The sequence below is a fragment of the Ananas comosus genome, linkage group 3 (genome assembly GCF_001540865.1).
Source record: "Ananas comosus cultivar F153 linkage group 3, ASM154086v1, whole genome shotgun sequence".
Taxonomy (NCBI): Eukaryota; Viridiplantae; Streptophyta; class Magnoliopsida; order Poales; family Bromeliaceae; genus Ananas; species Ananas comosus.
The window spans coordinates 9291822-9363910 of NC_033623.1; the positions used below are offsets into that span (position 1 = coordinate 9291822).

The 72089-nt window shown below is 37.9% G+C and overlaps 3 protein-coding genes and 1 pseudogene across 3 annotated transcripts; 2 read left to right on the forward strand and 2 right to left on the reverse strand.

The window, feature by feature from the left end:
- On the forward strand, positions 27321-34236 carry LOC109707984 (26S proteasome non-ATPase regulatory subunit 4 homolog). Its single transcript, XM_020229541.1, has 10 exons — positions 27321-27462; positions 27579-27692; positions 27794-27899; positions 29756-29870; positions 29955-30164; positions 30880-31168; positions 32037-32163; positions 32722-32822; positions 32926-32994; positions 33833-34236. Exons 1-10 carry the CDS (start codon positions 27451-27453, stop codon positions 33875-33877), a joined length of 1188 nt encoding a protein of 395 aa, XP_020085130.1. The 5' UTR covers positions 27321-27450; the 3' UTR covers positions 33878-34236.
- On the reverse strand, positions 35855-40280 carry LOC109707060 (annotated as a pseudogene).
- On the forward strand, positions 43413-56112 carry LOC109707683 (DEAD-box ATP-dependent RNA helicase 28). The gene is made up of 19 exons (XM_020229149.1): positions 43413-43846; positions 44776-44949; positions 45638-45706; positions 45792-45898; positions 46115-46193; positions 46510-46683; positions 47325-47473; positions 48079-48174; positions 48533-48635; positions 50017-50079; positions 50326-50387; positions 50920-51016; positions 51571-51689; positions 51763-51805; positions 51890-51982; positions 53057-53155; positions 53257-53343; positions 53575-53879; positions 55780-56112. Exons 1-19 carry the CDS (start codon positions 43496-43498, stop codon positions 55796-55798), a joined length of 2289 nt encoding a protein of 762 aa, XP_020084738.1. The 5' UTR covers positions 43413-43495; the 3' UTR covers positions 55799-56112.
- On the reverse strand, positions 57123-59770 carry LOC109708151 (growth-regulating factor 7-like). The gene is made up of 4 exons (XM_020229775.1): positions 59714-59770; positions 59269-59611; positions 58758-58970; positions 57123-57865 (listed from the first exon to the last, which is right to left on the reverse strand). Exons 2-4 carry the CDS (start codon positions 59384-59386, stop codon positions 57279-57281), a joined length of 918 nt encoding a protein of 305 aa, XP_020085364.1. The 5' UTR covers positions 59387-59611; positions 59714-59770; the 3' UTR covers positions 57123-57278.

Sequence of the window (72089 nt, forward strand, 5' to 3'; positions counted from 1 at the left end):
TAAAATAAAATATATATCAAATTTAATTAATTTATATTATATAATAAAATTTAAGTATAAATATATTATCATAAAAATTTAAGTATAAATTTCAATACAAGTTAAAATATATATATAATATATGAAAAAATAATTTTATGTATATAATAATTAATATAAAATAAAATAATTAAATATTAATATATAAATGATAAAACTTAATAAAATAAAATATATATCAAATTTAATTAATTTATATTATATAATAAAATTTAAGTATAAATATATTATCATAAAAATAATATTTATATTAATATATTTATTTATTAAATTTGTGCATTCATTTAATTTATTTGAAATTAATTAAAATAAAGTATAAAAAATTTAAAAGGCCAGAAAAAAAAAAAAAAAAGAAAAAAAAAAAGCCCAAACTCTTGTTCCGGCTTGTTCTCCCTTTTAGGGAGAACAAGTTTACCGGGTTGTTCCCGGCTTAACGGGTTGTTCCGGGAACAACCCGGTTGTTCCAAAATGCTTTATGTTTGGAGGGATATCCCGCCTTGTTCTGGGATATCCCTCCAACCAAACGCAGCCTTAGGTTTCTATTTGTCTGCTTATATTGTTTTCAAAAGCCTTTGGGTGACGCTCTGGGTTGTTTTGAAAATCTTTTCTTAGAATAGCCAGCGAAAAAACGTATAGTTTTTAGGCTAAATTACAGAAAATTTTTCTGTCAAAATTCGATTTTTTACTTTTCCTCCCTGTCATTTAAAAATCTACACTTTGGCCTCTTATAAAATAAAAAATATTCACAGGAAATGGTGTGAACTGTGATGATAAAATGACTATTTTGCCCTTCACTATTTTGCCCCTCATCATATTCATAGGAGAGAAGGCCGAGGGCATTTTTGGCATGAAAAATATATAATAATATTTTATAAACGGAACCCTAACGGATTACTAATGGCAGGGGGCGAAGTGAACATTTTTTATTTTACAAAGGGGCAAAGTGTAGGTTTTTAAATGACAGGGGGGAAAGTAAAAAATCGGGTTTTGACAGGAGGGTTTTCTGTAATTTAGCCTAGTTTTTAAACACATTTAAAGAACACTCTACAACGAGCACAAATCCGGCACATGGACAGAGATTTTTTTATGCAAAGGAACTGAGTTATCTTCTATACATGCACGGTGTAGCACCTGAATACAAAATCCAACCACACGTGCAACCATACAGAAAAATAATAATAGTGGGTAGGTACAAAAGCAGAAAATTAAACAACTGACATGGAGTTAAACACAGAATACTAAAAATTCATAATTAGGAATTAACTAAACCAAGATACATAAATCCACAATTTTTTCATTATTATTAATCAGCAGATATGATTTAAACTAACCAAGAGATATGAATTAAAGAATTAATCCAGCAGAAACTGAAAACTAAACTAAGTACAGGAATATGAAAGTCAAAGAGGGACCAATCCGCAACATAGCTATCCAGTACTGTCCTCACACAACGTCCTGACTCTCACCGCCCATACTATCTGAAAAAAAAAGGGTGTGAAACCAACATGAGATTTCTCAGTGGATACCACAAGCCGACGAAGGCAGATTGTACTCACTGGCAAACAAGAGTTATAATCAACTATAATGAACAGGAAAAATAGATACAGTAGCAATGGAATAACAACTAGCAATAAATGCATGAATAACCTCTATTGTAATGTGAGATAGAAACTGATATACAACTACAATATACGAGAATACATATATAGTAGCAGTAATAATTGGAAGGGAACTACAAATACCAATCAATGCATAAATGGCCGCTACTATAATGAACAACAGAACACAAAGTGTGTCAAATGGATGAATGGTACAAATAACCCAATCAACTGTCGTATTGGTCTAAAAACCTCAAGCAAAGCCACGTCCTGCTCGCCTCCTAGGCATATAACCCTGTCAAGTACCATATAGGGCTCACAGGTCGGAAGTACAACTATTTTTTTAAAAAGAAACACTTTCTTACAGTGGACTAGACTCCTCGTTTACATAAAAATGCTCATGATTTGTGGCAATCGATACAATATGCTCAATGACCAACAACGAAAAATAGTCGAAAAAGTAATTCACAACAATGTTTGACTAAATCAGATCTACTATTTCCGAATGAATGTCACTATATCTGTCATGCCCCGAGCGGCAGCGAAAGCCCGCCGGGTGCGTGCACAAACCCGCCGTGCACACCAAACAACCCCGATGTGCACCAGGCGTTTACAACAATCATATAGAGAAGAGCATGATCCACCGTAGCATGGTAATCAGAGCAAGAACATACAACAACTATATACAAAATTCTTACAACTAATACATCTCAAGATCAAAAATAATCTAATCAAGGGGTACAACATGAATACAAGGAATCTCGCATAAAGTATAATATACACCACTGAACTAAGCCAAATACATAATTTCATGGGTTCATCTATCACAACATCATGAGGCTCTAGCTAGTCACTACCCTCTTGCCATGGTCCCTAGCCTTTCCTGCTGCGGAAGGCTCTAAGGGCTTGTTTGGATGCTTTTTTTTTTTGGAGTAAAGTATAGCTATTCTATGGGTGTAGGAAAAATATTCTAAGAGATGTTTGGATGCTTCAAAAAGACCCCAACAAAATAGGGTATAGTTAAACCATACCCTAAAAAATAGGGTAAAAGTAACATCAAATATTTTCTCTGAAAAAAAGTTACGCCATTTTTCGAACCGCCTCCCCACTCGTCCGACCTCCTCTCGCGCGTCTCTCTCCCTCCGGTTGCCCTCTCCACAGCTTCCTCCCATCGCTGCTGCCACTCTCACCTCAGCCACCGCTGCTGCCACACTCATCTCACGGGCTGTCGCCGCTGCCGCACACATCTCGCGCGCTGCCACCGTCGCAGTCACGATCACCTCGGCCGCCGCCGCCGCACTAACCTCGGCCGCCATTTTCTTGCCTCGATCTTCTCTCGCCCCTCTCGCCCCTCGCCTTGTGATGGTCGGAGAAGGGCAGCCCCATTTCCCTCCTCCAACAGGTAACAAAAGAAATGATCTGATTTTTTTTTTTCAATAGGTTAGATTTTGAAGGATTCCTTCTTCTTCTTTTTCTAATTTTGTTATTTTTTACAATATTTTCATATAATCTGATTTTATTTGTTTTGATTTTGTTGATGACATTCTCTAATTAGCATCAGTAAATCCTTCTTCAAAAAAATGTACAGGGACCTTCTTAACTATAAGATCTTACGAAATAGACACCTCCACTCTTTTTTGTCCTTTTAGTTGGCTGTATTTCATTAATTGAATAGGATATTTTGTTAAATTTAATGGTGATTCTATTAAATTCAACTATGTCAAACACTTCAATTCGTGAACCTGCAGTTTGTTAAGTATTAGTGTAACGGATCCTCAGTTCAAAATCTAAACAATTAAAAGTTAAGAGGTGTCAATCAAATGAAAAACTGTTGAGTTGTCTGTTTCAAAATGGCCTAAAGTTGAGGGGGGTCTATAAAGGATTTTACCTCTCGTTTATATGCGAGTTGTGTGGTATAATTAAATTGATCTGTTAAATGATCACTGGTGGGTTTTGGATTTTGATGTTCGTCGGTTTGCGAAATGGAAATATTAAAAGTATTTCACCATTAGATATGGTTGAACGTGTTATGCGGGGTTAATATATCACCTAGTGAGTTTAGCAATGATATGTTTAGCCCTGTAGAAGCTTCAATTTATTATTCCTTGTTTAGTTGCTTTTGGTGGATGTAAGCTAGATGGTTATAGTGCTCCTAGGTGTGCTTAATTCACTTATTTAGTTTGTTAGCTAGTTGCTTATTCCTAAGCTTGTCTTTATACCTTTCGGACTAATCCGCTGGTTGACGATAATTTGTCGTTGTTTTTTTAGTGGTAAGATAAAATGTTATATTCTTGATGGACTCTTGAATAATTATGGACGTCCAACATTGTATCATCATCGAAAACTTATCAATTGTCTAATGTTTTGTATAAATTAACATAAATATATCTAGGGGTTTCATAATCCTAACACTTGCTCATACTGCTATTGTGATTATTTTGTTCATATTTGTATCCAAATGTTGTCACACACTGTTTGTCATAAGATGCTAGGTTAAACAATCTTCTACAATCTCCATCAATCAAAGAATCATCCATGTACATTGAATTAAGAACCTTTGTCCAATGCAAAAACGGATTTAATGACTAATAGTTTTAGCCATCTCAAACTTCATACGGGGGGATATGTCAGTTTGTTGATCTTTTAGCTATCATTTTATTTTAAGAATATCTTTGTCGTGATTAGAATAGCCTTCTCAAACTATTTTGCATGTTAAGTAAATTTATGATTTATAAATTATACAGACAATGATTTTAGCCTTTTTAAAAAAAAATTTATGAATTATACAAACAATGATCCAAAAAAACAAACATGAGCAAAATGGACGGATATGCATAGAGGCCATTTAGTTGAACTTTTACAAGAACATAATAAAGATAAATGGAGAGGTCAAAATGGATGGACTAAAGAGGCATGGCGTAGTATACATAAGGCAATGAGTATTAAATTTTCCCATTCCAATTATACAGTAAAATAAGTGAAAGATCAAGAGCAACAATTGAAAAAGCAATTTAAAGTTGTGAAAAGCTTAGTAGAGATGAGTGGCTTTGGTTGGGACGGAGATAAAAAAATGGTTTCTGCTCCATCAGAGGTTTGGGAACCGTTGATTAATGTGAGTATCACATATTAATATTGATTATATATGTTTTTTTTTTTTTTCATTTCTAGCAATAATTTTTTTTCTATTTTTTGAAGAGTAACAAAGAACTTAGGAAATTGCACAACTAGCCCTTTCCATGGTATGAAGCACTATATGATATTTATGAAGGTATGGTATATTTAATTGAAATTTTATTTTTTTTCTTTTGTAGCATTAATATTCATATGTATTTTATCTTTATATATTGAAGGCACATATGCAGAAGGTAAACGTGCTCATGGATGTGAATATTATAGTAATTTCTCTAGAGGTTCATCATCGGCCTCCCATATCAATCTGTCATCACAACCGGAGTCTCCATTAGCCACAATTCCGGGTGTCGGAGTGGATTTTTATGAACATGTTGAAGAGACTCAAGAGGTCGATTTGTCAGCTCAAATACCTTCGGCAAGTGACATTACCCACCCAGTTCAAATACCTCCACCCTCACAATCACAAACACAAACTGAAGGAGAAGCCAAGACTACATCAAGTAGTAGAAAAAGAAAACTAAAAAGAGAAAATATCGATAAAATAGGAGATTACCTAATTATGAAGGAAAGGGGTAATGATAAAATTGCTAAAGTCATTATTACCGAAGCAGAACTTCAAACAAAAGGTTATCATGATGATAAATATTCAGTTGATAAATGTATGGAGGTGTTTTATGCGTTACCTAATTTATGGACCGCAAACGATGTGTTTAAAGCTTCAAGAGTGTTCCAAAGAAAGAAAAAAAATCGTGAAACTTGGCTTTCATTGAAGGATGAATATAGGGCTTATTGGATAAGAAAGGCTTCGGAAGAGGGAATTTAGAATTAAATCATAAGGTTGTTGCTAGGTTTCTTTAGTTTACTTTTCTTTGTGTTAGGTTTCTTTTATTTTGTTGCCATGTTAAACCTTTTAGTTGACGTTTGTTGTTTTCTTAAACTTTTTACTCTAAATATTTATTCGTATGTTTATTAAACTTCTGATTGTCTAAATATTTGTTTGTACGTTTATTAAACTTCTGACTTTGTTGGTATATTTCGTACATAGGAAAAAAAAACATTTAATTCAATTTATAAGCAGAAATAATATTCATATATAATATTGGCATACAACTTCATGATACATGTTAATGAAAAATACATATATGTCTAATATTCAGTAACAATCAAGAATTCCTCCTAGATTGTTGTTTATGTCACGCCCCGAGGTCCCTTTTAGTTTGAAACACAGCGGAAAAGCGTCTAATTTTTTTTTTGAAAATCTGATCCCAGAGTATGCCAGATCCGCCACAAATACAGAAAATCCACTATTCACACGGACAGAGTCTCCCCTGTATTTGCACGGCATCGCACAATTACAACAAGTAAACAGGATACAACCACAACTAAATAAATATAGAGATAACTATACATTCATACATTCACCATTCACATCATAGATTTACATTCAATGTCTAAACATAAATCCACAGAAAACCTTTTGAAAACTGTTCCCTACTCGAAAACTTTTATCTTTTAAAAACGTTACCACGAGGGGTAGAAAATTATTTTCCCTTTTCACAAAATCCACGAGTTCTATAGTTCATTCAAAACTACATGAATTCGAATAACATAAACCAACCGAACTATGTAATATCAAAGCTATTAATAACAAAAGTAAGCAAGGTAGGAACTAAACCGACAAACTGGGTCGGAAGCTCTAGCGACCACTACGAACGTGTCTCACGTCTAGTCTCAACTCTCACCACCGGCGATACCTGAAAAATGGTGGGGGAGGTGAGAACATGTAAATATGTCTCCCCTCCCAGTGGGTACCGCAAGTCGATGAAGGCGAGGAGTACTCACCGGATCAGAAAAAGGTAAACAACAAGATGGTAGACAAATACAGATGCTGATACGAAGAAACTACAGTAGCTATAACAGATAACTAAGCAATAAATAAAACTGCTACTGTAAGGAATGCAAAGCTAAGCATGCCTCAAGGTAACCAAATCAAAGCTGTACCCAATCTGGTGCCAGCTATATTGGTTGGCAGACTTCAAGCGCTGCCTGTCACTGATCTGCACCGACCTGATTCACCCGCCCCACAGGACGACCCATCCGGATAAGCACACCTCCGGTCGGTGGCCAAACTGACCCGGTGTCGTGAATACCCCCAAGTGCTGTGACTAAGTCATACTGATATGCTCAATACAAAAACCGGCTGAAGCCGGTGCCTAGGCCGAAGCCAGAAACAAGGGCGTGCCAAACCTCGATCAACCAGATTGAAACACATGACAAGAGAGTCGATGTGTTGTCTGGACCCAATGTCCACAAAGTCCAACCGACCAGCAAGGTCACTGATACGAAGTACGAGAACCGACCAACCAGGTCAACAGATACGGAATGCAACAACCGACCAACCAGGTCAACAGATACGGAATGCAACAACCGACCAACCAGGTTAACAGATACGGAATGCAACAACCGACCAACCAGGTCAACAGATATGCATATAGATAGAACTACTCTACTCCTACTCAGGATACTAAGCATCCAAACAGCGAGCAGAGTATAATGGAATAACATGGGTGTAAGGATCAATATATACTATGCAATAGTAACAACAGAAGAGTAAGGGTAAGAAACCATCACCGAGCGTGCACTATTGTACCGACGTCGGATCGAAGTACCCACCTATGAGGATGTCGCGTATGTCTCCTGACTGCGAAAGAAAGTCAACCGGACCTACGGAGGGTCCACCGGGTTAGTATCTAACCCACAACTAATAACCACAGTATCCACAACCCTACAACAATTCCACGGAGATCGGTTTCCTAATACCGATTACCGTAACTCGCCGGAAGTCCCGAAAATCGCATCGGCACTCCGTCGGGACCCCCGAAATGTCCCAGAACGCACTGACTCGTGCTACGAGTCACCCGCTGCCACAAAACTCATCAAATAAGATGTCTTGACAGTAAACACAAAGATACACAACCAAACAACTATTGGTGGACAATTGTTCAGATCCGGGTTCCTGGAAGTGTCAATTTCGACACCGGAACCCCCCCCCGTCGCTCACCCGTCATTTCCGAATCCTCGAAATGACGCAAGTGATCAGCCAACAAGGCTCAGCGGCTAAACAATCCATCAGGAAGGATCGTCGGAATAATTCCGAACTGAATCCACGTTCCGTCGGCGGATTTCGCTGAGAAACGAGCCGGAAAACACTTTCTGATTTCCGCAAAGGCTTGGGGCCTTGGACGATCAGTCCATAGGTTATCCTCAGCCTATACTTGCTGACAACAGCAGCCAGGGCAAAGCAAAAAGCATAAAAGCCCTCCCGATTGCATGAAATCGCGCTATTTTATGCGATTTTCGGGCTTTTATGATCCGATCGTGCAATCCGATAACCATTCGGTCCAGCCGAGACACCCGTTGACAGATCTCGACGTGTCGGAGGCCGTGCTCACCTTTCGGAGCACAGGCGGCCACTGTGGCGGGCGCAAGAGCGACACAAACCTCTGTGAAACAGTACGCACAGCGCCTTCGATGCGTCTAACTTACTAACCAGGGCCTCTAATACCCTAACGGAGGTGAGCACGATGTTCAACACGAAACCAGGGTCATCGTGCTCACTTCTCCATTTATCGGAGTGCTCTCGGATCGCCGGAAAGGCGACCGGAACCCCAAACTACAGTGCTGGAACTTAAAGCACTAGCATACCGGAGCAGTGGGAGCTAGGGTTGGTCTCCGGTGGCCGGACGGCGAGCGCTCCGGCCGGGAATGGGAGCGGCAGGTCCGAGAGGTCCGGGGAGGGTGCTGGCCGGCGGCGGGCGGCAACTGGTGGCGCGGCGATGGAGATCCGACCCCTAGTTGCTCTCGGGTTGCACCGGTCCGCGACGGTAAGGCGGCAGCCGGAGGAGCTCCGGGCGGCGACGATCTGTCGCCTGAGGCCGAGGGGAAGGTGGTGCTCCCCTCCATGGGCGGCGGCGACGCGCGAAGGCCACAAGGGCTCGGCCTCAGCCCGCACCGAGTCTGGGCGGCTGTAGGAGCTCCGGGCGACAGCCGGCGGTGTGTGGGGACNCGCACCGAGTCTGGGCGGCTGTAGGAGCTCCGGGCGACAGCCGGCGGTGTGCGGGGACGGAGGGGGAAGCGCGCGGGAGGTTGCCGGAGTTGACTGGAGGGCGGTGCGGCCGATGGGGAGGGGTGGCCGCCCCCGAAGCCTAAGGTTGAGCCCGCTCGGTCTGGGCTGACACAAGGTGGCCGCAAGGAGCAGGGATAGCTCCGGCGGTGCTCGGGGGTAGTCGAGGCCGGCGGGGGAAGGCGCCAGAGCTGGATCTCGGCCAGGGAATGATGGAGGTCGGGTTAGGATAGGATTTTGGGATCCGCTACCACAAAGAGATGGAGTGGTTAGCCGAGAGGGAGGGAGAAGGTAGTGCATAAGGGTTTTCTAGCGGCTGGAGGCGCTTGCCGGCGGTCGAGGCACACGCACGGTAAGGGCAAGGCTGAGGGGATGTCATCTAGGGTTAGCTAGAGTTGTCTAGGTCGGCTAGGGTTAGCCTGGAGCATAGCAACCATAGCTACTTATATATACCAAGTGGACATTTTACGGAAAACCCCCCTCCAACCCTATATGTTTATAGTTCAGCCCCTGCCAGTGTGTGCGACTTGCGCGTACGTCCCTCGACATTCAAAATAGCGCACAACAGTGCATAAAATATAGGGTCTCTTCGCGATTTATCCATTTTGCCAATTTGACCCCTCAGCGGACTTTTCGCAATTCCCGAAGATCCGTCCGTCGGATTTCCGATCGGGTCACGCCAGCGCGTTCAGCACGACTGGGACATCAAATCTAGTAGTTCATTTCATCCGATTTGGTCTCCGATTTGCGACAAAACCAACCCTCTTTGTTTCCACCATATAATCACTTATTTTAATATATGTGAAACCGATCAAACCCCTTTTTCTCGACAACCGTGCATCAGAACCCAATTCCGTCAGTGTCATTGGGTCCAGAATAGTCAAGCCATTGAAAACGAGCAATTGGAGTCCTATGTTCGAAGTCCAATATGCACTAGAACCCCTCTCTACTCACTGGCTCATCCAAAAAGCCGGAGTTACTATTCACTTTAAGTCATCGGTCTTGGTAGCGTAACTTCTCCGTTCTAACTCATTTTCTCCTGAAGCTTGATGAGTGCTTATGTAATTAAATTACACACAGAAACATCGTCAACAGAGAGTTTAGCTGCACTGCCAAAATCTCAGTCCTTACAGTCTAGTTATATAATCGGTCCATATTTTTTTTGCAATTTCTTCACACTTAAAATTGCCTACTCTGCGTTGATTATTCATAGAGTCAATATCCTCAGCATATTCCTCATCCCCATCTGGCACATCGATAATTTCATGACTTCTGATTTCTGAAATGCCATCATTCAACCAATCTTCCGTCCCATTATGATTTCGAATAAAATTATGCAATACACAACAAGCCATCACACTGTTAGTTTGATTATCGATAGAATGATATGTAGCTATCTTTAAAATTGGAAAACGCATTTTTACAACTCCAATAATACGTTCGACATGATTTCTGAGTTGTAAATGACGAAGATTGAATAATTCTTTATAATCCTTTGGCTTCTTATTAGCTGCACCTTGCTCTCTTAAATGATATCGTATACCGCGATATGGAGCAATAAAACATGGTGTATTAGCATAACCTGCATCAACTAAATAATATTTTCTACGTAGAACTATAAAACCATTGTTTAAGGCGTCTTATAATATCCTCGCATCTGATGCTGAACCCTCCCAACCAGCTCTTACATAAACAAAACGAAGATTAAAATCACAGGCAACTATGACATTTTGAGATAATGTTTGTTTTCGATTACGATATGGTTCTTGCGAGCTCGTGGCAATTGATATAGGAATGTGAGTTCCATCAATAGCCCCAATACAATCCTACATTTGACAAAAAAGTTAATTTAGTCAATTGGAATATTACAAATTAATTTATTGATGAATTGCAGTGGTAGTTGAATTACATGAAACCAAGTAAGCAATTCACCTTACCTCAAAATAAGGATAAAACTTGTTGTTCTATCGGATATTCGATGGAGTGATTGCCAATGGTGGTTGAATTAAATCATCAGTGAGTTTAGTAACTGCTTCTAACACCGCTCGAAAATGACGGCTTACTGTTTCACCACTATGTTGGAAACACTTTTGTACGGTACAATTACTTGCATTTTTAGACAAGATAAATAAAAACATGGCTACCTGCTCCTGCACGCTGACATATTTCGTATATGAAATAAGTCTTTTATCCTTCAAGCATTTGACCAGCGCTTTGAAAACATGCATCTCCATTCAAAACTCTCTTTTGCATCGTTCATTATTGCCTTCAAGAACTTCTTGAACATACATTGCGCCAGTAAGAATAGATGTGTGAATACGTCTCTTCTCTGATATTTCATCACTGTTTGTTATTGGATGAACGAAATTCATGAAGTCAATTTCCTCTTCTTCCCTTCTCTTCAAAAGAAGAACTGCGAGATTATTATTATCCATAGTTTGTAGGTTTAGAAATATAAATAAGAGAATGTAATAATTTTTAGGTATGTGATTGTAATAACTTGGTTTCTTTAAATAGACTTTGGATGGCATGAAAAGCATAATATTTCTCTCCAACGGCTAATTTTTTTTATTTTTGAGCTCTCCAACGGCTAGTTTTTTTTATTTTCGAGCTCTCTAATGGCTAGTAATTAGGTTTTTTAATTCTCCAACCGCTAGTGTTGGAGATAAAACTTTCCAACGCCTAGTTTTTCAAATTTTAATTTTAAAATTTTAAATTTTAAAATAATTTAATAGTTAATAATTTAAATTTAAATTTTTAAGTTTTATTTTATATTTTTATATTTTAAAGTTATTTAATAGCTAATAATTTAAGTTTAAACTCCCTAAAGGCTAATTTTTAAAGATTATCAGAAATCCTGTAGAATTGTATAATGTATATCCAAACAGTTTTTTAAATAAACCCGTGAAATTTTTTAGGAGTTATAGAATTCTCTATTTAATTTGGACCAAAACTACGGTATTTAAACTCCATGGAATATTTTTACTGCTCATTCAAACATGGCCTAAAACAAAAACATTCAACTAATGGGGGTGAGAACTATTAAACAATAGTTCCCAGTGGGTAAGCCGCCGAGAGTGGCGAAATACACCATTAGGTCAACTGAGGCATGGATATGATACGAGAAGTATATATAATGTACATGCAACAATTAATAGAACAGCTCATCTATAACATGCCTCTACATGAAATGTCTTTAACATGTACATGCTTACCTTTGCCTACAATCACATGCATAAGTAATTGCGTATGCAACATTGAAATGCTAGTCCACATTTAAACTATAAACAATTGTTATGGAACAAGTCTTATATTGTCATTGTCAACAAATAGCTATTGTCATCATGAAGCTATACTACAATATTAATCATCATGAGTAATGGATCCACCATCACTAAGGTTATCGATGCAATAGAGGCCAACACACATGTCCGACTACTATGAATGCATCAAGTAGTAACATAGAGTAACCAACTACTAGTATGTCCATCTATGAGGTATGCATCAATTAGTGTCAAGTTTATTTAACTTTACCCAATCAACGAGGGACTTACACGTGGTAACGTCCCAGCTTGTGCCATGCCTAGTGGCCCCGTGGTAGTCAACATTCCCCCGCTGTGAATGAACCTCCCCCATGGCGTCCCGCTTTGGCGCCCAATCCTGCACGGGCGAGCATGTTGTCGCAAAGGATAACTCCGGAGTGCCGGCTTGTAGGGAGCGACTCTCACAAGCTTGTCTAAAATGGCAAGTAAGCGTGATTATAAACATCAAGTCCGAGGCAATCGGCCTCCATCATCATGTCTAAAACATGGAATCTCAAACAACGACTCAAGGTCGGATACTATAACATAGATATCAAGTTTTATGATCAATTGACTCAATGGCATGTCTCTACCAATATGTCACGTCTCTAGCACATTAAAATCCGTATTTCATTTATCCTATTGAGGATGGTTCAATATCTCATTCATGAACCTAACGGGCTACACCCGTCTACCAACATATGCTATTTCCACTATAATGCAATGGGATAATTTTCTAATGCCATATTCAACGAACCACCAGGGTGTCCACGAAATCACAGTGTATGCCATGCATATGCCATGCTACATGAGCCTCCACTTCATGGAGCATGAAATTGTCATGCAATAATTAGTTCTCATTTAACTACGCAATATATACCTTTGCTATTTACATATTCCAATGCATAAAAACTCCTTTCATATGCCTAAAGCATGGAATTTCCTCTATCGACTCGAGGGTCGAGGAATACCATATTGTTTACAAGTATGCATCTTATTCAAATACCACATAGCTTTATAATATGTTACTAACATGCAAAGGTCACAAATTATAGCATTCAAGATCTAATCCCTCTAGATCCACTAATTATGTAATGTCTCATAAGTCATTACTATTCATCTCTAGCATACATGTTCTTACTTGCATAAGAGGAACTTAATACAACATATACTACCACATGTTTTACTACAAGGAATAAGCCAAGAGGACTCTACTAAATAGAGTATACTAACTTCATAAATGTCAAATTGTCTCTACTACAGAGAGTATGCAAAATGTCATACATAGCATGTGTATTTCAAGCATCTAAATGTCACGCCCCGGGGTCCGATTTTGGTTTAAAAATAAAGTGGAAGTGCCCAATTTTTTTTTTTTTTGAAAATCTGACACCCAGGGTATGCCAGATCCGCCACAAATACATGGAGTCCACTGTTCACGCGGACAGAGTCTCCCTTATATTTGCACGGCGTCACACAAGTACAAGATACAAGATTTGCCAAACAGGATACAATCACACATGCATATACACATAATCACACACCATTCACAATCAAATCTATAACCAGAGTTATTCATAAATCCACAACTATTAATTTAAAATGTTTCCTATCGAGAAACTCGTTTTGAAATACTAAGTCATGAAAACCACCATAAAACTTTTTAAAATTGTTTTCCACACGGAAACCTTTTTCTTTAAAAACTCGCTACCACGAGGGGTAGAAAACCATTTCCAGTCCACAGAAATTCCTACTCCATTATTATATTCATAAAACCAGATGAATTCAAAGTAAAAGCAACTGAACCAAATAAGCTATCTAAGACATTTCTTTAAAGAAGCTAGGTTAGAGAATTAACCAACAACGGGACGGTGGCACTATCGATTTCTAGACTCGCTCATCGCGAACCGTCCCACTAGAACCCGCGACGTCACCTGTAATGGGGGTTGGGGGTGAAAACATGTAAATATATCTCCCCTCCCAGTGGGTACCGCAAGCCGACGAGGGCGAGGGGTACTCACTAGTCAAAGAGACTAAACAAAGGTATGGGTAAGAGTAATACAGTAGCACCAATGATAAATGAACATGATGTATAAATGAACAACTACTGCTACTGTATGTATGCATCAACCGGACGACAAGTCCCAAAAATACCCAATCTGAAACAGCCATATTGGTCCGCAACACCTCAGACCTATGCCAATGCCACTCTACCTATATATAACCCAATTTTAACCGCTGGGCTCACGGGCTGCATATAACCCAGTTCTGACCGTTGGGCTCACGGGCTGGCGCATCCAACCACTTTTCCAAAAAAGAACACCCTCTTGCGGTGGATGAGACCGCTGGTGTTCGTGAAATGCGTACGAGTAGTGGCGATCGATACTGAATGCTCAATAGCCAACCGTCAGCAACTAGCCGACAATCCTGCCCCTCAGGCCACACCGACCGTATAGGTCGTCAAATAGTCCAACCGCCCTCGTAGGTTACGATAACAATACAGTAAGCCGACCAACTAGGTCACAGATACGAGATACGAGAACCGACCAACCAGGTCATAGATATCACAAATAATCACGAAACCGCTCTACTCTAAACATGATACAGGATATGCAAAATAGTTAAGTAGAGCAACAAGAAAACATGGTATAGGTGCTAGGCTCAACATATAATATATACATGTAGAGTAACAACAGGAGAACAAGGGTCAGAAGATATCACCGAGTGTGTACCACTGTACCGACTTCGGATTGAAGTACCTACCTGTACAAATATGGTACTGATCTTCCGACTGCGGAGGAAATAACAATCGGACCTACGAAGAGTCCACCGGGTTAGAATCCAACCCACGAACACAAACCACTAGCTCACAATCCCCACTAATAACCTACAGGAATCGGTTTCCCAAAACATATTGCCGTAACTCACCGAAAATCCCAAAAATCATACCGGGACTCCGCCGCCACGAACTGTCCCGAAACTCACCGACTCGAGATACGAGTCACCCACTACCACTAAACACAAATTTTCGTTTGACATAGCAGCAAAAACATTATCTCACTTCGAAACGATTATCATCGGATAATCGTTCCGATCCGGGTTCTCGAAAGTATCCAATTCGACACCGGAACCCACCATCGCTCACCCGTCGTTTTCGAACCCTCGAAACGACGCGGGTGACCAACCAACCAGGCTCAACGATGACACAAATTATCACGAGGCACCGTCGGAAGAATTTCGAACCGAAACGCGTTCCGTCAGCGAATTTCACCGAAAAACGCACCGAAAATCAACATTGGATTTCCAAAAAGGTTTCGGGCCTTGGACAACCAGTCCAAAGGTCACTGACTGCCCGTACACGCTGCCAACAGCAGCCCCTAATGCACAATTACATAACATAAAATTCTAAATCTTCTGTTTTCATTCCGATTTCACCATGAGTCACTTCCGACTCATATTTTACTTCTTTAAGTCCAATAAAAATAGTATCTCACACTATCTTTATTCATGCTTACTTTTACATTAAATCCGGTACATTACATATAGCCACATTTGCTAGTTTGCCACAAGCCACAATAGGTTTCTTTTACCTTGTCTTACAATCTCACACTTGGCCTCACTTGCCATAATGCCACTAAAGGTTATACCTTGTCTAGCATATCACAATCTCGATGCCAATCTCGTCACTAATGTCAATGTCACCTTTGTTTACTATTATCATAGTCCATATCTCACATTCACACAAGTATAGGGTTCCAACATACATGTCTCATATAGTTCTATATCAATTACTATGTTCATCTACGTTAGAAGCATACAATTGAACCTCAATCAATAACCACATGTCAACTACCCTATTATGCATGAATAGCACTATTCATATATGCTCAATAAAAAGGTGACATAGACATAGAAAGGAATTCAGAGATTCCGGATAGCACCCCCCACCTTGTAGGTATGCTAAGAAGCCACGATCCAGATTTTGTAATTTTTGGAAGCCTACGCCGCGTGCTGCGGCAAAACGAAGCCGAAACAGGCTTTTTCGCCAATATCTCCGCATACGCTCGTCGGATTGCCGAACCGAGCTCACCAACGCGTTCGTTTACCTAGCAATTAGGATAATAAGAGATCAATCCTTAACTTTGACCTCATAATCACAAAATCCTAACATTAACCCCATATACAAAGTCATCTTTTCCAATCAAGTCCCTAGACTTGAAGAAACATGGGGAAAATTCACCATACAACTCCTAGAACTCATGCTAGAAGGAATTAAATCAAAACCTAGCTTAGAACCATGGAAACTCACCTTAGAGTTCAAGCTTTTCCTCCAAAAGCCTTGCTCAAGCTAGCCTCCACCACTAGGAAGCTTTTACTCCAAGCTAAACTCCTCTAAAGCTTCTTCTTTGCCCAAGCTCTAGAGAGAAGGAGAGAGTGGAGAGGGTTTTAGAGAGAGAGAGGGAGCCCTAAATGTGGTTGGGTTGAGAGAAATAAGAGCACTCTCATCCCCTCTCATAACTATACACACCCACCGTGCCATTTTTGCACAATAGCCCCTCAACTCCACCTTTTCACAACAGCCCGAACTAGGCAATTTTTGCTTACGCGGTCCGGACCCTCCATAGAGTCCGGACCCCAAGAACCCAAATTTTGGTACTTAGCCAATTTTTCACAGTTTTGCTCTCTTGGGTCCAAACACCCTATACAATAGCTCCAAAACACTTAGAAACCATTATGGACCATTCTAACTCGTCCGACACTGCACTCCGCTCATCTCGACGGAACTCGGCACGACTCACGAGGATGCGATACGTTACATTCCCCACCCCTTAAAAATAGTTTCGTCTACGAAACTTAACACATACCTTAGCACACTTGCTCGAACAAGTAAGGATAGGTCTCGCGCATCCTCTCCTCGAGTTCCCACGTGGATTCACGCCTCGAGTGATTGCTCTACTGAACCTTGACATACGGAATGGTTAGATTCCGTAGCTTCCGCTCCTTCCGAGCAGGAATGCTCATCGAAAACTCTTCATAAGTGACATCCTCGTGTAGCTCTACCGGCTCATACTCCAACATATGTAAGGAGTTACGAAAGTACTTGCGGAGATTCGATACGTGGAACACATCGTGCACTCCCGCAAGCTTCGGTGGTTACGCCAACTTGTACGCCACCGGTCCGATCCGCTCTAGAATCTCATACGGTCCAATGTATCGGGGACTAAACTTTCCCAAATCCCGAACCGCTTTACCCCACGCATGGGCGATACCTTGAGGAATACACAGTCTCCAACCGCGAACTCTAAATCCTTTCGGCGCTTATTCGCATAGCTTCGTTGCCGAGATTGTGCCGTTAACAACCTTTGGCGAGTAAGGCGAATTTTCTTCTCCGCCTCTCGCACCACATCGGGACCAAGGGTGACCCTTTGACCCACCTCGCTCCAATGAATAGGAGAGCGACACTTATGTCCATAGAGTGCCTCAAATGACGCCATCGCTATGCTTTCTTGATAACTGTTATTGTAAGTGAACTCCGCCATCGGCAAATACTCATGCCACCCTCCTTTATAGTCGAGTACACACGCCCGAAGCATATCCTCGAGTATCTGAATTGTCCTCTCCGACTAACCATCACTCTGAGGATGAAACGCTGTACTAAAGTCGAGCCGTGTGCCCAGAGAATCTTGCAAACTCTTCCAAAAATGAGAAGTGAACCGGGGGTCTCGATCTGACACAATCGATGATGGAACCCCATTCAATCTCACTACCTCATCCAAGTACACTTGCGCTAGCTTATCTCCGGACCACGTGGTGTGGATCGGCAAGAAATGAGCCGACTTTGTCAAACGGTCCACCACCACGCATATTGTAACATACCACATCCCTCGTAAGTCGTGCCGAGTTCCGTCAAAACGAGCGGAACGCGGAATTGAACGAGTTACAGTGGACCCTAAGTGCATTGGAGTTCATAAATGGAGCAAAAAGGGACCCGGAGAGCAAATCTGGAAATCTGGCTAAGTCCCAGATTTTGAGCTCTCGGGGACCGGTCCCTGAAGGAGAGACCGGTCCCCGTGCGCGTAGCCTGCCAGGAAATCCTGAGGCATCCGGTCCCTGGTGGTGAGACCGGTCCTCGGGAGACCGGTCCCTGACGGGCAGACCGGTCCCTCGCTGCGCAACAGCCGAAAAACTCGAAAATTTGGCTAAGTCCTGGAAAACCCCCGTTCGGGAACCGGTCCCTGGTCGGGGAGACCGGTCCCCGAAGGCGAAAAGTGCCCAGTCTGGGCAGTTCAAGTGGAAACAAGTAGAGGGGCTTAAGTGCAATTGTTACAACACTATATATGGCCCAACCCCTCTCTCCCACAGCCATTTCTCTCCTCCTCTCTCATTTTCTCTCTTTCTCTCTCTAGAACTCCTCTAGAACTTGGAGAAGAAGAAGAAGAGCTTGGAGAAGAAGGTGGATTTGGAGGCTTTGGAGGTTCTAGGAGCTCTCCAACAAGGAGAATCTTGGTGGGGCTTGGACTAGAGGTAAGTTTTGTAAGGTTTTCCTCTAGGGTTTGGATTTTGGTTAAGAGATTTGGAGCTTTGTGCTCCTTAGAGGTTTTAGAAGCTCTTTTGAGCCATGAACACCATGGAACCCATGAGAGCTCAAGGTGCTCTCATGGTGAATCCTTGGAGATGATGTTTGGAGCCCTAGGGTTGGTACCAAGGGTCTAGAAATCTTGTTAGGATGCTTCTTAGATGATCCTATGCTATTCTTTGCCTAGGGTTGGGATCGATTCATGGGAAAACCCTAAATGACAAGATTAGGGCTTGAATTTGGGGTTTTTGCCCTAGGATTTTTCGGGGACAAATTGACCCTGTAGAAACCTAATTGGGGGTGCCCTAAACACGTTGGACAACTTCGTTTAATATTTCGAAAGTGTTAGAGTATAGTTCATGTACAAAAAGGCCTAAAATGGCACTATTTGATTATAGGGCGCGGAATCGGCTTTCGTAAGTGCGGGGGCCTTACTAATCTACACCCACGCGACTCATAGAGGTGGGGGGTGCACGCCGGAATCGTTGGATTCCCCTCTATGTCTGTTTTCTCTATTCTTGAGCATATGTACATATATACCCATTCATGCATAGTAGGGTAGCTACATGTGGAACTTGGTTTGACTTCATTTGTATGCTTCTAACGTAGTTGAACATAGAGAATGATAGAACCAAAACGGACATGTGTGATTGGACCCTCGAGATGTGTGAATGTAAGAATGGACTTGGACATTAGAAAACAAGGGTGTCATTGACATAGAAACAAGAATTGCATTGAGAGATGACCGTTGAAAATAGTTTGACCCATAGTGACATGGTCGAAGATAAGGCCTTGAAAGTGGCAAAAATAAATAGGTAGAGACCTATCGTGATATTGGCATTGTGACTAGTGGCTATGAATCCTCAAGTTGAGGATTAGATCGACACTCACCTTTCGTCTTGGCTTGAGGGAGGTCGCTCCCCCTCGAGCGGTGCGCTCCGGAGTTGGTCACCACTGGGCGTGGTAAAGTCCCACCAGTTGACGGTCCCTAGGGAGGTTCGAGTCCCCCGTTATTAAGGGATTTTGGGTTGTGAGTCATTGGGGTTAACAGAGTTAACCGGCAAGATTGGGTAAGAGCCAAAGTTTGATCATGATTGGAGCATGCATGCATTTCCATTTTTGTATTGCAATTGTTTATCTACTGACTCTTTCTTGCAGGCATAGTATTAGTTGCATTAGTAATGGTTACTTTTCTTCCTTTGAAATACTTATGCCTGGATAGACCTAGTGGGTAAGTCGGCGAGGTCGGATGCCGAGCCCACTGGGAACTTCGTTGTAGTTCTCACACCACTAACCCTACAGGTCCTAGCACGAGCGGGGCGGCGGAGGACCGAGGCAAGGGTTTGGCGCCGTAGGTAGCGGCCACCGGGGACTTTATGCATTTTGTAGTCATTCCCTTTTTGTTATACATGTATCAACTTTATTTTGTTGATTTAGGTATGTAAAGTGAAAACAATAATGTAATTTGGTAGATGACTAAATGTAAAAAGATATGATGGTTGAATGGAATATAATAGTATTATTTACTTGAATTTGGTTCAAAAGAGATCAAATATCATGTGTGTTGTATATTTAGCTTAGAGCTTTCGCTTCCGTTGTTGCTTGCCCTCGAGTAAGCCTTGTATTATATAAGCAATTCTCTTGTTAATTGCTTAATTATATGTGTTGTTAGAGCCTTGGGCGGACAGGAGAGGCTCTGTCCGTTCGGCGTCTAATGACGTGACCCGAACCCGACCAAATTGGCGGGGATTGGGGCGTGACACATATAGCGTCGTGTCCGGCTTGCGATCGGGGTAGACCGACCACAAATCCATTGCAATGTCCTCCCACTTCCACACGGGAACTGATAAACTTTGCAACTTCCCCACGGAAAACCAACGTTTTGCCTTAACTTGTTGGCACGTCAAGCACTGCGCCACAAACTCCCAAATATCTTTCTTCATGACCGGCTACCAATAATGCACTTTTAAGTCCTTGTACATCTCAGTGCCGTCCGGGTGTATACTGTACGGGGAATGATGCGCTTCTTGCAATACCGCCTTGCGGATCTCATCATCCGTGGGCACACACAACCGGTTTCTAAATCGAAGTGCACCGTCGGTCGCACGCCGAAGTCATCGGCGCGTCCGCCCTCAATATCACTCCGCACCTTCTTAAGATATGGATCATCAACTTGCCGCTCCTTAATTTTCTCCAATAAGGTCGGTCAAACCACTAGCGCCGCCAAAATGGTCGGGACCTCCGGCGCTACCACTTCCAATCCAAACCGTTGCATCTCCTTTTGTAACAACGGTTGATGCGTGATCGTCGTCGCCAAGTTCTCTACAGATTTTCTGCTCAATCCATCGGCGACTACATTGGCTTTTCCGGGGTGGTATAGAATAGTGATATCATAATCTTTCAACAACTCCAACCACCGTCGCTGCCGCATATTCAACTCCTTCTAGGTGAACAAGTACTTGAGGCTCTTGTGATCGGTATATACCTCACAATGCTCACCATAAAGGTAGTGCCTTCACAACTTTAGCACGAAAATAACCGCTACTAGCTCAAGGTCATGCATTCGGTAGTTCTTCTCATAGCTCTTCAATTGGTGCGAAGCATAGGCAATAACTCGGCCACCTTGCATAAGAACACACCCCAGATCACTGTAGGAAGCATCACTATACACCGCGAAGCTCTCCCCCGGCGTCGGCAAAGCAAGTACCGGGGTCGATGTCAACCTCTCCTTTAGCTCTTGGAAGCTTCGGTCGCAACCGTCGCTCCACACAAACTTTACTCCTTTGTGCGTAAGGCGTGTGAGAGGAGTAGTCAACTTCGCAAACCCCTCAACAAAGCGCCGATAGTAGCCCGCCAATCCAAGAAAACTGCGGACTTCCGCTACACTTGTCGGGCGAGGCCAATCCTTTATCACCTCAACTTTCCTTGGGTCTACCGAGACGCCACTCCCAGATATAACATGGCCTAAGAAGGTAACATCCGAAAGCCAAAAATCGCACTTCTTTAGCTTAGCATAAAGCTTCTCTTTGCGGAGTATTTGCGACACGATTCTCAAATGTTCCTCGTGTTCCTCATCGCTCCGTGAATAAACCAACACACCGTCAATGAACACCACGACGCACCGGTCCAACAACAGTCGAAAGACTCGATTCATCAAGTCCATAAATACTGTCGGGCCGTTAGTAAGCCTAAACAGCATTACCGTAAACTCGTAATGGCCATATCGCGTACGATACGCCGTTTTATGTACATCCTTTGGCCGGATCTTCAACTGATGATACCCTGACTGAAGATCGATCTTTGAGTATACCCGAGACCCTTGCAACTGACCAAACAGGTCATCGATTCTCGACAACAGATATTTGTTCTTGATTGTCATCTTGTTCAACTCGCAATAATCCACGCAGAGTCGAAGTGTGCCGTTTTTTTTCTTCACAAATAGCACCGGGGCTCCCCACGGCGACATGCTCGGCCTCACAAAGCCTTTATCGAGCAAGTCTTGTAATTGAGCCTTCAACTCTTTAAGCTCCACCGGTGCCATTCTATACGGAGCCTTCGAAATCGGCGCCGCCCCGGGAATCAAGTCAATGACAAACTCGATCTCCTGATCCGGTGGCAATCCCAGAAACTCCGCTGGAAACATATCCGGAAATTCACATGCTACTCGGATACTCCCAAGCTCCGGGTGCTCCCTTTGAGTCTCTACTATTGTCGCCAAATAGGCCACACAACCACCCTTGATCAACTTTCTCGCTCGCAACACCGATATAGTCGCCGTGAAGCGCGAGCTTTTGCATGCTCGGTAAACCAACTCCTTTTGACCAGGCTCACGAAAAGTGATCACCTTGCTTTCACAATCGATACTGGCATAGTACTTGAAAAGCCAATCGATCCCCAAGATTACATCGAAGCCCTACATCTGATTTAGCACGAGCAAATCTGCCGGCATAATCCAATCACCTATCTGAACCGGACAAGCCAAGCACTCCTCGTGAACACTAAATGAATGCTTTGGTGCATTGTAGTCCGGGTTATATACTACCTTTATGCCATGAGTCTTAGCAAACGATGCACCAATAAATGAATGAGATGCACCTGTATCAAACAAAGCTCTAGCTCTAGTGCCATTAATCAAAATAATATCTGCCACGACGTCATCTGGCACGGCAGGCTGCTCCTCCACCTGAGTGGCGAAAACCCGCCCACTCGGTGCTCGAGATCCCTCTGGCTGATGCGGTGCTGACGCGCGTCCAGCCGACATAGCAGGTGGCAATCCCGCAAGCTGTCGCGGAGCATACTGAACTGAAGCTGCTAACGGAGCAAGTGATGCGCCGCCCAGTCACTCTCGACTCATGTGCCCCACCTGGCAGCATCTGAAACACCGCCCCTCACGCTGAGGACAGCCCACTACATTGTGATCACCGTCGCAAATCATACATGGGAAGAAAGTCTGGCTCTGAGACTGGCTCCTGCTTCCCCGCCACTGTGATTTTGGGTACCAAGGGGGTTGCTTAGAACTCGACTGTCCCACGGAACCACTAGCCGCCCGTTTCTTGGACTTCTCTCTATCCTTGTCCTTCTCGAATGCATCGCGCTCCTCTCGCGCAATAGCATTGCCGCGCTCCACCCACAATGCGCGATCCAACACATCCTCATAGGTCTTCAAGTGGAACGCATGTATAACTTTGAAAATATCGGGTGGCAACCCGCGCTCGAAAACTTCCGCTCAGTCCCGGTCACCGTGTACCAAGCCTGGAACACAATTCACCATGTGCGAGAACTCCTTTTCATACTCCTGCATCGACCGGTTTCCTTGCCTTAATTTGGGAAAGTCTTCCTTGATCTTTCGTTTGTCACTTTCGGGGAAATACTCCATTAGCAGTAACTCCCGAAAATGCCTCCCAAGTCATGGATGCAAGCTCCAACGACTGGCTTTTCTTCACCCGAGTCCACCACAACCGATCCGACCCCTCAAAACAGTGAGCCGCTAGGTGAACTTTATCCCTTTCAAGGGTGTAAATGTCCTCGAACAACGCCTCCATAGCAGTCAACCACGCCTCCATCATCCACGAATCCTTATCATCACCGTTGAAAGTCGGAGGATTGAACCGCTTAAAGGCCGTCAACACTGCCAACGACCGCTCCTGCTCGGCCTCAAGTGCATCGGGAATAGGAGCCAAAGAGCCTGAAGCCGTTGGAGGAATAGCCGTCACCGGTGCCGCTGCCACCGCAGGTGCAGGCGGGTCCTGAGGTACAGGTGTAGCCGCCGCCGCCTGTCGAGCCACCAACTCGTGGAGCCTCCCGATCTGCTCTCCCTGCTGCTGCATAGCCCTGGCCAAAGCCACTACTTGGGCTCGCAACTCACGCACTTCATCTGACCCAGATTGCTCGGGCACCTCACTAGGCAATGTCGTAGCGGATCTCGTAGAACGTCGAGGTAGTGCCATCACGTTCTGAAACGTAGCACACACATTAGTACTCGACACACGTGACACTACTCGTTCTAATTAACTACACAATCAAGCGAAAGCAATCAAGTGTACTCATTTTCTACCCTTGGCATTATGTAGTCGGCCGGCCCACATAATCCCTCAAGAAGAAAACCAATAAGCACTTGAATCCATCTCTAACTCCTTTTAGAGAAGTACTAACCACAACCCAATCAATTAACTTCTGCATAACCAAGTCCACGTTAAACATTTCCTAAGTCCCTAAGGTCTCCAATCCTAAGGTCCTAAGTCCATCCTAGACCTTTTACTTTCACCACGCTCTGATACCATTATATCTGTCACGCTCCAGGACCGCCTATTTTGTCGGTTCAGGCATGTCAACAGACGCCGAATGGACATCACCTCCCCTGTCCGCCCAAGACTCCAACACATGTACAATCAAAGCAATTCAACATAGAGTGAATACAATCATACACGGCTTGCTCGAGGGCAAGCAACAACAACAAGTAGTGAAAGCTCTAAGCTACTACATACAACATACAACCAGACACATGTCATTTGATTAACTTTTAACCAAATGCAAGTAAGCTAAAGATATTACATTCATTCTCTTTGCATACATCATTTACATTAGTCATCCAAAACATAAAGACTTACAACTTTATACATCATTTCTTTTCAACATACAAAAGTTGAATATACATAGGGAATAACTATAAACTCCGGTGACCACTAGTTATGGCGCTAAACCCTTACCCCGATCCTCCGCCGCCCCACTCGTGCTCGGATCTGTAGGGTTAGTGGTGTGAGAACTACAACGAAGTTCCTAGTTGGTTCGGCCGCCGACCTCGCCGATTTGCCCACTAGGTCTATTCAGGCATATGTATTTCAAGAAAAGAAAAATAGCAAACCAACTAATGCTACTACTAATACAATGCCTGCAAGAAAGCTAATCAACAATAGATAAATCATATGTATGATAAATATGCATGCATGTTTTTCCACATTCACTTTGACTTTTACCCAATCATACCGGTTAACACTTGTTAACCCGAAACTCACAACCAAAAATCCCTATCATTCAGGAGGACTTTACCACGCCCGAGGGACCATCTTCTGGGGGGACTTTACCTCGCCCAGTGGTGACCAACTCCGGAGCGCACCGCTCGAGAGAAGCTACCTCCCTCAAGCCAAGACTCAAGTGAGTATCGATCCAATCCCCAATTTGATGACGTATAGTCACATTTGCTAGTTTGCCACAAGCCACAATAGGTTTCTTTTACTTTGTCTTACAATCTCACACTTGGCCTCACTTGCCATAATGCCACTAAAGGTTATACCTTGTCTAGCATATCACAATCTTGATGCCAATCTCGTCACTAATGTCAATGTCACCTTTATTTACTATTATCATAGTCCATATCTCACATTCACACAAGTATAGGGTTCCAACATACATGTCTCATATGGTTCTATATCAATTACTATGTTCATCTACGTTAGAAGCATACAATTGAATCCCAACCAATAACCACATGTCAACTACCCTATTATGCATGAATGGCACTATTCATATGCTCAATAAAAATGCAACATAGATATAGAAGGGAATTTAGATATTCCGGATAGCACCTCCTACCTTGTAGGTATGCTAAGAAGTCACGATCCAGATTTTGTAATTTTTGGAAGCCTACGCCACGTGCTGCGGCAAAACGAAGCCGAAACAGGCTTTTTCGCCAATATCTCTGTGTACGCTCGTCGGATTGCCGAACCGAGCTTACCAACGCGTTCGTTTACCTAGCAATTAGAGTAATAAGAGATCAATCCTTAACTTTGACCTCATAATCACAAAATCCTAACATTAATCCCATATACAAAGTCATCTTTTCCAATCAAGTCCCTAGACTTGAAGAAACATGGGGAAAATTCACCATACAACTCCTAGAACTCATGCTAGAAGGAATTAAACCAAAACCTAGCTTAGAGCCATGGAAACTCACTTTAGAGTTCAAGCTTTTTCTCCAAAAGCCTTGCTCAAGCTAGCCTCCACTACTAGGAAGCTTTTACTCCAAGCTAAACTCCTCCAAAGCTTCTCTTTTGCCCAAGCTCTAGAGAGAAGGAGAGAGAGGAGAGGGTTTTAGAGAGAGGCTCCCTAAATGTGGTTGGGTTGAGAGAAATGAGAGCTCTCTCATCCCCTCTCATAACTATACACACCCACCATGCCACTTTTGCACAATAGCCCCTCAAACTCCACCTTTTCACAACAGCTCGAACTGGGCAATTTTCGCTTACGGGGTTCGGACTCTGTGGAGGGTCCAAACCCCGAGAGCCCAAATTCTGGTACTTAGCCAATTTTTCACAGTTTTGCTCTCTTGGGTCCAAACACCTTATACAATGGATCAAAAACACTTAGAACCCATTGTGGACCATTCCTACTCGTCCGACACTGCGCTCCGCTCATTTCGACAGAACTCGGCACGACTCATAGGGATGCGATACGTTACAGGTAGGATCGGCGGTGGGGAACTTGGGTTGGGGCAGAGAGAGAGAGTGTGTGAGGAAGTAGGCTCGGGGAGGAGCGAGTATATACAAAACGAACACAGTGAATCATTCACCGCTTTTAGATACTAGAAATGGTTTACTGTGTCTAAACACGGTGAATCGTGTACCGTTCTAGACGCGGTTAATGATTCATCGTATTTTATTATTTTTTTACCTTAAAAGAATACCGTGAAACATCTACCGTGTTAAAATATGATAAATGGTTTACCATATTCAATTTAATTTAGAACACCGGCAATGCTCACATGGTGCTCGCGTGGTGGGGATAGAGTCAATCTTACAAATATAAATTTTGTTAGGCTATTTGTGAAAATTTTTTGAGAGAACTAAATGCAAAAATATCTATTAAAAAATATACATTTTGAGTTTTTAGCTAAGATTAGTTTTTAATTTGTTTAACTCTACATTAAACCGTAATTTTTCAATTAAAGTTTTTTTAAAAAAATTAAATTATTTTAAACCAAAATGAAGCTCCGTCGGTGTCTCCAAGTTGGTTTGCTCCAAGTTGGTTTGCTTCTGAAGCAATCAAAAATAAAGAAAAGAAAATAAAAAAAGAACAAAAAAAAAAAAAGCACAGAAAGCAAGGTATACAACAAACCCCTCGCCCCACTCTCACCGCCCCGCGATCTCCTTCGACTCTTCCCGACTCCCTCTCTCTTCGTCGCTAACCATGGTTCTCGAGGTCGTCCTCCTTCGAAACCCTAATTTCGATCCCCTCTCTTTCCCCTTTTCCCCTCTCCTACCTCCGATTCTTGGGCTTTTCTCACACAAATCTCTCTCTCTCTTAATCTCTTGCAGGCCACCATGATCTGCATCGACAACTCGGAGTGGATGCGGAACGGGGACTACTCCCCCTCCCGGTTCCAGGCCCAAGCTGAGGCCGTTAACCTCATCTGCGGAGCCAAAACGCAGGTAAATTTGTCCTTTGACACGATTCAGTTGGGGAGCGCGTCGATCCTAGGGTTAGGGTTTCTGATTATGAATGGTTGAGTCTGATTATGGTTGTGGTACAGTCGAATCCGGAGAACACGGTTGGGGTGCTGACGATGGCGGGGAAGGGGGTTAGGGTTTTGGTCACGCCTACCAGCGATCTTGGGAAGATCCTCGCTTGCATGCATGGTAGGATTGTTATTGCTCTGTAAAAAAATTAAAAAAATTTATAACTTTGATGTTTCGTCGTTTGTTAGCAGTAATCTTTACATACCATCCAGTGCCTCGATTTATGTGAGTATTGCGGGACCTTGATATCTTATTGATTATAAAAGATCAAGTAGACCTCCTTTAAAGTATTGTAATTTTTTTGTTTTGATATTTGGTTAATCTGGGAGGAGACAGGGAAAGCATAAAGGTGAAGCAGTGTAGACTGCAATTGGTTAGGTGTATAGCCTATAACATACTTCTCAGGGTTGTTATAATGATCAAACTTTACTAGAAGTTGAAGGATTTGGAGAGATGGTGGTTTCCTGCCTCATACTATCTAACAGAAATACCTTGCTCTAAACTCTAGAAACTGCCGAGCGAAGGCGCCACTTTGAACTTTTTAAAGGACATATTTGTTACTTACAACTGTGTAAGCATATGAAATTCAGGTCGGAGAGATTGACTTACTACTAAGGGTTTGTTCGTTTTTCTGGTTCATAGCATTTCAAGAATTTCTCTACATTTTATATTTGGAATGACAAGATTGTCACCATGCTACTTGGGCTAGAAGGGTGCAAGGGACTTTCGGATTCTTGCTAATGAAGTGATTATTCCTATTGGGAATGGGAGTGACAAAGCCCCCTTACCCATGGTAATGTAATATGCCTACTAGTTGGGAAGCTAGGATATTTCCATCACCTCTCCTTAACCTCCTACCCAGCCTAAATTGCACGTTGACAATGTCACCATATTTAATAGGAAATTCAGAGAATTACTGGAGTATTAAATTGGCGAAACAAACAACCTCTAAGTGTGAGAAGTTTGGCTTAACGACATGGCGAATTGAAAATCCTGTTCTATAAGATCTACAGCTCATATTCATAGATCAATAGAGGTCAAAATTGAGAATAAAGTGTTTAATTATCTACTGCAGAAAAAAAAATGAAATGATGTGAAATGAAATTATTACAATCAAAATAGAAGAGAAGTCAATGCCAAAGGCCTATTGGGGCGTACAAATGCACTATCCAAAAGTCTGTAATTTCCCTCCGCAACTTTGAATCCTGAGATACTAATATAAGCCTGAGGCACTAATCCTGAGCTTCTCTGCTGTAAATTGTAGTTTACTTTCAATTGGCGATAATTGAATACACATCTATGTGCTATTCAATGTTTTAAAACCTGGGTCGAACCAACAGGTTTGACCCTGATCCAGTTAATAAAGCAGTTTGGTTGAACCCTTTAAACCGGATATGCCAAAAACCTGCTTTGAGCCATTTGAACCGGCAATTCAACCGGTGAACCAATGAACTGGTCTGGTTCTAAACAAATTGGCTTGGTTTTCTTGAATTTTCGTTTTTCTTCATTACTGTGATTTTTAATTTTATTTATGATTGACTTTTGCTAATTTTATTTTATTTTTTTTGTAATGAAAAGTGAAATTTGAATACTTGTGTCTACTTAATTTGGTCTAAAAAGCAGTATTTTATAGTTATGATACTAATAACATATATATGTTTCTATATGATAAAATTAAAAAAATAAATGTTTATGACGTCATACTGACATCATTCATATTGATTGAATCAGAGATTCTTGTCCAGTAACATTTTCGGGTCGTTGTTCAACCCGATTTTTAAAACATTGGTGTTATTCATAGCGTACACAATTAAGCAATTTATACTTAGTTATGTCCTTTATTAAATCTACAATACCCTGTAAGTAATGTATTATAATCTGAGCTCTTATTTCAAACTTTTTAACCATTATTATTAGTAGACATGTTTTAGGTACCAATTATCTACAGCATACTCTTACCTATATTTTTACTTTAGGACTGGAAGTTGGCGGCGAGGCAAACTTGCCTGCTGGAATTCAGATAGCTCAGTTGGCTCTTAAACACCGCCAAAATAAGAAGCAACAACAAAGAATAATAGTTTTTGTTGGAAGGTATGTAATTTGTCGTTGTTAATTTTTTTACCTGTATTGTTCTTGGAGTTTGTTAAACTTTTTTGCCATCTTTTTGATGTACAGTCCAGTTAAGTACGACAAGAAAACATTGGAGGCAATTGGTAGAAAGTTGAAGAAGAACAGCGTCTCTCTTGACATTGTCGATTTTGGAGAATCGGATGAGGGGAAACCTGAGAAACTGGATGCCCTTGTTTCTGCTGTAAACAGCAGTGATAGCAGCCACATAGTTCATGCTCCTCCTGGTCCTAATGCTCTCTCTGATGTTCTTATAAGGCAAGTATTCATGTTTTTCTCTAATTACCACGTTAGTTTGACTTCTGGAGTAGACTCCAAAGAGCTGAAGCTTTTAGTACAAGATGCTTGACCAACAAAACAATGCTGGAATTCCTAAGTGGCAGGAGGTTGAAATGAGATTCTGGGCTCTAGGGGCCCTGTTTGGCCTGTAGTATGATATAATATTGTTTGATGGTATGTTTTTTACTACTTCTAATAACAGAAGCACTATTATTAATATCGCTGCAAGTCTGCAACATTTCTCTGCAGATAATATTGTTCGATGATTTGCTTTTTTAGTAGCTCTATTAAGAGAAGCACTATATTAACATATACACACAACTTCTCTCTGTAGTAGAGAAGCTTCGAAATAAAAATTCTTCTCTGGGGCTTAGGGTCTCAGTCGAGCTCCCTGCTGCAGTAGGAGCTCCAGAATTTTCAGTTTGCTAAATGCTCTACTCGAGATAACTGCAGTGAAAGGCAGAAGCACAAGCAGGCCAAACAGGCATTAAAAGGAGAAGCTCTAATTTGAAGCTTCCATCTCTTCTGCAAGGGCGATTGTAAAGCAAATGGTGTTGGTGCTTCTTTTAGTAGCTCAGCTGAAATAGCACTCTTATATAAGCTCTTTTTTTCTTTTTTCCTTTGGCCAATGAAGCCCTAAATCTGTTTTATTGCATAGGCCCACAAATGATCTGATATGTTTGTTGTTTCACAGCACACCAATTTTCACAGGAGATGGAGATGGGGGAAGTGGTTTTGCTGCTGCAGCTGCTGCAGCCGCAGCAGGTGGGTTTGAGTTTGGTGTAGACCCCAATGTGGATCCAGAGTTGGCCCTTGCACTTAGGGTTTCGATGGAAGAGGAGAGAGCGAGACAAGAAGCTGCCGCAAAAAAAGCTGCTGAAGAAGCCACTAAACAAGAAGCATCGAGTTCTCGTGATGCTACTATGACTGAAGTAGAAAGAAGTTCTGCTCTTCCTGCTGATGATAAGAGACACCAGCTAACGGTATTTTCAATTCGTAGTCCCTCGTAATTAGATTTTGTATCTTCTGTACTAATATACAAAGTTGTTTTTGATTGAAATGAAGAGGGTTAACTGTAATACTTCATATTTGGTCTAAAAATTATACAAAATATATATTTCTGCAAATGTATTCCTCTTCAACTAATGTCTATGTCAAAGGTTGTCAAGGTTCTGAACTATATTGAAGTCAAATATCATTGTAAATAGTTCTTTCCCAGTGACATTTGTTGTCCATTTCCTATGTTCTCTTTTATATTTCCATATGTTTTTTTTTTTGTAACATATTTAAGCATTTAGCTTCTTTTTTTTTTTTATTTGTTGGATCAGGCATTATTTGTTTTTCTAAGCTGCCTGTTGACCTTACCTGATAAGTGTCTAATCCTCAGGTTTCTTTGTTGTGCAAGTAGACAAATGACTTCTATGAAAGTTTGCATAATCTGTAACTATTTCTTAAGCTATTGGCTTTTACTAATAGATATTTGAATAATTAAGGTAATGTCCGCAATGCTAGATTTGTCTTTTGAAGTCTTCTCTTTAAGATGGTCTTATGTGCTAACAACTGTTGTGCATGATGCATGTGTGGACGATCTTGGTCTTGGTACGACTATATATATATATATATAGTTATATACATATTTTGAACTTGTCTTTGGGAAATGCATATACTTTTCAGAAGGCTTTATTTCTATTATGTTTGCTATTCTAATGGATTGCACAACCGTGATTATTTCATGATGAATCACAATAGACAGTATAGTTCTCACTTTGTACTAGTATTGACATTGGCTTTCATAGCTATCGGACAAAGTAATCATGCTAAAATTTTGTGATGTACTTAATATTCTTACAGGATGATGAGGCTGCATTGCTAGAGCAGGCTCTTGCAATGTCAATGGATGATGTTAAGTCTGGGAGTGGAGCTATATCAGACACTGCTATGTCAGATCCTTCTGTAGATGACCAAGACTTGGCGTTAGGTTAGTAGTTCTCCACTTAGCTACTATTTAGCTCAAGAATATCAGGTCTGTACATCTTCATTCAACTACGAGAAATAGGGTTCATATATAATTTGTCTTTTAGAAAGGCTTGGTGATAATATTGTGTTTCATAAGTACACAGCTCCACCTGTCATTCCTATTGTAGTGAAGGTGATAATAGCTTGTTATTGTATCTTTTTAATCAGATAAGCATGTACCTGCAAAACTCATCTACTTTTGTATACATTCCTGCCAAAATTAAATTCTTAATACACCCTTCACAATTGTAGGTCATTACATACATGCCCTTGTACTTACAAAAATACTCTTTGAAAAACTTGTTTGTAATATCAAAACAACTTTGCTGCATGAAATGGACCATAAAAGACCTTATCTTTAAAGATTTTATATACAGTCGGTGCATCTCCTTCTATCGGTCCTGTCCTCCATGAAACTGATTTTTTTTTTTTTTGTAATAAAAAAAACATTCAAATCTTATCTGCTTTTATGCTATGAGTGGCTTTGCTGATTTATCAATTTTACACCTTGTGGATGCAGCTCTTCAAATGTCTGTTCAGGACAGTGCAAAAGATTCTTCTGAGTCCGAAATGCGGAAAGTGGTCGAGGATCAGGCCTTTGTTTCATCTATCCTAACTTCGGTATGATTTTTTCCCTTGAAGTTTGTGATTTACTACAATTAGCAACTTTTTGATGCCTCAACTATCGGGGAAAAAAAATCTTTTTTTTTCATGTCTCCTGCAGCTTCCAGGTGTTGATCCTAATGACCCTTCTGTAAAAGATTTATTAGCATCTTTGCAAGGCCAATCAGAGGTATTTTCATGATTAAATATATTTTTCCAGAGATTATACTTATTTCTTATAGTCACAAGAAACTCAAATGGTACTGTCATGTGGTATGAGCTTTATTTTGGACCTCTTTCCACGTGATGTCATTATCCTACCTAACCACATGTTAGAAGAAATCTTAAGTCTTGAATAATTGTATCTAGGAAGGTTGATCCAGTTGTATGTGTGTTGTATTAATCTCTTGTGCTTCTTTTGTTTGATCTAACATCATTATTGGTCAACCACCACTAATTAGCCTATTGTTACCAAGATTGCCATGTTTAAGAGGTTGGGGGTTCGATCTCTTGACTAGGTATTTAAAAAATGGTGCTTCATCACTTGGCTTCTTGGATTATAAAATAGGATAGGTTAGGGGTTTCATGGGGCCTAGGGGCCTGAAGGCATGAGTAAAAGAAAATGAGGAATGGCTTATATTTAAGCAAAAAATAGTCTTAGTACCGGATGTATCTTATCAAACGAATCCTCCAAAGTTCTCAAATTGAATTTTTGGTGAGATGTATATCATCAAGCATTTATTAGTTTAGAAGCATAAATTGTTGCTCGAGTATGGCCCATTTTGATATCTGGTCGTGCTACTTTTTAAATTTTGTTTGCCAAGTTGAACTCTAATCATTTGCTTGTAAAATTGAAAACCATAAATTATTTATCAGCGAGTGGTTGCTACTTTCAGTTGTCAATCAGGTTGTACCATCAAACCTAAATTTGTTCGTAGTGGTGTGTTTTCTGTATATTTTGTGTTTGCAAAGCTCTAGTCTCTTTCTTATTTGACAAATTTTAACTCGTGCTGATTTTTCAACCTCAGAAAAAGGAAGAAGAAAAAAAGCCGGAAAATGAGGATGACAAGTAAATGATAACTTACGAAGACTGCTCATCTCTGCTTGTTCTGTGTTGAGGTTCAGTGCGTGCTGAAGGAGAAAGTGAAGGTTGCCTTCTATCAAAGCTTTTAGGAACTGATGATGTGCTAAGCTATTTGATGTTTTGCCGTAATCTGAAGTAATGGAAAAACTATTGGACCTTTATTATTTTGTCAACATTGTTGGTTAGCCATTGGATGTTGGTTAGCCAGATCCACTGGCGCTCTGTTTTTTTATTTTTATTTTTATTTTAAGTGATATGACAGAGTTTTACTGTGCAATCTTATTTGTAAGTTCTGAATAGCATGTAAGTCTTTAAAACATTCTGTTGTAAGAAAAGTTTCTTTCTTTACACTGGTGATTTCAGCTAGGAGTAGTCAAGACAAATCACATTTCACACATGAAGTTGAAGAGGCATTATAGTAATTTTAAGTAGGAAAAGATGTTATTTGTCTGATCTTTCCTGACCTCTAATGTGTCAAAAATGTGATAAGCCAATTAATATTCTTGTCGGAATCACCGGTGCAAAGAAGATACTGCCCTCTTTTAGATGTTTAGCCCTTACATTGCCCTCTGTATCGAATGCATAGAGCAATGCGGCATGAACATCATCCTGGATGATGTAAATCGTACAACACCATCATCCTGTAACCATCTTTTTGAGTACAAAGACTAGATGCCATTCTCACTTCTGCTTTTCTAGGTTCAATATGCCCAAACGCTAATCAAAATCCTCAATTTCCATGTTGTAAGATTTACATCACTTTGAATGATGTATGTAGAACATATTTCTGGAATGGATAGTGTAAGCCGGTATTTCTAGGATACTAGCTGTGGGCAGCTTGAAAACAACTTCTGTTTGATCAGAATTGTCTACAAAAACACAAACAATTGTCAAAATCCCACTTAACAGCTCAGCTCCCTCTATGTAACAGCAGTAAGTTTCAAATTAAAATGGGAAAAATGACAACAATTCCAACTAAGACCTTTGTTCTCATATGTCAGGCAGCGTATTTGTGGGCGCCGCCGTGTTATTCCCCTCTCGCTTTTATGTCTCATGTATTTTATGTGTTACGAATCTATGCCATTAAATAATGCCTCCTGCACTAGTCCTTAGTTGCAACCACTGTATAGAACAAAGTCAGTAGAATCAAAAGATTCTGCTCATGTAGGTCTTACATGAAAATTGCTCTGGGTCACATCGGATGACTGGTCGACTCGTAACGGACATTCTTTTTGTTTTTTTTAATTGATTCCATCAGCGGTAGATTAGTAGTTGCTGCATTCGTTTCTGTTCATAATTTATGGAGATAACTTCATTGTGTGCCATACTAAATTAAGCTCTCTCAAATGGTTATATTTTTACAAAGAAAACTGTTCTGAAACCACTGCCATAGAAAGTCTATTTCTCAAGATTCTATCATTCCCATCTGAATTGTAATCCAAAATTGTGAATCCATACTAACTACTTTCAATCAGCATAATAAAAATTGTCCGTGTTAATACAAGGAAAAAATATACAAAGATCCACTAAACTTCTACATTTCTGCAGATAGACACTTAACCTTTTAGTTTTGACTATTAGATCCTTCAAACTTTATCAAATAGTTTAAGAGACCTCTCTTCTCAATCGCAGTTACTAACCAAACAACATTTTTGATTGCATGTCTTGAGCATAGTCCCGTAAGAGTTCGAAATGTAAATAAACCTATTTTTTCTTTCCGTCTTGATAATTAAATATGAGAAGTGAAAAACTGTGAGCCTCACTTTGATTTTTATTGCTTATTTTATATGTTAGAATAGAAGAAATAAATTTCTCCTTCTTTTGAAGCTTTATTATAAGATTATACGCAAGACATACGACCGAAACAGCTATTTAGTTAGTTACTCAGATTGAAGGGAGAGGCCCATTGAACTATTTGGTAAAGTTTAGGAGATTTGATTGCCAAACTTAAAAGTCTAAAGCTCTGTTTACAAAAGAACTGAAGTTCGCAGGAACTTTGCACATTTTTTTTCCCTTTTTCTCTTCTTGTCTTTACATATCTAACTCGCTTGGGAGAAAAAACAACAATGTTTATACCACAAATCAGAGCATATAAGAGCTCCCAAATGTTCATATTTTGGAACTGGATCTCTCAATTGAGCTGACAATTTATGTTATACATAAAATAAAAAAAAAAGGTTCTACAACTGATGTGGGGTCACAAACTACACTTTTATCTCTTTTATAAGATTGCTACTCCTTTGAGCTTAGCACCAGCAATCCCAAAGCACCAATCAACAAATACTGCAATGAAGGGAAAAACAAAAAGAAAGAAATAAAGAAAACCCTCAAAATTAAAGGGTTCAGCAAAAATGAATCATATTGTAATTTGAATTTTAAGCATCCACAAATGTTAGTGTTAGCATGATGTGATCTAAAGTAATGAAGGTCCGAATGTGCAGACCTTGGCTGAACTATAATGCATGTTGAAATAGGTCCAGGAGCTTAAAACTTCCAAGTTTACTACCTAAGCTGAACTATAGCACATTTCTTTTACATTAGTACTACAGGGTTCGGTAATGAAATCGAAATTTTTAAACTCCAAATACTTATTTTTGAAAATACAATTAAGGTTAGATCATAAAATCACATATTTTGAAGTTCAAATACCTGTTTCACACAATTTGTTAAAGTTCAAGTAAGATATGTACAATTTTAGTGCCGAAAATTTCTCCCTTCATAGCATTACCTAATAGCATATATTTTCATTAATATCAAGATAACGGTCAACATACCTTAATAATTGGTTTCTCAGTCATGATAATGGTAACCAGCCAACATGCGGTAAATATCTGCATCAACCCAAATCATGGAACAAAGGAAATGCAGAAAAAGCAAAAGCAGTAAGTGGATAAGTAAAAGCTATAACAATAAACCAAACAACCCCTTCGTTTCTTACCCTACAGCTCGTCCGATTATATGATGCCTCTCAAGCCAAAATTGACCTTGAGGGTACAAAGATATGTCATCTACGGGATTATTATCTCCTGAGGATTCAATCAAATGGCGGTTAGCTAACAAAAAGACAAATGGAGGTAAAAGATTTAAAGTTATTCAAAAATGAAAAGATAGTTAATTTACAAAGTATTTTGTTCGTCTCTACATATCAAGGATTATTTCCTCTGCCTCCCTTAAATGTACAGCAAAATGGGAAAGGCTATTTGGTTCCAATGTGGTTGCGTTTTGTCATTTTGAGTAGATCCCAATCTATTCTATGCTGATCCTAGTTTGGATTTAGGTCACAGGCTTAAAATGCTCCTCAGGTATTTAACAAATTAATGCATGCATAGGCCAATGCCGTAATAATCTTCTTTTTGAAAAAAAGAAGAAAACAAATTGGGTATGCAAGGCAACAATCATTTTACTTACTTTGTTGAAGGCACAAGAACAATAAAGGAATTGGAGCATTTTGAATCTTCTTAACTACTTATATGCATTTCAGAGCTATCATCAAGCACAGAACTAAGATTTTTTTTGTTGCAAGTAATCCATGTTGTAAACCTCCTATGGGATTTAACTTCGTACCTAACACGTAAATGTATTCTTCTGTGAACTGACTATATTCGCTTGCTATATATGGTGGGAAGATAAGAGTGATAACCGGATTTTGAACATAGTAAGAAACTCAACTTTATATTAATTGTGTCGATTACTACTTTTAGCACTTTGCACTCCCCAATTTAAAAACAGCTAAAATAAATGACTCAAAACATCAAAACCTTTTGTTAGAATATATACATCCCTTGTATCTTTCCGTTCATGGACCTGCATACGAAATTGAAACTCATTAGGAAACCAAAAGAAAGTCATTATTAAGTCCAATTATATAGGAAATAGGTGATTCTTTAATTTCTTATCAAAACCAACAAGCTTGGGAGTCCGCCCAACGGTGCAAGAAGAGCATCCAGTGACAGGAGCAGGTTTTTTTCATCATGGTAAGAACTATCATATAACCAATACATGCAACATTCGTAAATCCAATTGAACAAGAATGGTGGAATTGTCCTCTTTGAAGTAGAAAAGCAAATCTGTATTATCATATTTAAACATCAAAATGGCTCAAAGGCAAAGGCTAGGCTATTTACAAATTGATGACAATGGATAAAGCAACAACTACACTCAATCAGTATTTGGACTAAATTATGGCCAAACTCATGAAAATAGAAATCAAGAATATGGTTCATAGGAAATGAATGCACCGAAATCGAAAGATCAATGGAATAGGTAAAACCAAAAAAGAAAAGCCTCACCTTGATAACACGATGGACAATAGGAATATCACGTCCCTGCAGTAAATACAATTGTTTAATACATAGTAGACAACAGTTCAAATAATACATAAAAGCAGTGAAAGAAACTTAAGCTCAATATAGTTGAGCAGACAATTGTTTGTCATTAACAGCTTAAGCTGTCAGAAAATAATGTTTTTATAATCTATCTTGCATTTGTGCTTGAGACTTTTGATTGTCCCAGGACATGGACTTGGATAAAATGGTAGGAAATCAGATGAGATTGGGAGCTTGCCGGAATTCAAACTCAGGATCTTCTCTGATACTATGTGAAAATATTGTTTTTCTAAAAGCTTAAGCTACCAATTAATTTATACTCAGGTATAAACTGCAGGCAAATGCAACCAAGCAATATACATTTGCTAAAGCAAAATAAGAGGAAATGTTTTTATTGGTTTTGTTCGGTCCATTGGAAATATTCCAAAGCATTGATCAGGGGACCATTTCTTGTTTGCTAAAGTAAAAGATTGACGATATTGATTTTGTATTTCGCAATCTTCCTAAGACAAACTGAAAAGTGTCAAAAGTTAGTTTAAACTTTGTCTTCTTGGTTTATACAATGTGTGCGGAGGGAAAATCCCCTAGGATTTGTGTGGTTTGTATGCAAGATGATGAATCAAAAGAAATTAGAATTGTAGAATAAACGCTTACATCGACATTGTATACTACAATCTCACCAGCACGAATCGGATCTTTATTCATGTGAAGGAATAGAATATCACCCTACAGCAAAAAGGAGAAAAACTTGATTGATATAGTTGGGATCATAATTGGCATCAAATCAGTGACTACAAATCCATACACTCAAATTCCCACACATTTTCCAGCAAACCAAATTCACAATTTAACCAAGTTTTGTATAAGAGAAATCAACTAGCAGTGTAAGTTATCACGAGTTCAACACAACAAATAAGTCCAAAGCAAATCCTTGTGCATGATAAACTACCAAATCCATGCCTCTCTCAATCATTATGATGGCCTTTGATTAACAAGGAGAGCGAGAGCTCGGCAATTCACTACTTGACTACATTGTTTAAGCAATCTACACAATAACATCAAGGTGGAATTCTACAACTGGTATATATTAGAGCAAATTCCAATAAATAGTATTAGAGCAAATATTGCTTCCAATAGAAAAAAAAAAAAAAAAAACTCACCCTCTTAAATCCGGGCTCCATACTCCCAGTAAGAACCACCACTACCGGCGACTCGCTCCCGGCAAAACACATCAAACCCTTCCATATCATCAATGCCGAAGTAACAACCACTCCTAGATCACAAATCAAATAAGCGAGAAAATTTCGAGGTTGCCACTAAATTTAATAATTTGCTAAAATTATCTGAATGATTTCTTATAAAATCGATCTTTTTGATAATATGATACGAGAGCCGGTCCTAAGCTCCAAATTCCAAGATAGTTTAGTCTGTTTATACTGTTGTCCCTGTTGCTACCTCTGATATAAGTGCACGCGACATGGTCCACCTGATGAACTTTAGGAATTAGTATTAAATCGATCTTTTGGGTAACAACTGAGAATCAAATTGCTCCTCCGTGCTAAGATATCAAGAAATAAAAGACGTAAAATATGAGACTTAGGTTTCAACAGCTTAAGCTTTCAGAGATAAATGATTATTATTTTACTTGAAGTCAGAGCCAGAGGTTTCAAGTTCCTAAGTCACCGGTCTCTCAGTCTTATTATTTAATTTCCTGTCATATCAAAAAGTCTCGAGTTCCGACGAGACGAGCTTTTCAAAGAGACAACGGTTCTTTCAAAATTGATACAAAAATTCTCCCAAAAAGGAAAAAAAAATGGGGGAAATTAAGAAGGAAGAGGGATTTGAACGAACCGAGGGTGATGAGATGGGAGAAGAAGCGCTTCATCTCAAGAGCTCTCAACAAGTGTTGAACCCCAAGTATGCAATCCATAGTGTGATCACTTATTTGTAGTATCTTTTTTTCTCTCTTCTCTCCCATTTTCTCTCTCTATCTCTGTTTCTAAAACATACGCCCTCTTTCTCGCTCTCCTCTCTCTCTCTCTCTCTCTCTCTTCAAGGTTTGATATCAGGACTTTTTTATTGGTTTGCTGGGATTGGCCGAGACCGGTGCGCGGAAAAACGCGGGGGCCAGGGCGGTGTTCTGTGACGTGGTTGCGAGGTTTCAGACCGTCGGATTGACATCAGACGGCTACGGTTATTCTTGCTGACTTATCGCGAGTCAACGGCTATTCGTTGACCATGGCCCTTCTCACTAGGGGTGGAAACGAGCCGAGCTCGAGCGAGCTTACCTCGGCTCAAATTCAGCTTGAAATTAATTTTAAGCTTAAATTTAAGCTCAAGCTTGGATTAAAATTAATTTGAGCTGAGCTCGAGTGAGCCTAATCGAGTCGAGCGAGCTCAAGCCCTAAACGAGCCGCTTGAAATTCTCAACATCATATGATTAATAGTTTAATTTGTATAGAACATTATCTATAATTTGATACAAAAATATATCTAATAGCTCAAAGTACAAAATAATTATATAAAATATAGTATTATAATATGAAAAAAATAATTTATGAGTTGAATATCTAATCTTTTCAGTCTCACATGTCTTTTTTTCCGCCTTCAATCTCTATATTATTCATTTTTATTTATACAGTCAAAAATAAATAAATTATATAGATAAATATTTGATTAAACTATCCAATTATATATAACAAAAATTAAAATTTTATATGAATAATAATTTTTTACTTTAAAAATATTCTATATATTTTCTTAAACATACAATTAATAGCAAGATAGGCAACGACAGGCATATGCTGTTACTTGGTAACTTGGAGAGCTTCCGGCTTGGCCGCTTAGGGTGAGAGACAGAAAAAAAAGAAAGAGAGAAACATATTGAAAATTTAGAGTTTTGTGAAAGAAAGAAAGAAAGAAAAAATATATAAATTTAGTGAAATTTTGCTCTTTTATTTGTCTATTGGGTTTGTTTTTATGGGCCAACAACATTGCCCAATTTTAACTAAACTCAGATTATATTCACTCAGCCTATATATAATTAAAATATATTATATTTATATATTTTTAATATATATATATATAGTGTAGAACTACTATGCTATCGAAAAATAAAGATTTGATGCTTTCGAATTTTTGACCATTTGATTAAGAATTGTATGATTGGCGATGATGCGGTCCCCCCTTGATTAAATATATCCTAGATTGAGTCGTTCCTATAAGATAATAATAGTATATTCAAAAAATGATTAAAGAGGTAATCTAAAGAATCAAAAAATCGAAAGCATCATATCCTCTATACTTTCGATATGCATAGTAGCCTATTATATTTATATAATATATCTATATATATATATAATATATATATAATTATTATATTCGAGCTTTTGGAGCTTTTCGAGCCTAATTCGAACGAGCCGAGTAATACTCAAACTCGGCTTGAAATAAATTTCGAGCCTTTTTTTTTGTTCAAGCTCGGCTCATTTAATTTCGAGTCGAGCTCGAGCGAGCCAAATATCAAGTCGAACGCCAGTTGAACGTGAGCTGGCTTGCTCATTTGCCAACCCTACTTCTCACACCTGTGTGAAAATTCTTGTAGAACAAAATAAAAAACAAATTTTATATTCCTGTGCCGTATATAATTTTTTTTTTTTTTGGTTTTTTAGCATAGATGTGTTGCTAATCCTACGTGGGTGCAAATATTGATGGTTGTGTCAGTATAAGCAAGAACTAGTTATTACGGGGATAGGTAAAAGCATAGAGATAAGAAAAATAGTGTTTGGATGAAAATTAGGTTGTTTCCGGAAATAAGAAAAATAGCGTTTGGATAAATAATATGGAATAAGAAAAATAGTCAATAGTTATATATAGAAAATGAAGGTGTTGGTGGAGACAGTTATATCAGATTATTTCAAATATCCGAAAACTACTACTCTCGGATAAAAAATTTGCGTTTGGGTATAAAGGGGATAAGGGGTTATCCCTCCCCTTATCCCTGATCCAAACGCTACCTAAATATACTAAAAATTTTATTTTTATTTAATTGTTTATTATATATTGTAAGTAGTTCATGGGAATTATATTAAATTTTTTAAGGGTGGTAATTTCACCGTACTCTTGTAGAATGTGTTCATGTGCTAAGTTTTCCGAAGAACCAAATAAGTGGAAATTTTTTTTTTTTTCCATATAATAAATTGATAGAAAGTAGAAAAAAATATTTTCTACCAAAAATAAAAGACTCTTTTTCTCGGAAAATAGTTTTTCACTACTTTTTGAGGAGCCAACCACCTTCTAAATGAATGAAGCGGTAGCTTCCTATGGGACTATTTGATTCATAGGAAATTTATGGAAAAAAGTTTTCTAAAAATTTTTTTTTTTCAGTAAAAATCTCTTTTTCAATTTTTCACTAGTTTGGTTCTAAAAGAAAAACTAGCTTTTTTTGGAAAACTTTTGTTTAGATTTTGTAAAAAAATTAGTATTTTCATTTTTGAAAAATATTTGAAAAATGAAAAACAATAATTTTCCATGAAGTCTGTTTTTTTTTTTTTTAAAAAAAAACCTAGTTTTCCTTCAAATCGATCAAGCAGACAAAAAAAGAAAATAAGTTTTCCCTAGAAACCTTTTTCCTAGAAATTTTTTTTCATGCTTTTGCTAAGAACCAAACGGCCCCCCCTATTTTTCTCCCTAAAAAAAATGCAACTCAAATTTAAAATATATTTAAATGAATGATCTAAAACCAAATGACTTAAAAATTTCAGTTCCATAAAACTAAAGTGAATCAAATATTCTTAAGTTATCAAGCATTTCACCAAAAAAAAAAAAAAAGCATTTGAGTTGTTTTAGCCTATATTTGATCGAAAATTCTTAAAAAAAAAATTTAGTTATCCATTAATTAATGTATCGATTTGGGTACAAATGCCAACATCTTATATCACCTCTCTCTCTCTCTCTCTCTCTCTCTCTCTCTCTCTCTCTCTCTTTCTCTCTCTACAAAAATAACAGAAAAAAGAAAAAAGAAAAATCTTACACCATCCTAATTTTGGGCCAACCCGGGTCCAAATCTCGTGTTTTTTGGGCCAATTTAGGCTTTACGGCCCATTTAAGACGCTCCGGTTAAAATCACAATGTCATGTAATAGGCCTTTCAACTCATAAAGGCCTATAACTACAACGCCCCTTCTCAAAAGCAAGCCCTTGCAAAACCCTCTAATCAACCCCCTCTCCCTCTCTTTCTACCTCCCCGTCTCCTTCCTCTCCGCCTCTCCTCGCTCCTACTCTCCCATGGCCCCCGAGCTCTCCGACCCAGGGATCTCCTCCTCTGACGATGCCCACGACGACAACGAGGAAGAGGTAGAGGAGGAGGAGGAGGAGGAAGATGAGGAGGATGAGGAGGAGGAGGAGGGCGACGAGGTCGCAGAGCGGCCGCAACAGTCGCCATGGGAGTTCTCCTCCTTTACGGAGTCTGTCGCAGACGAGCACGAGCGGCGGAGGACCACATCCGTCGACGCGAAGATCGCCCGTGCCCGCATGGAGCGCCCCCTCTCCCTTCCCCACCGCCGCAGGGATGGCGACGGGGAGGACGAGAATGGGGACGAGGACGAGGTCATCTCCGACGATCAGTACTCGAAGCAGGTACCCTATTCGATCTCAATCCCTCTTTTTTTTATCTCAATATCTGAGCAAGTGGTGAGGACGATATGCGAATTGATTGCAAAGAAGGTGCTATTTGATAAATCTTCTGTATTAGGGTTTAGTGAGTTGTTGGTGGTTAGAAGTGAACTTCTAGAGCGTTTTTATAATTGATTAGATTGGATTATGTTATGTTCTTGGACAAAGTTTTTGGTATCTAATATGAATCAGGTGATATCTTATATCTGATGTTGTTGTGTAGAACTAATCTTGTTGACATTGAGACAGAGGAATCACAAAACAAAATGGTGCCTTTTTTTAAATACCTGGATGTAGCTTGTCTCCTTTGCAAAATGATTAAAGGCAATCTATTATCTTGTTGGCCAAATTTATGAGGGATATTATGTTTATATTTGTATCAATGAGATAGTTGCATGTTTTGATGTAGTGTTAAAACAAGATTGTCAGCCTGAGTTATGTGGGAAATTCATGCGAAATTTCTTCATAGATGTAGAATATTTGGTGAGAACACAAAAGATTTATTATTAATAACTGGACGTGGAAAAAGCAGTCTTATAATTTGTGCATGTGACAGTTAATTTTACAACTCTTTCAGAATGACAGTACTACATTAGTTCCACATTGTCTTACTTCATTTCAGCAGCTCCAAATGAATCCTTGTTTCAGTGACTTTTGAGTGCTTTTTGGTGTTAAAGCTAATCGGGAGCTTTATATGAAGCAGTTTGGTGATGTCTTGCTGTTGAATTTTGGTTTGGCTTTTTGGTGTTGAATTATTGGTTATCATGAGTTCTTGGTTTATTGTTTAAAATTTTTCTGCTTGTTTGTTTGTTTTTCCTGCTCCTTTCTCCTCTTTGTGGTAGAACAGAGTGATTAAGTTTTACCTTTTCCTCTGATCTTGTCTAAATCACCAGGAAAATATTAAATCCCAGAAGACTTATAAAAGTAACAGTAGGGAGGTTCGCAACTTTTTTGGACCATCGGAAGGAGCATCATTTTATGCAAATTCTTTTGGTGAGCTCAATTTATCTCGTCCATTGGTTCGAGCTTGTGAAGCACTGGGATACAAGAAGCCAACACCAATTCAGGTTTTTCTGCTTCTTACAATTTTATTTTTCTTTATAGTTTCTAAGGAATGGAGCAACAGCAACATGACCTTTTATGTAAAAGCTCTAGTAAATATTTTCTCAAAAATGTTTTACCTGAGAAAAGGCATTATTATCCTGGCCATTATCTAATATAAAACATGATTTGGCTTAAACTGATATATTTTTCTTTAGGTCTAGCATGTAAAGCAATTTTCTCTAAATTTTGCACTAAAAAAATCGTTAAGTTCGCACAATTATCACAAATACAGTTAGTTGTGTGCGGTTCTAATCTTCACTTGTTATAAAAGCTTGCAAATAGGCCACTTGTGTTAGGTGCACGTTAGATTTAAAACACATACTTAAGGTACCTAATGCACTTATTGAATGCCATACTTCCATCTATACTCTCTATTAATTGTGCTTTCTCCTACTTTAATCAGCCACCTAATGATACCTCAGAATTGGCCTGCGTTATGAGTAGTGTCATCTATATTTTTAGATGCTCGCCACTTACAAATTAAACTATGTCTGCAACTCTCTTTTACCTCTTTTGGAGCCATGGTTTGCAAATTAAGATTTACAATTTGAACTCTTTTTTCCACCTTTATCTTTATCTTTTTTCTTTTTCCAAATTCAGATTGACTAGTAGACTAGTAGTTTAATTGCTTATTTTTTCTCTATGATATAGGCTGCTTGTGTCCCTTTAGCATTAACTGGCCGAGATATATGTGGTAGTGCCGTGACAGGTTCTGGAAAGGTAACCAATGATTATTACATGCCTAAGTTGTCTGTTTCCATCCATTTGATAGTTTTTCAGCTCTATTTTGCTTTTTTTATTTTAGACAGCTGCATTCGCTTTACCTGTGTTGGAGCGTTTACTTTTCCGCCCCAAGCGAATTTCTGCAATTAGGGTTCTTATTCTTACTCCCACAAGGGAGTTGGCTGCACAGTAAGTTGTCTTTTATTCTTTTTCTCCTGCTCTGCGTTTTTCTTGTAGCTCTTCCTCTTATTTTTTTTTTTTCCTTTTGTGCTTAATATCTAAACTTAGTTATGAATGACAAATTTTTCTCATATGCTTGATGAAGCAACTCCTCATATGTGACGTGTTTACATCTATTTTGCTTCTCCATAATTGATTCTATCTGCTGTTCTTTATGTAATACAGGCTTCATAGCATGATTGAAAAACTTGCTCAATTTACTGATATCAGATGCTGCCTCATTGTTGGTGGGCTTTCAACAAAGGTGTGTAACTGCAAATCTTTTTTTTTTTCCTGTGCTTTTCATCCATGGAGCATAGCTTTAGATTGGACACCAATGTTTTAGCTTTTTTCGCTCTGAAACCTCTTTTTGTTATTTGTCAAGTGACTTAATCCGTTCTCTGCACTGATTGTTTTAGAATATGGGGACGACAGACAAGTTTTAATATACTATTGATCTGTCATTGTCTTTGAATAGACGACAGTGGACAAGTTCTTACATGCTATTGATTAGTTGATAACAAATACTTTGGCCATTTTTAAGAAATAAAATTACAATGATATGCTTTCTTTTTCTCCAGATGCAGGAGGCAGCACTGAGATCAATGCCTGATATTGTCGTAGCTACTCCAGGGCGAATAATAGATCATTTGCGAAATTCGCTCTCAGTTGGGCTGGAAGATCTTGCCATTTTGATACTTGATGAGGCTGATCGTCTACTGGAATTAGGGTTCAGTGCCGAAATTCATGAACTGGTACTGTTCTTCTTACCTATTTCTTTCTATCTAGTCACAACAGCTGACAAACTTGAGTCTCAACTCTAGGACTAGCTGAAAAGTTACTCTTTTCTGTGATACAATCCTAACTCAACTTTCATTTTCCTTGATATATCTTCCACTATAATAGGTTAATTATTAGTTTAGCTCCTGAAGTTTTGTCTGAGTTTCAATTTTGTTCTTTGAGTTTTAATTGTAATAATTTGGTCTGAAGTTTGACCTTGATTTTTATTTCATCCTTGGAATGTCATTTTTCACCCTCAAGTTTGATCTTGATTTCAATATCCACCTAAAGTTTAACTTTAGTTAGATTTCAATTTTTTAATAAAGAAAAATATAATGATGGGTTGATGCGGCACTTGTTTAGGTGGTCTGTTGAAGAAATAACTTAGTTGTTAGGCAGATCAGACTTTGGGGTATGGAATCATTAGAACTGAAACTACGAATAATTCGAAATTCAAATCAAATTTCAGGGACTACATCTGTAGTTTTCACTTTTCTTTACTGCTCATAGCAATACATGAATATTCCGCCAGGAAAATGGGGTGGGGGGGCGGAGGCGGGGGGGCAGAAAGGAGACTTGTTGGCTTGTAACTGAGACTTCTTCTGTTATAATGCAGATTCGCTTATGTCCAAAAAGGAGGCAAACCATGCTTTTCTCTGCTACTATGACTGACGAAGTTAGTAAGCTTGTTAAGCTTTCGCTTAATAAACCTGTACGTCTTGAGGCTGACCCCTCCTTGAAACGACCAGCAACATTGACTGAAGAGTATGCTTCTTTCTTCTTTTTGTAGCTTATGTTTTGATATTAATTTCATATGTATTAACTCGTGCTTCTATGAAAAGGAAAATTCTTTCTAAAATTGTTTTACTCTTTAATTTCTTTTAAAATATTGGAGTTCCGTTATTAGTAATGACCTTGAAACTGTACTCTGTTTCATCACAGACCTGCAAATGAACATGTCTTATGGAGCTTATGGTCTTGTGTAGTTTTAAGTCGTGAAGAGTTTTGTATCACCAAGGACAGAATTGATTAATGCCTGTATTTAATGATATGTGGAGTTGGAGAATAATCCAAGAACTATATAATTTCATTAAACGGTTCTTTGTTGGTAGCTTTCGGTTCTTTGTTGGTAGCTTTCTTATATTACTAGATGATTCTGCTTTTTTTTTTTTTTTTTTTTTTTTTTTTTCTCTTCCTTCTCCTGACAAGTCTGTCCTTTTTTCCTTGTTTCATTTCTCAAAATCCTATATTTTCTTCCTTGTTTGTGTAAGCCATGACTGTTGACTAACTTCCCTACTCTCAACGAATCTTCATTTCAACGCTTATTATGACACTATTTAACTCTCTTGTCTTCTGTTATTTTCATTCAGGGTAATTAGGATACGACGCTTTCGTGAAGTGAATCAGGAAGCTGTTCTTCTTGCTCTCTGTTCAAAGACCTTCACGCAGAAAGTGATCATTTTCAGGTTTCATTCCAGTAAACATGAAGAGAATATTCAGACCTCTTAGAATATTTTTCATTTTTTTTTCTCGTTTGTTGAATCTGTGAGGAATATACTATAGATATAGAGAATACTGTTAATCTATTCTACCTAACAAGAATATTAAAGGAATGCCCAGATAAAAAGTCTTGTCCGCCCATTTCTTCAATATTACTCGACAAATTGCATTATCATCATGAAATCAAGGAATTCTCAGCTATTTCTACAAACCTTCTCAGATATCATTGTTTTTCAAATTACTATTTGTATATACCCCCTCTTTTATATCTAGCCAATCTGTCTACTTGACCAAATTGTAATTATGCAAGAATTTTGTATGCAGTGGAACAAAGCAATCTGCACATAGGTTAAAAATAATATTTGGTCTGGCTGGAATGAAAGCTGCAGAACTTCATGGTAATCTTACGCAGGCACAACGCCTTGAGGTGAGTATACTTAATCTAATTGTCTGTTATCTTTTTTTCTGCCCATGCTTTTTGCATAGGCTAATTTGTTGGAACTTGGTATCAACATGGCCAATGGTCAACTTTTTTTGAATACATGACTCTGGGAGAAGTTTTTTCTGTTTTTTGTTGCTTTATTTGTTAAGTGAAAAGGACAGTAACATGTGTCAACTCAACTTTACTTCTTCTATTTTTCTAGTTGCTTCTAGATGCATCTGAAGGTAATATTTGCATAAATTGGTAATGTGTATGATTAGTTGTGACAAAATTGTTTGCCAAATCTGTTGACTTTACTGGTGACTCTGTAAGTGCTTGCCAAACTGTAGATAGATCTGATATGGTTAGTCCACGATAATTCGAGTTATGCTTTCTGATTGAATTGTCTTGGAGCAAGTATACTATTGTAGACTTGTGTGCTTGTATCTGCTTACCTTAGGATAAACAACCTCATTAATTTTCTACTGGGCACACCAAGTGAATAATTTAAAAGCTTGAGCTTCACAGAGGTAGATGACATTAATGAGGAAAATATAGTTGGTGGAAGGTGAAAATTAGTCAGAGGAAGAGCTGATTGAGTGGCAGAATGAACTGTGTGTTGGATAAAATTCAACAGCTACTTGCAAATGATACAGGAAGCATAGTTAACGATTGAGCTGCTATACATTCATAAGCTAGTAGGCTATAAAAGAAATGCAATAAGAACAGTGTATGAATTAAGCTGGACTTCTATGAGAAAATCAATCTTCTTATTTGCAGTTTATACTTGACGCAATCTAAGAACAACTCTCCAAGTTCTTCTCAACATTGAATTGCTCGTCATAATGATACTTGTTTTCATTTCTTATCCCTTGATGTTTATTAGTTTAATACTATTTTTCGTTGGATTTCAGCATCTGTCATTTAATGAGAAATAAAATGGTTGAAGCAAGATCATCTTTCAACTCTTTCAGTCAAAAATGAAGCATCACCTTGTTGCTAGATTATTTGTCTAAGCAGACTCTTTGACAACCGTTGGTTTATTTATTAGTACTTACATTGTCTAACTTTAAGTAGGTTTAGGCTATAACTTTTTCGCAGTTACATATCATAGTTTTTAGGAGCATTTGTTAATGCGGTGTGCAGGACATGATTTTGCTGAATGTAACTGCTAGTTGATACAGCAAGTTTTAACACAAAAAGTTGCAAATTATTTACTAATGATATAGCTATTTTTGTAAATCTCTTTTTTTTTTTTTATTATTATATGATGTATCACTTACATAAGGCTTTAAGTTAAAATCCTAACCAATAATATTTTTCAATCTTTTTTAGCTTAAATTGCTCCTCTTTTTGAAATATTATATTACTTTATCATTCTTTGTAGGCTCTGGAACTTTTCAGAAAGCAAGAAGCTGACTTCCTTATTGCAACTGATGTTGCTGCTCGTGTAAGTAGATTTTCTTTCAATCGCCAATTGAAGATATATCAGTTAGATGCTGCATGACTTAATATCCTTTGTCATATGCGAATATTTCATACATTCGTACCTTAAACTTCCATTTTCTTTAGTAATATGCTAGTAATATTTCATAAATGCTTTTGATTGTGCATTTAGATGTTTCCTGAAGATATATATATATTACCTGTATGTGGTTATGCTATTACTGATGCATTTTCCTGTTTTACTGTGTAGGGGCTCGATATTGTAGGTGTTCAAACGGTAATCAATTTTGCGTGCCCTCGCAATGACACAACGTTAGTATGCATCCTCAATATATTTTTTTATTTTTATTTTTTTTAATTTGGTGGTTGACAAATCATTTTTTTAAAAAACTTTCTTTAAAATGCTGGTGTCATGTTGATTTGTTAAATTAATTGCTACAGGTATGTTTTATCAAGTGCCTCCTTAAGTTAGTGTATATATGTAGGATTGGGCTAGGGTTGTCATTCAATTCAACCCACCCTCCCTAAGTTTCCACCTTATATATGCATGCATAGCAAGCTTTCTTCCAGTAAATCTTTGTTCGTTTCAACTATTTACTATTCTGTTTGTTCCAATAACTGTTCTTTGCTTCTTTTCTGAGTATTTTAAAATTTATTTTCTGGTAATACTGTGTATCCTTATTGCAAAAGTGCCAAATCTTTATAAATTTTCCTGTTGGTTCTATATTTCCTTTCATTCTTATGATTTAATTTTCAATGCTTCAATTATAATGATGTGCACAAAGAAATTTTTCTTGCTATTTTCTGGTTCTTATCCTGTTGAGACTTCTGTTTACCAATGCAGTTATCTTCATCGTGTTGGTCGTACTGCTCGAGCTGGGAGAGAAGGATATGCTGTGACATTTGTTACTGATGATGATCGATCCCTCTTGAAGTCAATTGTGAGGATATAATAAACTTTTGAACAATGTCAACTTTTATTAGTCTAAGTTGAATGGAAGAAACAATAAAGTGATTTTTTTAAAAAAAAAGAGTAAAAAGTAATAACAAATTGGTGAAGGCTTTCTTCGTTGTACCTCCAGCACTCTATTATGAGGCTCTTTACTCTTTGTCGGCGAATTGCTGTTTTTCTTTGAAAGTTTGGAGGATACCAGATAATATTATAGATTGTTATGTGAATATTATGGCTGAGAAATTTTATGGTCACTATCTTCTTTGTTATGGTTATATAGTTACATCAAGGTTGTTGTTACAAAGTTAGTGATTTCTGGAAACTAAAGTGATTTATGGTGATTTCACGCTGTAGTATTATTATAACCAATCACTTTATATGAAGGATTTACTCTGTATAGTGGAGTTCTTGTTGCTTGGACTTCTTTTTATTTCACTCTTCCTACTTCATACATGCCCTGTTTGTTTTGTTTGATAAATTATTGAATAAACTGGTTTCTGTCACCTTTAGTGCCTAAAAATGTTAAATTACTCATTACAACAGGCGAAGAAAGCTGGTTCCCAACTGAAGAGTCGAATAGTTGCAGAAAGAGCTGTAGCTGAGTGGTGTAAATTAATAGAACAAATGGAAGATCAAATTTCTGCAGTCCTTCAAGAAGAAAGGTTAATTTTATTCCTAAAATTCTATCGTAAATAATGCAATTGACATATAGCTTACCAATGTTTGTCTTTACAGGGAAGAAAGATTTCTGCGAAAAGCTGAAATGGAAGCGACAAAGGTTTTATTTGTGTTCCTTTTGAAGATTATATCAGTCAAAATTGATGTATTTGTACTACTGTCTTACATAACGTTTTTTGTACAGGCTGAAAATATGATTGCTCACAAGGAAGAAATTTATTCACGCCCTAAAAAAACATGGTTTACTACTGAAAAGGAGAAGAAACTTCTAGCTAAGGTTGCAAAACTAAGTTTCTATTTCTCTATGGGCATTTCGAAATGGCACCTATTCGTTGATCATTATATTTACTAGCTTTTATTTATATTTCACATTATTGATGGACTTTATTACTTGCATTTATTAGTATCATTATGAGATCTTCTAGTCTCATAATTAAAAGCTCGTACAATGGCAAACTTGTCAACTTATTTCATAGCTAGTCTATTTAAAAATAGATCATTAATTTTGTACAAATATATGAAATTATGCTTAATATGCATATGGTAACGACATTGTAAAGTAATATCAGAATATACTGTTCTTTATGTTTCTTTATCTTTGAAATATATCTTGATTATATTGTTTGTTTTAATTTTTCTCAAAAGATATTTTTCTTCAATTTACTGTTGCTATGTTAGTAGGAATTCAGGAAGCGTCAACAAAGGATGTCTTGTTAGAAGCATTTCTTTAGTTGTTCGATCAATCACTTAATATATGCTAGTAATAGAGAATGAACTTTAAAGAAGAGAGTATCATAGATAGAGAAAGTGTTCTTAATTAAAGCTATTTCTTGGAGGTAATCTTCCCAGCATGAAACATGAAACTGGACTACGGATAAAGAAATATGATGAACTTTTTCTTATGCTGTTTGATCTGTGAACTACATTTTAGCAGTTGGCAATGCAAAATCTTCCTTGTTTTTTAGCAGATGGGTTCCTTTCTTCTGCTATATGCTACATTAACATGACCCAGCAAAAACTATTGACGTCCCTACTAGTAGATTTGGTGATGAGTAGCAAAAGTATTTGTATTATCTATTGTGCAAAGTAATTAAGGGCTGCATACAGATCCAATGACTATTGCAGAAGGCTTAGTGGATATAATCCCTATCTATTTATTGACATATTTTTATGAATGATATCATGTACTTAAATGGTATCAAGATGGATGTGGCTTTTTGATTGCATGGGGGCTGGAAAGAATTTTTCTGTATTTCTTTTCTTTTTATATTATTCACTTGCTAGTTTGGTTATGGTAAGTTCAAGTTTTTAATTGGTGATTATTTATTTGTTTATTATCATCTCCATTAAGGAATCCATTGATAAAAATGAACGTGCTCCCAATGAGGTTGTTAGTGCCCAACAAGCAGAAGAACTTCGACAGAAGGAGAAAAGGAGAAGGGAGCGCGAGGTGTGTTTCTTTTTTTTCCCCCTAACTCCGAATAGTTTTGTAGTTTTATCATTTTAGAATATAAATCGGTTGATTTATGTGCCTTTCTTTTTGTCTAATAGAAAAATCTTCCACGTAAAAAGCGTCGAAAATTGGAAGCACAGCGGGAGATGTTGGAGAACGAGGAAGAAGATGACGATGATGATCAGGTTCAGACCCTTTGCTATATTTTTAATGCTATGTTGTTTATGTCTTATGTATTTGTTTTTCAAGAAGTGTCAAATGCTTATCACTAGTAGAGCTTTCTTTAGCTTTTACTGTTTAGAATTCACTTCTTGTTCCCAGTGACATATCTGGTGCTTTTGCAATCCATTGCCATGACTTGGCCAGCATCAGGATGTGCTGATTTGGTTTTTGATTTCAATGTTAAATGACTTCAGGAAACTGAGGGTGGGAAGAAAAGTAAAGCGGAGAATAGGACGAAGGTGGGGAAATCACTTGTTGATCTGGCTTATAGACGAGCAAAATCAATGAAAGCCATTAAGAAAGTGCAGGAATCTGGGAAGCTGAGAAATTCTAACAAGAGGCCGAAGAAACCTTCTCAAAAGGCTCAGACAAGGCAAGAAGAGATGCTCGAACTATTCGAGAGTGATATGAGTCAAACGAAACGTGCAAGTAGCACTAAGAGAAATAGCAGTAATTTTGGACGAAGAAAATCGAAGAGTTCTTTCAAGAGCAAATCGAGGTATGTTTGAAACTGTTAATAGACATCTTTATGCCCTTTTGTGCTTTGCAGTTTCATGTTCCAGTGTGTGCTGAATATTTTGGTTTTTCAAGTATATGCTTTGTTTTGAATTATGCAGATACTTTCAAGTTAGTTTGCCGAGTAGTGCGAGTTTTTTTGCTAATGCTATAAAGTGCATAGTTATTGGAGGATTTGCTTTAGATATCTTTAAAGGTTTGCTCTTCCTGTGTTGTTGAATGCTCAATCTAATTGTATTATGTAGGAAATGTACATGGTGATGAGGCTTGCTTGCTGTTTACTTGTGAAGACATTTTCTTATAGGAATTAAAAATTGTACAGTGACAGCAATTATCTTAGAGGAATAAAGTGTACAAATGGACAACAAATATGTATGTGATAGTGGTTTAGTACTGCAATTTAGAACACTCATTTCATTTGTCTTTTGGGCTTTGTTTGTATTCGGAATAAACTTGGGACAACGAAAGTTTCCCTGCTATTCCGCCAAACAATGTTAAAAAAATGACAAGAATAGTTATTCCGGTCAAATTGGATTATTCTAGGTAATCCTACAATAATCCGGCAATATATATATATAATGTTCTAAAATATTTTGTTTTTAATTATTTATATATATTATTGTTGAAGTATTTTTATATATTATTATTGAAGTATGTTATATAATAATATTGAGGTATTTTATATAATAATATGATTATAAAGTATTATATATTATATTTTAATTATTTTATATTTTATAAGACATTATTTTTATATGCATTATTGTACTTATATTAAATATTCTATATATGAGAGATATAGACAAGGGCAATCATGGCAAAAATTTAATCTACTTTTTGTATTATTCTTCATTATTCTTAATAAAATTATTAAATAAGATTTTGGTTATCCTAGAGAAATAATAAAATATAAAATCAAATACAATTTTTTTTTTTTTTATTTCTCTGTATTCTAGAATAGTCGGTCATCCCAAAAATAAAAATATTTATTCCTTCAAACATTGTTCCATTACCAAATGCAGCCTTAGTTTCAAAGGAAGGGTTTATTTGTCCTGTTTTGCAAAATTTTTCTATTGTTTGCAGTTAAAATGTTGTCCTAGACCAACTATTGAAATGAATGTACATAAATTAGTATGGGTCGTAGAAGGCTTGAGGTATACTACATAATACTATTTACGAAAGTTGTGTTTCAAAAATAGCAATATCTTCATTGTTTGTCAGTTCAGTTCATTGTCATGCCTTTTCTATTGGGACCTGAGTATTACATTGTCCAGTGGGGTTCCCCTATTGCCTATTTGCCTATTAGAACTTGCCTTAATTGCTGTTAAAATTGTACATATGACAATAATGTAGCTTATCAAAACATGGCAAATTACCGATTTTATTGCCTAGTCTTATTGATTCTCCTTGCTTTGTAGTTTAACCGTCACTTGAATGTAGATTGCTCATCTTTACAGTTTACTGCTAGTCCTGCTACCACCTGGTGGGCATGTGAATGTCTAGGTTTTTCCTTTTTAAGTTGTCCGATCACAGCGACTAGTTTTCTTTTTTCTTTTCTTTTTTTACAGTTATATGGTACTTGGGCTGTAATATACACATAAGGCATCTAGTCAAACTTAACGTAGTCTGTTGGGTATAGGGAAAAAAAAGTTTTCTACTTCGAGGATGAACTGCATGCAGCAAAGAATAGTTTTGTATGTTGTCTTATGCCGTGAAAATTATGGTTTGTCAGGAGCAAGTCTGCTCACACCATACAGTTAGAAATAATTAGTAAAGTACGATCTATTTTGTGTTTCTAGGGTAAGTTTGTCGCTTTTTCTGGTAACATTCTTTCGGCTTTGAATTTGACACCGTTATTTCTGCTGCTTATTTCTTTTTCTCAGGTATAAGCGCAGAAAATAGGATGACTGGCAAACTTGGGACAGAGTTGTCTACTTCAGTAGACCAAAGTTCCAGGTTCATTTTTAGTTTGTATCCTCATCTCTGTACGATACTTTATTCTAGAAAATTTTGTCTAGTAGTGATTAATCAGTTCCCAAAAGATTGAAGATATTTCTGAGTGCTAGCTCTACATAATTTTTATGCGAAATTTATGTTGAGAAATGCATTTTGTTTGCTGGGTATAATTGCTTTTATTTATTTTATCTCCAACGGCAATTATGGCCAAAACAAATGCTTAAACCTTTATTTTTAATTATTACTGGGCTTTGACGAAGATATCTTATGGTTTCGTTTGTATAGTGTAGTTCTTGGCTACTATTTCGGTTTCTTGTTAGGATTTTTGTGCGAGTTATTGTTTCTTGCAAAATTGAATGGGGAGACTCAGCTTTTTTTCTTTTTCTTTTGTCTTTTCCCTTTCTTTTTCTCGGCATGGTGGTGGTTTTGATTTTCTGCTAGTTGATGCAAAAGCCTACATATTTCTCAGGTTGATTAGATGCCCAGTAGATTTTTCTTTAATTTATGCTAGTCTGATCAGCAGAATCCATTAGTGTCAAGGGCAAAATAGCAACAGCAACGTTCTACGAGCCAGATGCTGATTACAGATGCCTCAGCAGTTAGTTAATAATTAGAATCTTAAGAACATTCCAGAACTTTCTCTGAAAGCCCCGGATTTGCTTATACGTGGGGCTAGCTTTAATCACTTTTAAAATAATCGACGGTTACCGGTTGGTTGATACAAGGGACTTGGAGATGCTGCACCGAGCGAAAGAGTTAAACATAGTTAGATGAGATTGGTACATTCTTAATTTCGTAGTTCAAATCGATAAATGGTCGGAATAAAACAATTGCATGCTAGAAACATCACTCAAAAGATTCAGCTGCACAAGAGGAAAACAAAGTCAGGTTTCCTCATGAGTTACAAAAATTTTACTGTTTCCAGGCCCACCTGTCAAGGACTTCAATTTTTTTAACTTGGAATCAAAACAAGAGATGCTGAGGTCAAATATTATTAAACTTTTAATTTCATCTAATTTCATCTTATTTATCTTAAATTCATGTTTTGAGTTTACCAAAAGTCACTGAGTCCAAACATAGAAAAAAACATTGAATATACAAATATTAAAAATATGATTCTCTGACAGCTTTAAATTTTTAGAGACAATCAAATTTTTTACAATCTACGTACCAAAACCGAATGGAGAACAAGAGCAATATTTCGTAATCAAATATAAGCATTAGCTTCTTTTACCTCAAAATGATCAGTTGCCATAGAAAGCAGGTGATTAACAAGGCATGTGTTTATTTAAGTTGGTATTATTCATGCATTATCAAGCATCAAATAAATTAGAAACATCTGGTTCTTAAGTACAACACACATAAAATTTATAAGCTTATTTTGATCTCTCCTCAGTTCACAAAAGCTAAGATGATACACGTTGCTCTATTCGCCAACCCGCACATTCTCCGACTGGGCGAAGGAGGGACTGTCGCTGCTACTACTTTCTGACAAAGAAACCAAGACCTCTCCAAGGGGCCCACCGATCGACGAACGCGAGCCCTCCATAGTGTTACATGACACAGAGAGGCGAAGTAGTGTAGAGATTGAAAGAGAAGATATAACGTTGCCATCGGTTTTAAACACATCGACATTCTCCTTTCGGCTGCAAATGCTTGACTCGTCTGGGAAAGGGAAGCAGAATCTATTCAAATCTGTATGGTTTAGCATCAACTTGTTCTTATATTGTTGCTGATGAATTGTGTTGAATGTTATCTCTTCACGAAAATTCGATGTTGGTTTGGTTTTCGGGTCTGTAGATTTGGATAGAAAGTTCAAGTTGGGCGGTGCGGTGGTTGTTTTGCGTGTTTCGATCGCATGCTTCCTTGAACGTGGTCGAGTTCTTCGCATGTGGTGGTCACAGTACTTGCGATCGGGCGCAGCTTCTCTTGAGCACCTCCATTTTTTGCCATCGGTTCGATGGCACCTTCTAGCCTCGAGCTCCATAGTATTTAAGTGCTTAAGATTATATACTGCATGTATAAAATACATATTAACGAACTAAAGTAAGTAAAGAATAAGTAACAAAGTCATTTTCACATAAACAAACAAAATTTGTTAAATCTGCTTAAATTTAGCACATAAATAGTGATAAAATTCAATAAATTTCTTCACTGGTATGATCATAATTTTGTTAGGAGCACCCCTTGCTAAAATAAAGCAATAGGAAATTGTAGTGAGGCAAATATCTAGGGACAGCTATAGACAATAAAAAAAAGTTCACTGAATTCTAGGATTTTATATTTGAACCTCAACAGAAACGCCATCAGATTCAGTGATGAAAATTTGAAAAGTTTCTATTAAGAAAAATACAGAATATTTTGCCACTTAACAAAATATTATGTTACACAACAACTAAATATTTTTATTAAAAGATTACAAATGCTGCTAACTTCTGAGTAAATATTTTGAACGGCAAACATTTGTTTGCCGTACATTTTAGCGCATTTTCTCTTCATCACTCTGTAGTTTAGAAAGTTGTACTTAATTTTAATAAACAGGATAATGAGGTGACTTTTTTTGCAAACCACAGGATGGAAAATGAGATACTCTACAATCGTCTGGATTGGAAAAAAAAATATTAATGACAGGTATCTAAGAGAGAATAAAAATAAAACTATGGAATAGTTTAGTGAAACTTTTTGAACCGAAAAGTAACAAAGCAAATCCGCATTAAACCATAGGAAGACAAATTGAAGTTCATCCTATTTTCAAACCAAAAGACTAATAAGTGAATAGCTGAGATGCTAAAATGCTTAAGATCAAGTATGAATTTGAAAAGCCAAAAAAAAATTAGTGCATTTTCTTAGAAAAATGAAGAGTAACAAATGAGGGAGAGCAGTATGAAGAGAGTAAGATGATTACAGTTGGGAACTATGTGGTAGAAGGGGACTTCTAAGTTAGATACTGGGATAAGAAGGCAGTAGGGGACTGGAACTGAGGCAATGATATGTTTATAGATCAAAGCCTGCCTCTGTAACTCCGCCCACTGCACTGCGGTAAACGGAAAAGCACTCGTCGTGGCCATAGTAACACCGCCAACGCCGCCGCCGCCGCCGCCGCCGCTCGTTCTGGCCTCTGCAATAACTCAGATATCAAACTCCAACAATCATCGAAACGCAGTATGCGAAGGCGGCATGTTTGGCTTTGCTTCTGCTTTTGCTTTCAGCAATACGTACAAGAAAGTTCTGAGACCTAACAGTAGAAGCTCTAGTTTGAAGTTTTTTATTTCTACTTCAAGTAAAACATTTTAAAATGCTTCAACATAGTGCTTATTCTAAAAGAAGCTTGTTTAATATTGTAGTTTTTCCAATAATACTAGAGAACTAAAACATAGATAACATGGGAGAGGGAGATCTATGAAAGATAACAAAACCTGGGGATCTGACCAATGTATGAAATGAGTTGCATTTGAAGCCAAAGCTATGGCCCAGATCCTCTTGATCATGGCTCCTGTCCCTCTTCTCCCCAACCTCAGCAGTGTTACTCTCCATTTTTGTATGAGAAACAATTAAGTTGCTGTAAACCAACTGTGTGGTTCTTGTCTCTCAGAAACCCTTTTAACAGCTTGGATCTCTTTAGATTGTGAGATTGATTGGTGCCTGTAGTATGCTCCCCTTGGGGAGATCAACCTTTTATTTGTTCTGTGGATGGGATCACCCCCTGTTTGGTTCCCATGCCTCCAACATTCCAACACTGCAAACCAGCTACATATAGAGCTAAAAAAAATAAAAGAGAAAGAAAAAGAAAAAGAAAAGAAATTTCATTTTTTTTGTTAAAAAATGAGGAGGTAATGTTGGGTGTTATCAAAACGTACGTACCCGGCCCGGAAATGGACTGACAAACTGCACAAATGATAGTACTTCATCCTAGCTCGCTGTGAATCTCACTTTTCTACTCCCATGTATTTGTGAAATATAGGACATAATCACCCTACTCTAAAAACTTAAATCGATAAAAAAATAATATTTAAATATTTTTATATTTTTTAACAGTATTTTTCTTACAACTAACTTAGAATTGGGATTTACCTTGCAGTAGATTTTATTCAAAGTCGGATGGGTACTAATCATTATGCCTAGTTCGTTAGTATGCATTTCACTTAAGGAAAACTTTTTTGAAACATAATTTATCAGTTAATTTTGCATATAAAAAATGCTATATGTACATCTATATATAATTATAAATTTTACATCTTTTCAATTCTAAGATTCACAAAAATTTAAATTAATTTTTAATTAAAAAATTGATCAGACTAGAGAAAGACAATGAATTTTTGGATGGGAATATATATAGGGGGTATATTTAACACCAAATTTATAACTCTTTGCATGTATGGCGGAGAACGCTCGTTCGTTTATCTTTTTAAAATTATAAATATGACATGTTGCTGTATGCAAAAATGCTAACTAATCTTAAAGAGTTGATGTCTCCAATCTAACCATATTTAATAAACATGCATAGGGTAGGGATTGAACCTTCGACCTCTTTGTTAGAATTTAGGATAATTTTTACAAATGCTAACTATCGAGCACTTAATCCTTTTTATGGTGCATTATAGGTAGGGAATTATATGAAGTTCATTTTTACAAAGAAAAAAGAGAAAAAACACTGTAATTAAGTATCCTCCACAACTACACCAGTACTCCTTGTTTATGACCATCCACCTCCTGCTTTTTCTATTATTGCAGCATCTATCATTTCTGAACATGCATATGTACAGCCCACCTTTGCCCATAGTGCGCACTGAGATACCTGTCCATACCCTAACCCTATCATCAGAAACACACCCCATCCCTCTAGATCTCACTTTATCACCAAAAAATCAAGTCCCATATACAAATGAACCATGCTATATATATATATATATACTTGTGCATGATCTTTGTTAAGTGCTTTTCTTTTTGTTTTTCTTTTTTGAATATAAAAGCTCATGCATAGGTGAATTCATTGTTAAGAAGGTAACAGTAAGTCACTACCAATAATATTAAGAGCTAATAAAAATATATATACAAATTAGATAGCTTGCTATTTTTCTCTATAAAAAAAGCACACCATTAAATATATATAAGGAAAAAATGCATATATATTTAATTTTTTTTTGGTTCGTTTGATTCAAACCATTAGGTAGTTCTTTCTGTATGAAATTTTGATGCGACGTTTACTTTAATTAATGAGCTTTTAGAGTTCTCTCATGATTTATGTCACTTTGTTCCCTTTGTACGTATAATATAAGTGTTGGGCAAACAATTCGTGCGATTGACACGTGACGCCTGTGAATCCTCCTGTCCCTTCGCGTCCTTCCGTTTGAAGCATGAATCAGAGTATATCTCAAGAATTGATCGAATATTTTGAATTCCCACGTACAGTCAATTTTTTACCCCCACTAGTGAATACATGTAAAGTAAAAAACGCACAAAACTTGTTAGAACTATGGTTCGTTTAATAGAATTATTTAACATTGGAAGTTTCAATTTTAGTTTCTAATCTTTTGATTTGTTTGATTTGAGCTATTTGATTGCTCTCTTATTTTAATTAATAAACTTAATTAGTTAGAGTTCCATGTATTTGTATTCTTACAGTGTGTAACAGAAGGGAACCAAAAGGCTCAAATCAAACAAATTGTAGTATTGGGCAGTGAAATCCAAACTTTAAAAGGCTATATAATTGTATCAAAATGGTTTATATATAACTTGTGTTGGAATTAGAGGGCAGTAAAAATTTACAAACTGAATAGCCAATGTATCCTGAAATCGAAATCGGATTGGGTTGCTTGTTTTACTAGCCTCCTTGGATCGTCCTTATCTCAATACTTTTAGATCTCCCACATATCTCGTCTTCTCCCACGCCTACATCTTATGTCACAAATCGGATGTGTCGGACACGGATCAGATGCAAATCGAAGAGGGCTATAAGAGTCCTCTTCTATATCCACACTCCGAAAACTAGAAAACGTAGGCGGAAATCCAAAGAGAAAGAAGAGATCATAGATTCCTTTTCAATTAATCATACAAGAGAAAAGTGGAACATATTTATAGAATAACGAAACCCCCTACATATCCTGAATCTCACGTAGAGATTAGGATGAAGATTAGAATTTGGATATCTATTAATATATAATAGATATCCACTAGAAAATACGTTTCTTAATTAATAAAAAATATATAATTTATTCTCGTCCTAACTAATTAGGATAAATTCTAATCCACATCTTATATAGATTGGGTTAAATTATAACCCGTTAATATGGACACACTATATGACATCAATCTCCCACTTGGCCACATTGGCCAATTCTTTCTTATTTCTTCTCTTCATACGGATAATGAAGTGTGTGATCTGACAAAAGAAACACATGCAGGAGTGCAATATTAAGTCACCACCCAACTAATATAATTCGTTTATATCCTAGACACCTTAACATACATCGGATCAAGCATCACAAATCCTCCTTCTGTAATAATAGGGTTGACCCCACGATTATTTCTTATAATCATAATTATCTCAAGTAACACAACCGAGATAACCGCCAGGGCAATGAGTCACAAGGCTTACGTAGCATGTTATCGAAATATCTTTCTTAGTCCCTCACGTTAATCTATATCGGTCCAAGCACTTTATTAGACATGCTCCGCGAGAACGTATTTTCTCATGACCTTAAGATACATGCTATAAGTGAATTAATTCAAACCTCTACTTTATAATGTATTTCTAAGTCGAGGGCTAAAAGGCTTAGTGCTCACACAATAACATAGAGAGAAAAACTATGTCGCTCTACTAACTGGTCTCCAAGCACATACAGCATGATATGTATGCTATGGCGGAGCTCTCACTCAATGGGTCGTGTCACACTTTGTAAACGTCATACGAACCTTGGTCTAGATATCATTAAGGTATTCAACCATCACACAACTCATCTCTTTAACTTGAGCACTTAGGTTCGGCTATTATATAGGCTCGATATGAAATTTCACAGAAGAACTCTCACATCCAACTCTTTAGAGTCTTATCTTAAACTAATTACGGGGACTTTTAAATATGTCAACATTTTATTCATAATGCATATGAATAAAGCAATCATATTATAACTACTCAAGTTTAATATGATTATTATCTAGTTTCATCCTGCTCACCACCTAGGTGCCAGGACGATCACCTGTGTGGGTAGGCTAATCTGAGCCCGGTGACCAAGGTTTTAAGTGCCCGTCGGTATGGGCTGTATCCACCGTGCCGTACCGTGCCAATAAGATACGGGCACAATACAGACCTTGTGCCGATGGCACAGCTCAAAACTCTCTATTCTTTAAATTAGTAAGTAATTTTCTCAATAAAGTTCAAAAGATGTGATAACAAGATATAATAAATAGTTAGAATATTTTGTTACTAAAGAAAATAAATATTTCATGCTATTATGTGTCGACGCACAAGAAATTTTTTTTACCGGCACCCATCGGCACGGCTCAGCACGCACCGTGCCGTACCGTGTCGGCAAATTTCCAGCATGATCTCGTGCCACGACACTTAAATCCTTACTGGTGATTTATCGACCATGTGCCTACTAGTATCTATTACGCAATCACAGAAAAAATATATATTTTCATTAAGAAAGCGTAAGATACAAAATAATGTTCATACATCAAAACCTGTGAAGACCCAAATTCCTAACATAGGTCTGAAACATATCCCTAGCTATTGGCTTGGTCAACGGATCAGCCACCATTCTAGTAGTGGAGATATGTCTAAGAATGATCTCGCCTAGCTCAATCATGCCTTGAATGTAGTGAAAACGGATATTTATATGCTTGGTCCTACTATGATACATACGGTTTTTCACATACTCCAAGGCAGTCATTCTGTCAGAAAACATCTTAACATGCTTATCAACTCGAGTCACGATATCGAGGTGCTGGAGGAATCATCTGAGCCAAACAGCCTCCTGAATGGCCGCTGAACAAGCAACGTATTCCGCTATCATAATAGACAAGGCAATGCAACTTTGCTTCTTACTGCACCAAAAAATTTCCTCGCCTCCAAGCATAAACACATAGCCTGAAGTGAAGCTACGCTAATCTCTATTACCGTTTCAATCAGCATCGCTATATCCTTTCAATCTCAAGTCCCCAACTTGGAAGCAGAGAATGAGATCACTGATTTCTTTTAAATATCAAAGGATCCTCTTGACCACTTGCCAATAAATAAGTCCTGCATTGCTCTGGTAATGACTTACCAAACCAATCGTGAAGCAAATGTCAGGTCGAATACACATCATAGCATATATCAATGTAATACACTGGACTTCCGCAAATTTCGGAGTTCGAGTGTGTGGAGTGATGTGTGACTCAATCCTACATGTTCTATAAGGTTAGAACAAGTTTTTGGATAAGTTAGAGGATGATTGGAATGCTAAAAGTGAAAAATTGCATCAAACAGGCGAAATCAGCTTTTTCTGCTTGTTGTACCGGTACAGCCATTACCTTGTACCGGTACAGACTGGCAAAAATCTGGCAGCAAGGCTAATTTGGCCATTACCTTGTGCCGATTTCGCGCCGTACGCGTCGCTCGCTGGTTGGGTGGACTAGGGGCCAGCTTTTAAAAGGTAAAGGGATGTGTTTTGACTGTGTTTTCCATGTTTAATGCTGGGAGTTGCTGAAAGAGATCTTTAGAGAAGTTTGTAGCTCAACTTTTCTATAGTTTATGGTTTATTGTCGGATTTTGACGCGTTTTTGTTCCATTGATTCCAGCAGAGTTTGTGAGGGTCTCCTGCAGTTACAGAGGAGATATCTAGCTGTGATTTACCCACTTTGAACTAGGGAAAAGGGGCCTTGAGGTTTGAGATAGGTATTTAGTCCACTAATGAAGCTATTTCGGATCTTTATGCGACGTAATCGAGTAATTGATGTAGTTTGGAATTGATACCTTTGCAGTAGGTTTCCTGATTACATTGAGCTTAATCGGTGACCTTGGGACTTCGTTACAGGGTGTTCCCTCCAGGGGCAAGCTGTAAGTTCAGCTAGAAAACTGAATTCGCATGGTTTCGGTTTTTGGAACTCGTATACGAGCGTTTTGACGCCATTTACCTTTTCGTCGCAGCAGGAATGCAATCGACCCTTGGATTGTTTTTAGCTGAGTAGTGAGGGCTTTTAGAGGCTTAACTTGAGGTATATACCTAGCCCAAAAGCAGAGAATTAAGTTTCCATTTTGTACTTCTTGTGAATTTTGCCGAAATTGGAGTTTTGAGTAATTATTTCGGCACGACTTTCTTATCTTGTTTTCAGCAGGATCGGAGCCTTGTTGAGCAGTATATTGGGAATTCTTGTGGCTGATTGGAGCTTCATCATAGGTGGGTCGGACCTAACCAGAGCAAGTGGAGCTCCCCTATGTTCTATATGTATCTATAGAATAGACTAACCGCATAAGTGCATTGAGTGCATATGTGATTGATAGAGAATTTGAAACATATCATCGTGATGTATGATGTTTAAGTAGAATGACATCTTTATAAAGTAGAGAACATATATACATGAAAGTATTTATATTCATATTCAATTCAGTTGAATGACTTATGAACAAGTGTAAGATGCACTTTAAAGTAGAGAACAATGACATTCTCTTGACTCGACTCTAAAGTAGAGAACTATGACATGCTTATGACTATGTTGCTAGTGCCATAATAGTGGAAAGATTATAATACCATGTGATTTAGCATTACTCTTACATATCTACAATCTAGTGGATACTAGTTTTTGTTACTATTCGGGTGTTAGAATTCCGATCAGAGGATCGAGGGTAAGAATATTACAACTGAAACCATGATAATTGAGACTTGTGGATTGTGAAATTTGCTTGCTTGCCATCGTGCTCATTCGCACACGCTTGTGAGGGTCGCTCCCTACAAGCTGGCACTCCGGAGTTGGCCTACGCGACAGTTGCTCGCCCGTGCGGGATTGGGTGCCGAAGTGGATTGCCGTGGGGAGTGTATACTACCACGGGGCCATTAGGCGCGGCGCAAGCTGGACTACCTTGGGTAGGTCCCTGTGAATGAAAGGAATGTGCTAAAGGACATTGAACAGTAATGAATGATCACCAGTCATTGTGTATAGTTTCTGCTTATACATTCATATTTATGTTCATGCTTACTTTAGCTGCTATATTTTATTGTTCAATTCATCCCGGTAGAAAGCTATTACATGTTGTTTACATGCTTATTACTTGCTTAGCATCATGCAATTATTGCTTTTGTTTTCATTTAGTACATCAGGAACCTAGTGGTGTAATTCGCCGAGGCTGGCGGCTTACCCACTGGGAACTATTGTTAATAGTTCTCACGCCCTTTTTATGGTTGTTTTTACAGAGCCATCTACAGGAGAGGCTAGGGATCATGGCAAGGGAGTCGCGTCTAGCTAGACTTTGCTAGGAGCGTGCTAGTCGATCACCTTGCTACTCGGGCTACGGCCGAGGGTGATGTCCATTGTATAGAGTGACTACCTTTGTACAGATATTTTTGTGTACCCTGTGTTGTATATGAGTTGTAGATCCAGATGTTATAGTTCTTACTTCTTCTTCTTTTGCTGAGATTTTGGATTGTATACTCTTTGTTCATTTACTGATAGTATATCGTCTTATACATTGCTCTGATGTTAGGATAGGACTCTCTCTTGTTTTACTTCCTATCGACTCGCTTTCTTTGTAGACGCCTTATATACTGCAGGTGTATGGCGGGTTTGTACACGTGCCGGTTATGCTTCCGCTGGTACCCGGGCGTGACAACAAGCTGCCAATTGCACTCGCATAAGTAACCCTACTCGTTTACTGTTTTTCTTTATCCGTTTTAGGGCATTGATCAAGATTTAGAGTGTGATTTTTCTCCACTGGAGTGGCAATGGATTTATAATGATGCATTCTAAAACGCTCTAGAATTTTTTTAATATAAGATTCTTAAGACAAACCAAGAATCCTTCTAGAGCGATCATGCATGACCTTCACTCCGAGCACATAGCTCGCTTCACTCATGTCTTTCATCTCAAAGATAAGAGACAACTACTACATAGTGGTATTGATCAACTCCATATTATTTCTAGCTAATAGTATATTGTCGACGTATAGTGAGAGGAGCAGAATCCCTTTTTTTGTCTTCTTGACATATACGCAGTGGTCTTTCTCTATTATGGACATACCGATAGAGATGATGGCTTCATGAAACCTAAAATACCACTATCTCGATGATTGCTTGAGACCATAAATGGATCTTTTAAGGCTACAAATCTTATCTTCTTGACTTTTGAGTATAAAATCCTCAGGTTGATCCATGTAGATCTCCTCCGCTAATTGTCCATTAAAAAAAGCTGTTTTGACATTTATTTAAATCAATTCCAAATCTAGATGTGCTACTAAGGCTAGAATCAAATGTATAGAGGCAAATTGCACAACGGGAGCAAACATCTTTTTGTAATCTACCCTTTACTTCTGAGTGTAGCCCTTGGCCACGAGGCGAGCCTTGTATTTATTGATTGACCTATCCACCTTGTGATTAATTTTTAAAACCCATTTATTTTCAATAGACGTGCGCCCAGTGAGAAGGTCAACTAACTTCCATACTTGGTTCTTACTCATGAAGTCCATCTCATCTCTCATAGTAGATATCTATTCACTACAAGCTGACGTCTGCAGTACTTCTTTATAAGAAGCAGGTTCATCATCATCGAGCGAAGTGCACATGAAAATATTCCCTTCGATCTCAAAATGTCGACGGGGAATTTGTCCACGTTCACTTCTACGCAATTGAGGGCCTAAACTGCCAACTTCCAAAGGTATGCTTTCAATCATGGACGCACTCCTACTAGCCGGAGGATCACTACCACTTCCTTCAGCGACTTCAGGAAGTGATCGATCACGCTAAAACGGAGATGGGGTAGCGTCGACCTGTAACTCATACAATCCGATGTCTCTCCATATTACACCAATGCTTGAAATTTCTCTTTTAGAAATTCCATATTACGAGACTATCTCGATCATACCATCATCTGGGTGTTCACCATACATCACATAATCTTTTGAATTTTTAGGATATCTGATGAACACATGCTTGCTCTAGGGCTGAGTTTTTCAAATCTATATGAAAGGCTGTGAACATATCCAGCCGAACCCTAAAGGCGTAAGTAGTATAAACTCGACTTTCTACTACTCCACAACTCATATGGGGTAGAAGGCACTGATTTGCTAGGAACTCGATTAAAGATGTAGGCTGTAGTCAAAAAAGCATCTCCCCAAAAATTTATGTGAAGATAAGGCTGCGCCATCATTGACCTAACCATCTCTAATAGAGTATGGTTCTTTCGCTCTATAACACTATTTTATTGCGGAGTACTAGAAATAGTGAGTTGTCTTCTAATGTCTTTTTGCTCACAATAAGTCTTAAACTGATCAGACAAGTACTCATGACCTCGATCAGTGCGAAACACATTTACACATCTTTTTATTTGATTCTCAGTCTCCACAGCGAAGCACTTGAAGCATTCCAAAGCTTAAGATCGGCGAGAAAACAAATACACATAGCCATAATAGGAATAATCATCATTAATGAATGTGAGAAAATAGTACGCACCATGCCGGGCCTTTACATTCAGTGGCTCACAAATGTCTGAGTAGATTAGCTCCAAAGGATGAGAGGTACGTGTAGCCTTACCAAAAGACTTTCTACAAGCCTTCCTAGCCAGACAAGCCTCGCACACAGATAGGTCAACTTTGGCGAGAGATCCCAAGAGGCCTTCTTGAGCCAGTCTATTCATTCTTTCTTGACCTATATGGCCTAATATGGCGTGCTATTTAACGAATTCATCACAGAGATTAGAAGAAGAAGAAGCAAATGCAAACGAATCATCCTCCAAATCTAATTTTAAAAAATTATTAACTAATGTATCATATCCAAATAAAGTATTATGAAAGAAAATATCAAGACGATCTCTGTCAAAATGAAAGGAATATTCTAGATGCTACAAAGCGAAAATTGAATATAGATTACATCGAATTTTGGGTGCATATAACATGTCTTGAAGAAGTAAAGTGTGGCCACCATGCAATTTGAGTTGGTACGAACCAATTCCTAGGACTTCTTCTTTTGTGCCATTCCAAAAGGTGACAAACTGTGTGCCCGAGGGTATTCAATGGTAATCTACGAACCTTACTCGATCACGAACTACGTGTTTGTTTGCTCCTATTCACAATCCAATCAGGAAGAGAATGAGTTACCGAAGCATAAGAGCAAACAAAACAGTGTGAGCTAAGTGGTAGGGTTACCTTTTTCGGCTTATAATTATAGCATTTTAGTTTTGTAGCATCTCTATTTCTAGCGTGCTTGCCTCTACGGCGCTTTCGAACTCCATCCTGAGGAGCTTGATTCTGATTCTTCTATGCTCTACTGTTGTGATGCCTTTTGCGCTTAGGTGGAATCCCACCGCATTTCTCAGAGCGTGCAACAAGAGCGACAGAAAGATTTGCTTCCAAGCGCTCTGCCTCGAGCTCGAGATGGTGCAAAATATCATTAAACATTTTAATACTCTTGCTGTGTTTCATCAGGAGCTTCATTTAGAAGCATTCAGGATCAGGCAGTGAACGAATCACTGCTAGAAATTGTTGCTCATCAGTGAGCTCGTTCCCAGCAGCCTTAAGGTCCCGAATCATGGCGCTCATCACACAATGGTGCTCAGCCATTGAATGTTTCGGATCTTTAGTCTACTCAATTGTTTATCAAATTGAACTTTTATTGGGCCTTTCTATATAGTTGATTTTGCTTACCTACATTATTTACTTATTGAATATTGTTGCAATTGTTGATCATATTGGTAGATTTATATATGTGTCTGATAATTACTCATGATTCATTATTTATGTTTCCATTGATCACGTATGTGGGACTTGTTGTCTCAAGACGAGCTTTCATTGGGACTATTTTTGACTATTGTTATTGCCTTACTTCTATGCTAGTGTTAGTCCTAATGTAACTTTGTTCTCTTATAAGCTATTAATTTTAGGGGTTTTTTGTTTATATGGAAAGAATGAATATATTGTCTATCTTTACACTGCTTTTGCTTTAGATATCTACATTACCTATATTTTCTCCCTTTTTAATTTAACTCTATTATTCTTTTACTCGGAAAACTAACTACAAATATTGTGCGGTTCTGCTACGTCTATTTGCTATTGTCGTACTTCCGTTCTACTGTAAGTCCTAATACAACTCTGTGTTTTTGAAAAGGTTAAATGTATTGCCTATTTTTTACATTGCTTTTGTTTTGGGTGTGGTTTAATTAGAATTTTATTGTCTATTACGATTTTACTAAATATGTATTATTTTTTTTTGCAATAAACTGACTATGATTTAGTGCGATTGTTCTATGTCTATTTACTATTGCCTTGGTTCTGTGCCATCGTAAGTTCTAATGCAACTTTGTGCTACTAAAAATATAGAATGTATTGCCTAATTTTTCACTGCTTGTGCTTTTGATTTGCTTTAATTAGAATTTCATTACCGATTCTAGTTAACGTTGTTCTTCTTTCCATAGAAAACTGATGACGATTTAGTGCGGTTGTTCTACGTTTATTTATTGTCGTCTTACTTTCATACTACTATAATTCCTAAAATAACTCTATAATTCTATAAGCTCTTAATTTTAGTGGTTTCTTGCTTAATAAAACGATTGAATGTATTTTCTATTTTTATATTATTTTTGCTTTGAATGTCCTCATTATCTATTTTATTTTCTTTTTAATTAACTTTGTTATGTTTGTATTAGGAAACTAATGACGATTTGGTGTGGTTATTTTATGTCTGTTTGCTATTGCCTTACTTTCGTGCTACTATATGTCCTAATGCAACAATGTTCTCATAAAAAAGATTAAATGTATTATCTAGTTTTACATTACTTTTGCTTTGAATATTTTTTAGTTAGAATTTTATTATTTACTAAAATTTTTGAAACATATGTAATTTGATGTAATATGTGTATAGCTATTTCTCTTCATATCCTCTTTTCTCTTCTTTTTGGATTGATAAATGGTAATTTTTTTGTGCACATTTTATATTCTAGATTTTTTCTTTAAACTTTTATCTGCCGTGTCGCACGTATTCCTATACTAGTAAATATACTATACGCAACATTTTAATGAGTAATTTTTTTTTATCCATATACTATCTATCTTTAATCGATGGAGTTGAGTTCAGAATATTAAATAGTTTGGACATCTTTAGAATACCCGAAAGTAGTTGTCATGTGATGGGAACTTTTTTTAAAAAACTACCTAAAGTAAATAATAAAAGTTAAAAACCTATCTAAAAAATTAAAATGTTAAATCTTTTTTGGTATTGTTGTCTTCTTTTATTTTTTTTAACATTAATTCTATATTATTTTTTTGACACTAATTCTATATAATTTAATATTCAGGTAGAAGAAATATACTATTTTATCATTATTGACTTGCTTGTAATACATTTTGGTTAACTAATAGATGACAATTTCTTAAAAAAATTAAAAATAAATAAAATTACTTCTAATCTTTTTTTTTTTCGGTTGAGAAACACATAGGATAAATAAACTGTAGTCAATTTACCATTCCCTCTAATATCATTTTACATAAAAATGTTGTTTATAAAAGTTTTTTTTTCGTTTTTTTTTTTTGAGAGAGATTGGTAGCACGCTATCCGCTTCGTTTATTTCATTTAGAAATAAACTTAGCTAAAAATGTGAATCAACTAGGATTCAAACTTCGTTTATAAAAATATTGCCACTTGCTCTAAGTACAGTCGGTATGTTGTTTATAAAAGTTTTTAAAAAATAATGTCAAATAAGATTTTGAAATGTAAAGTAAGAAATTTGGTAAAGTTTGGGAGGCCAATGTTACAATTTATCTTAGGAAAATACTATATGTATTTCTATATAAACATATAAATCTTACAAAGAGAGTTTTCTATATGATTCACACATAATTTATAATTTATAGATATATAGATAGGATTACTCTTGTCTTATAATAAATTACTAAAAGTACTCTATCAAACTCTATACTAAAGTTGAAACCAAATGCCGTTCCTCCATCGAGCCACGTGGTCTGAACATTAAATACAATGTGCATGAACATTAAATATAATGTGCCACGTGTCTCTCTCTCCCTCACATGCTCTCCCTGTGCATGAACCAAAATAAT

Bases quoted from the DNA above. Each gene is read 5' to 3' on its own strand.
- LOC109707683 (XM_020229149.1), top strand. From the start codon at position 43,496: ATGGCCCCCGAGCTCTCCGACCCAGGGATCTCCTCCTCTGACGATGCC. The intron at 46,194-46,509 runs GTGTGTAACTGC...CTTTTTCTCCAG, and splicing joins TTGGTGGGCTTTCAACAAAG to ATGCAGGAGGCAGCACTGAG. The intron at 51,017-51,570 runs GTGAGGATATAA...TCATTACAACAG, and splicing joins GATCCCTCTTGAAGTCAATT to GCGAAGAAAGCTGGTTCCCA.
- LOC109707984 (XM_020229541.1), top strand. The intron at 30,165-30,879 runs GCAAGTATTCAT...GTTGTTTCACAG, and splicing joins CTCTCTGATGTTCTTATAAG to CACACCAATTTTCACAGGAG. The intron at 31,169-32,036 runs GTATTTTCAATT...ATATTCTTACAG, and splicing joins ATAAGAGACACCAGCTAACG to GATGATGAGGCTGCATTGCT.
- LOC109708151 (XM_020229775.1), bottom strand. From the start codon at position 59,386: ATGGAGAGTAACACTGCTGAGGTTGGGGAGAAGAGGGACAGGAGCCAT. The intron at 58,971-59,268 runs GTTTTGTTATCT...GAGTTATTGCAG, and splicing joins TACATTGGTCAGATCCCCAG to AGGCCAGAACGAGCGGCGGC. The intron at 57,866-58,757 runs GTAATCATCTTA...TTATACATGCAG, and splicing joins CTACCACATAGTTCCCAACT to TATATAATCTTAAGCACTTA.